Source organism: Dasypus novemcinctus, chromosome 1 (assembly GCF_030445035.2).
Source record: "Dasypus novemcinctus isolate mDasNov1 chromosome 1, mDasNov1.1.hap2, whole genome shotgun sequence".
NCBI lineage: Eukaryota > Metazoa > Chordata > Mammalia > Cingulata > Dasypodidae > Dasypus > Dasypus novemcinctus.
The window spans coordinates 150,139,436-150,211,524 of record NC_080673.1 but is presented as its reverse complement, the minus strand read 5'-3'; positions in this window follow the sequence as shown (position 1 = coordinate 150,211,524).

Sequence of the window (72,089 nt, the reverse complement as noted above, 5' to 3'; positions counted from 1 at the left end):
TTTCCAAAGTTTTGCCGATTGACCTATACTAATGCTCTGTTTCAGAGATTGTCCACACAATTAGTTTAGCCACTAGCAGCAGGCCAAAGCATAGAGAACTCCTTGATCCGTTCTGCACATGTACCTTGTCTTGGGCATGTGCATATGGCCCTAGGAATTCCCCCATTTAAATGGTTACAAATGTCCCCTCTTGCCTAGGAAACAGATTCCTCACTGTCCAGGTCATGGCACTGCATGTCCTATAACCAGAAATCCCTTGCCCCAGGCAGCATGACTTGATTGCTCTCCCACATTATTCTTTAGGAGAGTTCTGTGAGCTGCCTTCTACCTACAGGGTAAGTTCTGGGATGTTTAAGCCCCTCAGGCCACCACAAATTGGGACAGACATATAGGCTCTCAGTGTGTGAACCATGGTTACTTTGCTCCCTCAAGAACCAGGATCAGGGATCCTCACTGGGAGCATGGGCCACCACTGCACCAAAACAGTGAGGGGTGGGAGGGAAAATCAGAGAGCGAGGAGAGTCTACTGTTTTTGAGTAGCCTTTTTCTTGATTCAGCACTTTTTCTGTTACTGAAGTACTTTAACTATTTTCTGGAGATTTGAGAAAGAACCTTTTGCCAGTTCTTGCTGGCTGTCCAAAGTTTCAATGGGGGTATAGAGCCCTGAAGTGTCTCACTTTGCCATACTAAGCAAAGCAGGGACTGTCCAGTTATTTTTGTACCTAGTGTTTAGTGTCTGGTGTTTTGGTGTCTTTGTGGTAGGTAGCTTCTAAGATGGTCCCCAATGATCCCCATCTCTTAGTATTCATGCTTTTGTATAATCCTTTCTCTTTGACCATGAGCTGGATTGACTGAGTCTATTGAATTAATAGTATATGGCAGAAGTGATGGGATATCACTTCAGACACCAGGTTATAAAATGATTAAGGTTTCTGTTTTGGGAACTCTACTTCTCTCTCTTATCCTGGAGGAAGCACGTTGCCATGTAGTGAGGTTCCAGCCATGAGGGACCAAGGTCCATGTGAGTGAACTTACATGTGGATGCCCACACCATTTGAATTTTCAGATGAGGCTATTGCACCAGCCAATAGCTTGACTGCAATCTCATGAGAGACCTTGAGTCAGAGGACCTGGCTGAACTGTAACTGTGGGGAGCCACCCGCTGTGAAACCTATTTACAGCCTCCAACAACATGGCGGATTTCACAACTACTACAGCCCTGCCCCGCCACTTCCTTCTTCCTCTTCTTCTTTGTTCTCCCCTTCCCGCCACAACTCTGGTAACCACAGCAGCACGCATGCGTAAGGTGCGAAACTCTGCAGACCCGGCGCAAACTTTCAGCCAATCCCCTCCTTGGACGCCTGCTACCTGCAAGACCAGCGTATCACCTATGGACATGCTCCCTTCCCTCAGTATAAATTCCAATGCCCTACCCCCAATAAACGAGGCTTGATCAGAATCCTGTCTTGCCTCCATTCTTCTCGTCTCCTGCCCCCATTTCTTCCCCACAGGCCCCTTGACTCTGCCCCCCCGGATTGGGACATGTAACCATATCCTGAACCACAAAAATTATGGTATAATAAATTTTTAAAAATACCATGACATTTTGGGACAATTTATTATGCAGCAATGAATAACTATGATGGTTCTTCCAGACTGTAAATAGCTTGAAGATAGAATCCCTTTCTTCTTTGTCTTTCATCAGCATCATTAAGCAGAGCAATTTACATAAGCAGTGAAAGAAATGCCCTCCCTCACTTCTATGGTACTGGTGAAGGAGGGTTTGGATCAAAGAGAGATCTTATTGCAATTGATACAATTTCTCCTAGATGGCAAAGAAAGCTCATTCCAATTACTCTGATGGCTCCTGTAAGGGAAGTTTGGCTCAGGAAAGAGCCAAAAACATCTAGTCCTGAAATGCCAGGATTATTTTTTAATGGAGGGCAGCCTCCCAAGTCATGCTGGTAGGAGGGATGTTTTTTCTTCATAAATGATCAGATTCAATTGTCCTTAAGGGAAAATGTTTGCTTACTTTGGCATGTTCTTACTTCTCAGATAAACTATTGAGAAAACCGGTTAGAGTTCTCCTCTGTGGGTGAAGGAAAGAGAAATGGAACAACAATCTTTGTTTTCACTTGTAACACTAGATCTCACCCATCCTCCTCCTCCTCCCTCCTGAGTTTGCAATTGAGTACCTCAACTACCATCTAGTGCATGGTTGAGGATGCTGATGTTCAAGTCACACAAGAAGCTACCAAGAATCTGCTCTTTCTGTTCCTTCCTGAGCAAAGAACTGAGCTCACCAGGCTGGTTTGACAAAAGGGTTGGCAACTGGAGGGGAGGAAGAGATTAGAGATGGTTTACATCTATGAGCTACAGTTACTTTTTAAAAGCCTGAGACTGTAAGCCCTCCCTCCTGAGGGGCACAAAGGAAAGATGAAGTCATATGTAAATTACAATCCCTGTTCCCCCAGACCAACTTGATCATTAAATAAAGACTCTATATCTCCACTGAGCCAGGTGACCCTAGGAAACTGATGTGAAAGAAACTCAAGAAGGTGTGGTTACCATAATGCTTTCTAGTCATCTTGCAGGAAGTCTGGAGAAGCAGGTCTACGCAAATAATTGAACCTCTCTCAAATTCTACAACAAAAGGACAGGCTGCATCTACCTTCTCCCACATCTTCCTCTTTTCACTGCCCTCCCCCTCTGCAACTCTGAGGATTACTAGGAGTCCTGCTAGATGAGTGCTCAAGTTCCTTTGTTGATTGTAGACTCCTGGATGACACATAGTTCCCGGACCAACTCTTTGAACTAGCATTGAGACATCCATGCAATGGCAGTGGCTTGAAACATTCCAAGGCACAAGGGACAGTGTGATTAAATCCCCTGATTTCTCTCTTTAGATCAATGTTCCTAAAGTGGAGGTCTTAGTACTTTGGAATATGTTGCATGAATAATTAAATAAAATTAAATGTTCTATAGGAGTTTGGCTTTGTCTAAGTGTATAGGGGCATGTCACACAGGGGGAATTAATTTATGTTCAAAATTTAACCTGAAAAAAGTGCTGATGAGAAGCCCGTATTTTGTTTTGCTTTGCGTGTTTGCTGTCACTGTTGTAGCTAAAGTTATCATGTAGAGGAGAGAGATGTTCTATTTTTTCAACATGTTCACATTTGCTTCCTGCCAATTTTTTTTTTTTTTGCAATATTGTGAACACATTTGTTGTGTGTGCTTGTTTTTTTTTCTTTTTAATTAAATCTGGCTTTGTCAGGCTAACAAATCTCTCATTATTGGCAAATACAGAAATACTAATGTGATGTGCTGTTTATCGACCATGAAAAATTAAAGGATAAAATGTTGCCTGGGGAAAAAATTCTTAATTTATAATCTTATGCCCCTTATGAAGGATTTTGCTGAATATTATCTTAGAACCGATCACAGAAAGGAGAGGCTTTCCAGAGAAATTTAAGGAAAGAAAGAAAAAGAAAATGGCTATACAATGAATTTCTTTAACCTAAATAAACACAGATTGAAGGAACAATCCACAAGAGTTATCTTCATTATTCCACAGCCAACAGCAAAGCCTTATATCCCATTATGGTAATGAGCAAACCTTTGAACTTTGCATTGTACACTGCCAGGCATCAGCACTTAAGGCTTAGGCAAACAATGTTCTACAATTGCTTTGGGGAGTTGCTCAGATAATACCTCAGCTTGTATTTCTGAGTAGGTTTGATCCAGCCTTTCCAGTCTGCATTTCCCCAAAGCAGAGGCTAGAAGGGCATAAAACTGGATTTAAAAAGTGCACTTTCAGGAATAACACATGGAGTGAGATTCCCTCCTCTTGCCTTAGACCTTCTCTCCATTGGTGAATAGTGGGTGGGCATAGAGGGAAGCAATGTGCCTTGTCAAATCATGGCAGTACTATTTACTCTAAGTCTCTGCAAGCCCCTTTGAGTTCATTTTCGGAATATCTCAATACTCAGGCTGAATTTACGTGCAACATTTGAAAATACATAAACATTTGAATGAATTGACTGGAAAGCAGTGCTCCACAGCGGAAACCACAGGACTGTGGGTTCAGGTAAACCTGGATTTGCATCTCAGTTGAACAAGTTATTTATCTTTCAACCTGTTTTCTTATCTGCAAAATGGCAGAAATAATAGGGCAGGAAGCATTGTGTCTCATACTTCAGTGTCTAATGAAGAGTAGCTGCTCAATAAATGGAAGCTTCTATGGAAATGGTCAATCTAATCAAATAGAATTGTTTCAAGGACTAATTGAATATGATTAGTTTTAAAACTGCACTAACTGAAAACTTTGGTTAAAGATTAGGTTATACATGTGTGAGCAAGCAGTTTTACTAGGAAAATCATCAGTTAAATTATTTGCCATGAAGGGCCTTAACATCTACCACAAACATTTGGTTTATTGCCTGGATTTCACATTTAACTTATGGTATTGACTGTTACCATAACCTTAGAAGTCCTTACGGGAAGTGGACTTGGCTAAATGGATAGAGCGTCTGCCTACCACATGGGCGGTCTGCGGTTCAAATCCAGGACCTCCTTGACCCATGTGGAGCTGCCCATGCGCAGTGCTGATGCGTGCAAGGAATGCCCTGCCACACAGGGTGTTCCCTGTGTAGGGGAGCCCCACGCGCAAGGAATGTGCCCCACAAGGAGAGCTTTCCCGTGCAGTGAAAGTGCAGCCTGCCCAGGAGAGGCGTCACACACACGGAGAGCTGACGCAGCAAGATGATGCAACGTAAAGAGACACAGATTAATTACCATGCCGCTGACAAGAATAGAAGTGGACACAGAGAACACACAGCAAATGGACACAGAGAGCAGACAGCTGGGGGGGGGGGCGGTGGAAGGGGAGAGAAATAAAAAAAATACCTTAAAAAAAAAAGAAGTCCTTAGATGGTTTGAAAGATATGCTAGGTCTCTCTGATTTTCCATCCTTATAACCATGGGAGGATTTGGGTATAAATAAGATGTAGTCAGGACTGGTATTTAATCTGGGGATTTTATTTGGTTATTTAGTGTTGCAACAAGGGTCAAGAAAGATTCTAAATCCTTCAGGGGGCACCGTCTCTTTTTTCCCAGAAATTCACCTAGATTTCATTTCCCAGTCCCCTGTGAGGTTAGTCTGAATTCTAGTCAAAGGACATGAGTGAAAGCCACATGCCCCACCTTCCTGCCTGACTCACTAAACCCTCCCACGTGTACCTCCAAGCTCCTTTTCTCCTTGTAGCTGGCTAGAAGAGATGACTACAGGGAGACCTTGGAAGCCATTTGTTGAAGATGGCAAAGCCTCTGTCAGCCTTAGAAGAAAGCCAGCCCTAAAGCTTACTCATTGCTCAGTACTGTTAAGTGACTAGGAAATAAATTGCTGTTGTATCAGAGCCACTACACATTTTGGGGCCTGTTTGTTTCTGTACTTCACTTACCCTAATTATTACACCTCTTCTCTTACCATGGAACTGGATTTCCACGGGAATGCCTCTGATTATTATATCTAGCGAAAGATTTTATTTTTTTCAGTAAAAAGATATCCACTGGTTTTCATGAAGAAATTGAAATTGAGTAAAAGCAGCAAGAGGCCAAACAGAAAACAACATATTTCATAACCACTTTTTCTCAGTTGACACTATTCATAATATCTGTTAAAATTTCTTTTCATGTTCACTGAGATTGTTTTGCTTTGTACCTGGCATGGAACTGGCCAGATTATTCATATGAGTGAAATTTACCAAGGCCATTGCTTCTGTCTGTTTTCCAGGATATAAAGAACAGTCGCCAAGATCAAAGTAGAATTTCTGTCTGAGGGGAAAAAATGATGTGGACGAAGGGAAAGAGAGAGCAAGTGGGAGTTCATGGGGTGTTAGCTACATGCTAAGGTAGTGACACCTGAATAAAAGTCAGAGTGTCTAAAAAAATCCTTTCATGACTGTACTGAGCATTAGGCACATTGTCAAGGGCCGTGGGTGAGGCTCTGGGACAGATCAAATACACAATTTTGGCAAATCATGAGGATTCTCTTATCCCAAAGGGGGGATCTGACCAGATGATTTTGAATGTGTCTTAACTCTCAATATTTGATTTCAAGTCTTATAATTGAGAATGTAATGTGCTGATAGCCAGACATTGCTGCTGTAGTATAATAAATATCAGAATTCCCCTTCCTTCAAAAAAGAAATAAACACACCCAAAACCAAAAAACACCTTGGCTCATTCATATGCAAGCCTAACACCATTTTCCAGGGCTTGGTGGTGATGCTCAGTGACATCTCATGCAGATGCACATGGGCAGGGCATCTGGGGCAGCTAAATTCAATTTTCATCGAAACAAAGTGAAGTAGCATCTGCTTGGCATTAGAGAGAATTTTAAGCATATACTCCAGCTCTACCAAGGGAAGGAGCAAACAAAAGTCAAAAACACTTTAAGCCACTCAACCTAAAATATTTAAGGCCATCTGCATTTTCTATGTAAATGGCCATCACCTGGAACCTACTGTCGCTTTAAAAACAGAATTGACAATGATGTATGATAGGAAAAAAAGATGCATTTGCATTCAAAATACTGAATTCTTAGCTGAACTTCAGTGTTCCTGCCATAATTATGAGTTATCTTTCTAAGCCTTTGTCCTCTTCTCACTGAAATATCATTACAGGAGATTCAAGTTTTATATGGTGGGAACAAAAATGAATCTTGTTTTTCTATAAAAAACATGCTTAGTTTTTTTTGTGTAGTCTGAACCCAAAGGCATTCATGTGTTCAAAGGCCCAACATTGCATCTCTAATACTGTGGAAACATGAGCATGCTGTGTGACATTGTGGTGCATTTGATCTTGCTTGGGTTCTCTGTTTTACACTACCAATAGAGGTATTTCTAGCTGCTTCATGCCAATGTACCCTTTTTTTAAAAATATATTTTTAAAAGATACATAGATCACACAAAATGTTCACACTAAAAAAATCACACTAAAAAATACACAGGTTCCCATATGCCCCACTCCCTTCACCCCACTCCTCCCACATTAATAACCTCTTACATCAGTGTGACACATTCATTGCATTTGGTGAACACATTTTGGAGCACTGCTACACAGTATGGATTATAGTTTACATTGTAATTTACACTCTTTCCCATTCCATTCAGTGGGTTATGGCGGGATATATAATGTCCTGCATCTGTCCCTGCAATATCATTCAGGACAACTCCAAGTCCCCAAAATGCCCCCATATCACACCTCCTTTTCCCTCTCTCTGCCTTCAGCAACTCCCGTGGCCACTGCCTCCACATCAATGATATAATTTCTTTCAGTATACTCTTTAACGTTAGGTAATGACATTTTGAGACCTTCCTGAACTCAGAGGCCAGGTACCATTTGTGTTCCTTAAACTGTTATCCTATGGTTATTCTTGCTTTCTCCTTATTCATTCATTCAACGAATATTTCTTGAGAGAGCTATGTGTAAGACATTATAATAGGCACTAGAGATACAGAGGCAACTAGGATAGATTTATTCCCTGTCCTTACCATCTCGTCGAAAAAACAGATAGTGAGCAAGCAACCACAGTGTAATAAGTGAAGGGATTGAGAGACGCTGAGTCGAGCCTTAAAGGAGGTGTGGAAATTAGCCAGGTGAAGAAGGCAGAGGAGGCATTTGAAGGGGTAAGAGCAGATTCTGTAAGTGAATTTATGCTGACTTTATTCAGCAAAGGTTTGTGTTATCTCTTCAGGGACTTGTGTGCTTCTGGGATATGAGAGCAAGTCATGGAGAGATAGATGTTGGGGCTGGAGAGTCAGGCAGGGGTCTGATCCTAGAATTCTTTGTGTGTCTCTTTTGGGAGTTTGGCCTCTATCTTGTAGGTAATAGTCATTGAAAGGTTTCAATAAGGTGAGTCAGATGATCTTATTTACCTTTTAGAAGGATCAGCAGTATGGAAAAGGATTTGAGAAACTTGAGAGGAGAGCAGGCCTTTCCTAAGACATATTTTCTACTCCATGGTAACAGCCCCAGCCAGAAAGTGATCCCCACATGATTTTCCCGAATGGATGGCCTGCCTGGGTACCTCCCCTCATCTGTGCCTACTGGTACCTAATCATTTCAATGTCCAGCCCAAATCTTACCACCTTTGTGGACTCTTTCTTCATTATTCCCACTTGCAGAAATCACTTCTTTGAAATTCTATACTCCTATATTTTCTCAGTGGGCATAAAGTACAACCACCTGTAATATTATTTATCAGTTTTCTTATGAACTTCCTCCTTTTCCCTACAAAGCTCCTAAAATGAGGACATGTCTATATTTCTTTAAATCTTTAGCATCTAGGACAATTTATAGGAATTTAGGGCTGGAAGAAACCTCTGAGATCATCCAGCCCTTTCATTTGACGGATGAGGGACTTGAGACCTAGAAAAATGAATGCCTTTGTAGGTTTCTCAGCTTCTAGTTTATTATCATTTCAGCTATCCAACAAGATGCTCATTTTATGGATGATGATGTATTTGGTATCTATGACTTTATTACAGAAACATCCTCCTGTTATTGTATTTTAATGGTTGACATGATTCTTTGAGGATTAAAGATGTCTTATTTATTAATATCCTTTTTCCTTAACAACAAAAGGCCAGGTTAATATATACTTGTTTTCCTCCCATGAGAAAGCCCAGTAAGCTCTAAAATATCTTTGAGTCCTAAGATGAAGTCATGCATTCAATGTAATAGCAACTGTCAACTAGATTAGGCGTGTTTTTTCCTAAGAACTGTCACAGGTGGGCAAATTCCCAGATGTAGAGAAGAAAAGAAATTATAGTTTCTTCTTTCTAATATATGGGTGCATCTGCTCTCACTACATAGCCCTTGTCTTTACAGGTTACCCTTATATCTTTCCTTTAGTCTCCCATAAGTAGAGGTTAACTCCATGCCCATGCCTTCAAATGCTGGGTAAAGGGAGTGGGCCATGTGGACTACAAAAACATGCCTCACCAGGGGCACAGGGCATCTTTCACTAAGATCTTAATGCTGAAAATGGAGTTTGCTAACTCAATACATACAGAGATCAGGTAGGAAATGAATGAAGTCAACTGGTGGAGAAGTCTGATACTCTGGACAGTGAATGCCCTAACACTGTAACTTTTTCTCAACTCCTGTCATTTGTCTTCATGAGAGAATTTCTGTGAGTTCTACCAGGTTGTCTGATTTTCCAACTCTGTGAAGAAATCTGGATTTTTTTATGTGATGTATATCAAATTTTAAATAATGGTAACTGGTGGAAAATTTTGAAACTCTTTGTAGGCAAATACACATACAAGCCATATACTTACGCAGATTGGCCCGAAGTCCTGTTAATTTCAAATATTCTGGAAACTTACTTCTAGTTACTAGTTACTACATACACAATATACTCAATCTACCATCAATTATTTTAGAGTACATAGTGTCTGTGTAAAATATTGTTCAGGATACTTAGGGGATCTATAGAACTTAAAGTCATGTTTCTGCCCAAATGAACTTTCAGTCTTCCTGGGATATATGAGCTCATATTTACAAAGATAACTAACAGTTAAGTTACTGTGTAAATACACAGTGAGTTGAGGCAGGCTATAGGTTAAATAAGAGTTCCTAGGCCTACCCCTTGAGATGGAGTTAGTGCCCCACTTATGAGTTGCCTAATATTCTCTGCAAACCCCTGCATCTGTAAATTTGCTGAGTTCATTATAGTATAATCAAGAATTAAGAATCTGCGTCTTCCTCTTAAAATTCAAAACCTTGTGTCATGAACTGAACATTATTTATATTTAGTATATCCCACATTTAGCACAGTGCCTACATATGATAGATGCTAATTAAACACTGATAAATGAGTCAATAAATAAATTGGAGTCTATAGGAGCAAGTGGTCTTTTCAAAACACAGTAGAAATTCAGTACTAATTGTTCAATAAATGAGTATATTTTGGTGTCTGATGGAAAAGAAAGGCTTTGTGGAGAAAGTCACATTTCATTTGGACTTTGATGTAGGTGATTAACATTTCTATCCATGGAGCCCCATGGAAACCATTTTAGGTGGAGAACAGTATGAAAAAAATTATGATGTGACTTATCAGACTGCTTTGGAATATGGAATTCCATTTTTATAACATTGTTTCAAATTTTGATATAGTTTAAATATTGCTGTTCAATATTATATGAATATACACTTTCAGATCTTTTCCTTCCTGGTACATTAGTACATTCAGTAATACGCCTGTAATTCTCCAGAGAGATTAAGCTGGAGAGGTTAGGTTGTGCACCATTGTAATGAGAAGTCTTTCCTTCCTCCATTTTTTTGATTAGGAGATGAATACTGAGCAAGGGGAAAGGTTTAATAAGCTAGAAACAATTTTGAAATTCTTATGTATTTGGTAAGGAATAAATCTTAGAACTATTTAATAAGGGAATCCAATCACTTCTGAGGATTGGGCTTTAGTCATACAAGCATTTTCCCATTTTCTCTGTGTCCTGGTTAATGGACATGCCCAAGATGCTCTCTGGAGATGGCACCTTTTCTATATAACATGCCTAACAGTTGAGTTGAGAGAGTCATGACTGAAATTCCAAATAATTTCTAGATGCCTCGGTGACGTGGACCTTTTCGATAAAATCCACTGTCCCTGAATTTTCCTCTGCCACTTCTTTGATACCACAGCCTCATCCTAGAAGTTGCTTGAAATTCATGGTAGCACAAAAAGATAGTCACATATTGAAAGCAAGATCACTGTGTGCTGTAGGCTATTTCTTAGAGATATGATAAGAGCATTTTAAGAATTTCCCCCCCAAATAAATCTCTCCATCTAAAGCTTATTTATTTACTATTATTTTTATATATGCATGTGCTTGCAAGAGATCAATCATTCTGCCAAACATCTTGTACTAAATGTGCTAATGAATTTGTAAATCAAATATTTTTCAAGTATGGACTCTTATAACATTGATTGTCAATATTTGGATCACATCAATAATACAGTCAAGGAAAATAGTTTATAAGGATGGATTTCCACAGACCTTATTGGATTTCCACATACCTTATTAAGAATTGACAGGCAACTCTTCTTTATATTCATTGCTGATTTATTCTCTTTCGCTCTGTATCCACAGTCCTATGAGTACTTAGAGACAATATTAGTAATAACAGAATTATAAAAATATTCATGATCTATTGAGCACTGATGAAGCCTTGTTTTTGACTTACATGGATTATTCCTTCAAGTAATACAAATATTTCTCAGGTTATTTTAGGAAATAGACTATTGGTAACAGTTTAATGGCAGATGGGAAAAACACAAGGAGCAACAACAGCAACAAGAAAGAATAGTATAGGGAAGAATTAAATAATGAAGAGGGGCAAGTCAGTATATTGTGGTGCAGAGAGCTGAAAGGACAGAGTCAAAATGTTTGAGTTCTGATATGCTATAAACTCTGAACCAGGTAAGCCACTTAACCTCACTGAACCTCAGTAATTTTCTCTCTAAAACAGGGATAATGAAACCCATGTCTCATGGGAATGGGAACAATTAAGTGAATAAAAACATCTGGAAAGCACCCAGCACAGCTTAGCCTAGGAAAATTTGTTTTTCTTTATCTTCCTGCTTTTCTTCACACCAGACCCCTCCCTTCCTTTATCACTTCGTGTCCATTTCTTCCTAAAGAAATTGTAAATCTTAATGGACACATTTGTCAGGTCAACTGACATAGGCCTTCAAAAAAATAACGTTAACTCAGTACACTACTAAGAATGGTCTGATACCCAAGCTTTCTGATTTTCTGGGATAAGTAGAGAGAAAAATAAGTGTGCAGTACTTACTATGTACCAGGCACTGTGTAAATCTCAGGTTGGCCCTGTAAGGTATGAGTGTCCCCTTTGTACAGATGAGGAAACTGAGATAAAGAAAGGCTATTACCTTGCCTGGTATGACACAGACAGTGAGTGGAATCAATTGTTGTTCAAACCATGTTGGTTATTATATTGCTAAATCACACAATCTACCTCAGTGGTTCTTAAATGGGGAGAGGAGTGTACATCCAAGTCAGCTGGAGAAGCGTATGAGTGATTTGAAAAGTCTCCCCAAATAATTCCCATAGGCCCTTTTCTGGGTGAGAATCTTGACCTGGGATCTTTGGGAGGCTCAGAAATGGAAACTCTAATCTGGTATTGCTTCTCTCAGCCTGGTAAAGGTGGCCACCAAATCTACTTGGTGATCATCAGAACAACTTGCAAATCTGACACAACACTACTTCCTTCTTAATGGACTTGGAGTCTTTTATGAATATTTTCTATTCAATGTTTAGTGAAGCAAAAGCATTAGAGAATCAACAATCTTAATGTGGTCCTTTAAGGTAGGTCTATTATTTTAGAACTACAAAAAGTAAAAAGTTAAAAATAGTAGACAATATTTTTTGAAGACAAAAGAAACCCCTTTTTTATGGCTTGGCAGGAGAGATTGGGAATTAATCATGGGCACTGGTGCTGTTGTTTACTAGCTAAAGTGCCAAAGACACCTGTCTGTCAAGACAATATGCAGAACTGTTGATCAAGCCTGGAGCATCTGACACTGAACAACCCGCTGGAAATTCAAGATGCCATCCAATAAAAGCACACTTGCTTGATGGGGCACTGTTGCTGTGAGAAGGTATTTCCATCCTTCTTTCCACTGAACAAAAGGGTTTTCATTAGAGTTGAAAAAGGTTGGGAAGAACTGCCTTTATTTGCCCAGCAAGAGATGCCAACTGAGTGTTATGTTCATCAGAAATTCCTTCTAAAAGATCATCTCATTTTGGACTTTGAGAATCCAAAGCAACTGATGCTTTAATACAATGAAAATGACCGCTCTTTTCCCAACCACAATTGAGGATAAATCTAAAAAGGAGGATATTTGAATGGAGCAGGGTTATGGCTTCAGTCTTTCATGGACTATATGTCTTTCTCTTTTCTCCCGGATTAATGCTGTAACTTCTCTCTAATATCCTCCATTTCCTCTTTATACACTAAGAGTTCTTCAGTGATAAAAATAGAATAGTTAAGTAATTTACATTCTTTTGTTGATTGAACTGGGCACTGGAAAGGACACTTGGAATCTAGAGATACCATCTTCTCAGGAGTTCCTGAATCCACTTGAGACTTTTTCTGGGCTCCAGGTAGATGCCATGTGTCATAAAGTGCTCAGAGCCTATAAAGCAATGACAGGGATGTGAGCGTTCCTTCTCAAGAAAAAAGTCCTCCTGTAAAAGCAACAACACTTTTGTTATTGTTTCGGATGTGGGTTGTCATGTAGATAGAGACGGAAGTAACTGATGGGCAGGAAATTGTGAAAACATGTCAGAGAATTTTATCTCTCTACAGCTTTGTCAAAATGTACTCTGTTGCTGAGCTTAAGACATTGCATTACTCCCACCCCTTTAGCTAGTAGGCATCTTAGGGACAGTAAAGTATGCTAATTATTGTCAGGCCAGACAGTGTATGACTCTAGAATGTCTAAAGCTATCAGAACGGGGGCTGGGGAAGCCTCTTGCAAGCAAGGAAAGAAACCAAGTTACTAGGTATCTTTTAGATAGAACTATCTAATAAATTAAACTCTTTCGTTTACAGCTGTAAACTTCTTTGTTTTTGTGGAGCTGGATTATTATTCCCCCATTCCTTTCTCTGCTTTCCCCACTGCTTTTTCATGATTTTTATTTTGGAGGAATTATGCCGGTATTGTGAAAGATGCTCTTCAAGTGCTTCAAGGCCTCTGTATCAACTTCTCCCCCTACCTTGGCTGTTCCCTTTCTCCTATCCCCCCACTCACCTATTCTTATGCTTTGGGTCTTCTTCAAGGAGGACTTCTCTGACATCCCCCTCCTTGTAGTTTTCCTTCAGGGTACTTATATTTAGTAATTACAATTTATTTAAGAAATATCGATTCCCCTACTAGAATGCATATTCCACGATAGCAGAGATTGCTCCTGTTTGGTGGCCTCTAATAACCCAGCATCTATATCAGTGTCTGCCACATTGCTGATTCCAGAAACCCTTCCTGAAGGAATCAGTGAAACGCTGCATTTATTAACTAGTATTCACAGAATAATTAACAGACAGCCATGTATTGAGTTCTGGGCAGTACAGGGAGAGTAAAAGAAGTGAAAGGCATGGAATCTTGATCCTAAAAGCTTACAATTAGTTTGGGAGATCTAGTTCAAAAGAAGAGCTAGTGTCTGATTTTTAAAAGTACATTGGTTTCTAATCACACTGATTCAAAATCACAAATATTTATAGAATGATATTACTGCTAAGAAATAAAAATGCAATAATTAAGAGCAACCTTTTTATCAGGTTGTAGAAGAGCCTCTACATTTTATTTTGCAATATTCTTGTCCCTTCTTTGTATCTATTAACAAACACAACCATATGATATTCCTTTCCTGTTCTCATCACCATCACTTCCATGCATTGATTTTTGTCCTATCTATAAACGGTTGTGATGGGTGATTTGAAAAGGAGTTAACAGGTTGGGAAAAAGTCTATCTGGATCCTCAATGTTTGTTTTAGTTTCCTGGACTGCTCCAAGCAAATACCATGAAATAGATTGCTTTAAAGAATGGGAATTTATTCACTCATAATTTTGAGGTCTGAAGCCAGGAAAATGTCCAAATCAAGGATTCATCAAAGCAATAATTTCTTCCCAAAAAACTCACTGCTGGTGGTCAGTGATCCTTTGCTCCTCTTTCATGTGGCAAGGCACATGGAGGCATCTGCTGGATTCTCTCTTCTCTTCTGGGCTTTGTTAATTTCAGCTTCTTGCCTCCATGGTGCTCTTTATCTGTATGAATTTCATTTACTTATAATGGACTCTAGTAATAGGATTAGGACACAATCTGACTGGAGTGGGACATACTGAAGTAGCCTCATCAAAAGGTCCTATTTACAATAGGTTTGCACCCACAGGAATGAATTTGATTTGAGAACATGTTTTACAGCTTCTAACCACCACGATGTTATATACCAAGATTCAGATTGTTTAGAAAGACACATATTTAAAGATAGAAGGAAATTGGAAATTGAATCTTTTTTTTTCTTTTTTAACTCGGAAAGGGATTAAATCTCAATGCTGTGAAGTGAGAGAAGAAATTAGAAGGACCAGACGTATAGATTTGATTTGATAAAATCCTCCACAAAAATATGTTCAAGTTCTAAGCCCCAGACCTGGGTGTGGACTCATTTGTAAATAGGATCTTTGAAGATCCTATTAAGATGAAACCAAACTGAAACAGGATGGGCCTTAATGCAACATGACTGGAGTCCTTATAAGCCAGAAGAGTGAGGAGGAGACAGAAGGAGATCACCGCTTAATGGAGGCACAAATGGAGTTATGGATTCCTGGCAAGCCACCACTAGAACACTACTGACTTTTGGACAAAACAAACCTTGACTTTTGGTCTGCCCAAACCTTGATTTTTGAACTTCCAGCATCCAAAATTATGAAACAATAAATTTCTGTTATTTAAACCAACCAGCCTGTGGTATTTGTTTTAGCAGATGTGGCAAACTAAGACAGTTTCCTTAACAGCAAAATGGGGAGAATGAACATATGCACTTCATATGCTAAATTTGGAGGGGGACATACGACAATTATTCTTGTTTTATTATGATGTTTAACAATGAAGAAAACCATAGCCAAAATAAAAATGTAAACAACCTAGATAAATTGTTTTTAAACAGAAAATATAACTAAGTTTGAAGTTAATAGTTTTATTATGGTTCATACTCTTAATAAATGGGCAATAGACCATATAGATATAATGCACAAAAAAGGAAATTCTAGAAAGCATATATTTAGGGAAAAATTCAATTTCCCTAGCCTCCCTGGTTAAGTTTAATAAATAGAATATAGTATAGTAAAACTGGTAATAAGATATTTATTTGGAAACCCTCTTTTGGGAAGGACTTCTGCTGTATGCATGAATGATAAACCATGCTAAGAAATCATCATCTAAAATATTAAAAATCCATATGACTAGGGAATTTCATCATAGCATTGTTTCTTATATTGATGGAAAGCTAGAAGTCTCTTATTTTTTTATTTTTTAAAGATTTATTTTCTTTATTTCTCTCCCCTTCCCCCCCACCATTGTCTGTTCTCTGTGTCCATTTGCTGTGTGTTCTTCTGTGTCCACTTGCATTCTTGTCAGGTGGCACTGGGAATCTGTGTCTCTTTTTGTTGCATCATCTTGCTGTGTCAGCTCTCTGTGTGTGCAGTGCCACTCCTGGGCGGGCTGCACTTTTCTTGCGTGGGGTGGCTCTCCTTGCAGGGTGCACTCCTTGCACGTGACAGCACTGCACGTGGGCCAGCTCACCACACGGGCAGGAGGCCCTGGGTTCAAACCCTGGACCTCCTATATGGTAAGCAGATGCTCTATCAGTTAAGCCATATCCGCTTCCCTAGAAGTCTTTTAAAGTCCAACAAAAGAGAATGATTAAATAATGTGTTCTTCATCTATGTGTGTAATATACGCAGTTATGAGAAAAGGATACATAATTTTAAGTAACATAATTGAAAAATGGTGTTAGTTTTGGAAGGTAATGCAACAGTGTTTATCATAATTTAAAATGTCCCTGACTCCTTTTACTTCCAGGATCTGGCCTATAAGACCAGTGCACAATGATGTACGTATAGCGCACATGATGGTTTGTAGGAGTATTGATTTGAGAGAAAAATGTGGAAACAACTTAAATGTCCATCAATAAGAATATGTTTGAATTAATTTTCGTTTTTTGGTTGTGGTGACAGAGTATCCAGACAATCAAAGGAATGATGTATATATCTTCATGGAAAATTTTCCAAGAATATATTGTTAGTAAAAAAAAGTCAAGTTGTTAAAGAGCTTACACAATATGATCTAATTTTATTAAAATACAACAAGCTATAAAGGTGTAGTTCAAAATATGGTTGCAACTAAATACATATGATAAATTCAAAAGTAAAGCACACTGAACTAGCAGTGCTGATCTTTGGGAAGGAGGGTAGAAATCAGGGAAGGGAATGATGGGGTCATTCATTTTACTTATTACTATCTAGTTATTTCTGTATTGTTAATTTTTAAAAAATAATGAGCTTATTTTAATGTATCGTTAAAAATAATATTGTAACAAAAGCTAAAACATAAAGAAGTAAAAGAGAAAAATATTAAAAAACAAGTGGTTATTTTAGGTCCTTAGATTAAGCATGATTTTTTTCCTCTTTTTTTCCTGCAACTGCTATAGTATGGTTAGACTTTTTGTATATTTACGGTTCAGAAAGAAATATTTCATTAGCTACAACTTTTCCCTTAGGCCAATGAATTGCAACGTAGGTTTTATTATATGTAGTGGGGAGAAAGTGGGGAGAAGTCCTTGGCTATCCCAACTGGAAATGTGAAATTCCTCTAAATCAGAATAGTTTTAAATGACATAAAATGAAAAATAAATCCTTTCAAGCTATCTTCCTCCCTATTTTTGGGTGTGGGTGGGCGAGTTGGGGTAGGGCAGTTGTCATATAACAAACAATAGGGATTTTCAATTCTCAATTCGTTGGGGATCACTGCTTTAAGAACTAACCATCTAAGATAGATGACATGTGACACAGACAGCTATAAAGAAAGGACGTGCAGACAACTGTACAAGTATTGAAAAAATGAAGTATTTATATTATGCATGAATAATATAACTTTATGCTTGTCTCCCGGGTGAGCTTGTCAAGCTTTCTTTCTCCTGTATGCTTTGGTGTTTATTTTCTACCTTTTTTGTATTGCTTTGGACCCTCTGGAAATAGCTGACTATGACATATACTTTCCTGTGATTCTGTATATATGGGACTTCCTTTCCCCAAAATTTTCACTTTCTGATTTGTTAGTTTAATTTAAGCTAAAAGTGGACTGAATAAAGATGATTCCGTCTACCTTAATGTTCTTTGTGTTGTCTCCACCATATTCCGACATCTAATAATGGGTAAATAATTTACAAGCACAATAGGAAATCTTTTCTGAGACTTTGCAAATAAACTGGCTGGAAAACCCTCCTCAGTAAAACCCAAGTGGTTGAATTCACTCCTAACCGTATTATTTTCAAAATAACAAGAACAGAAGCTAAAACATAAAGAAGTAAAAAAGCAAAATGTTCAACAATAATAATGGTTATTTTAGGTCATGAGATGAAGGGTGATTTTTTCCCTCTCTTTTCCCCACAACTGCTATAATCGGGTTAGACTCCTTTTGTATTTAAAATTCAGAAAGAAAGATCCAGAAATAAAACTATCAGTAGTTGTTTGCTTTAAAAATAACTGGTTGTAAACTGGATCAACCTGCAGCGCCTTTCCTATCTCCCCGTTTTGTGTTGTAGAATCTGCCTTAGATTTGTATGCTATATTTGCTTTTCCATGTTAGTATTTCTCAATCTGATTGGAAATTACAGCAAGAGTTTTAATAATTAAACATAAGGGAAGAACAATATTATAGTTGAAAATTAGCCTAAGAAAGGAGAATATAACCTTTTTATAAAAGAAAAATAGAAAGGGTGAAAAAAAGCCAAATTATCTGAACAAAGAGCTGCATAATGATCTGATACACAAATAGGAATGTCATAAAAATTGGAAACCAGAGTGCTCACTGAAGAGGAATGTAGAGACAATTGCTTTTAACTGTAGAATCAGAAGAGCTAAAGCAAGAAACAAGATGCTACCAGCAAGATATTAAAAAGGAAAACTGTTTCAGAAGCTTATTCTTTCTACATCTCTTTTAAGCTCAGGTACACAGGAGGCCACCAGAATGTCTAGGCACAATTAGAGTGCTGGATACCAGTTTTCCTCTCTGGCATGGTAGGTGCCGGTGGAAGTGAATGGCTCACCTTGGCCCTGTGTGCTGGAGACCAGTGTGTGCTGTGATTCTGAACTGCTGCTAACTTTGCTCAGTGGTGCACTAACGGCAAAAGCCAGGTCATTGGCATCTCTCACTGGAACCTGGACAAGATCCTGGGCAGTGCTGCTCCTTTCAAATACCATACTTGACTCCTATGTAGGTAAAAGAAAGAAAAATGATGAGAAAAAAAAAAACAAAACTCATCCTAAAGGTTGACTTTAACATGGAGCTCACCTTTTCTCTTTCTCCCCGCTGTGCCTAGGGCTGGAGTGGGGCAGCATTACTGGTGAGTTTTATATTTGGAATTTCAACCTCTGCTATGTTTTTGCATTTTACCTCTAGGGGAGGTCTTTCCTACCTTACCTTCCAGATCTCAGGGTTTATTCTTTCTCTCCTTTATCTCTCTCTTTCCAAAATATGTTCGCAGAAAAGGACCTGATAAACTCATTAACTCTGAGGTAAGCTGCTGATAAGGCTCCAAGATGACCCTCCTACCTGGTGTGTTTGCCATTGTCTGGAAACCAAGTCAGGAAAGGGATGTCTAACTGTGGAATTGTAGCAGCTATTTGTCCAGTGCTTCTACAACCACCATTTTTATTAGCTTGCCCCTCCACTTATAAATGATATATTTTTAGAGACTTTACTTATCAACATGTATTGCATTGTTTCCCTATTAAATGATATTAGGGGTTTTATATAATTCTAATCAAAAGTAAAGAAACAAGTTACGTAGTTTTATATTGAGAAAATACATGATTTCCATTAGATTTTTTTGATTATTTAGTATGGATTCTTTTCTTTGCCGACCTGTGGTTCCTTAGAGATCTGAGCAGACAGTGTTTTATTGCATAGCTGAAATAACTAAGGTAGTGAGTGCTTCACAGGTGTTAGATTGGGTAAGAGAGGTCAGTAGGGGAGATCATTTTGGTTCCTTGAAATCTTCCCTGGTTTATTTAAAAGGACCATTATGGCTGGATGAGATGAAATATCACTAAGGAGAAAATAATTGTCTCAATAGAAGATATTCCTTGTTTCTTTCCTTTGCAACCCACAAGCAATCCATCAGTGAGTTCAGTAAATTCTATCTTCAAAATATATGCTGTGGGGAGCTGTGGCTCAAGTGTTTGGGTGCCCGCTTCCCACATGGGAGGCTGGGATTCAGTCCCGGGTGCCTCCAAAAAACAAACAACAACAACAACAAACAGGCAAAAAGCAAATAAACGAGGAAATCAACTCAGGGGAACTGATGTGGCTCATTGGTTGGACAGTGACTTTCCACATACAATGTCCTGAGTTCAATTTATTTATATAATGCTGTGTCTTACCATTCTTCACCAAATCCACAGTTTAAACATTAGCTCAAGACAGTTGAATGCTAAGAAGTCTCACAATTATTTTCCCTCTTTCTATAATTGCATAGAAGCTGGATATCCCCCCACCCCTCTCAGTAATTGGTTCAAAGGGTAATTCAGGGTAGTGGACTTGGCCCAGTGGTTAGGGAGTCCGTCTACCACATGGGAGGTCCACGGTTCAAACCCCGGGCCTCCTTGACCTGTGTGGAGCTGGCCCATGTGCAGTGCTGATGCGCGCAAGGAGTGCCGTGCCACGCAGGGGTGTCCCCGTGTAGAGGAGCCCCACGCGCAAGGAGTGCACCCCATAAGGAGAGCCGCCCAGCGGGAAAGAAAGTGCAGCCTGCCCAGGAATGGCGCCGCCCACACGGAGAGCTGACACAACAAGATGAGGCAACAAAAAGAAACACAGATTCCCTTGCCGCTGACAATAACAGAAGCGGACAAAGAAAGAAGATGCAGCAAATAGACACAGAGAACAGACAACCCGGGTGGCGGGGGGAGGGGGGGGAGAAGGGGAGAGAAATAAATAAATCTTTAATAAAAAAAAAAGGTAATTCAGGTCATATCACTCTCTTGCTAAAACCCCTCCAATGGTTTCCCAAATTGCAATAAGATAAAATCAAAATGCATTTCCATGACCCATAGGGGCCCTATGTGAGCCGTCCCCAGATTTCCTCACTGATCTCATGTGCTAGTCCTCCCATCATCTCCTAAATTCTAACCATAATGGCTTTTTTTTCCTTGTATTTAAAACAGGACTCTTTTATTCTTATATCAGGGCTTCTGTCCTGCTCTCTGCTCTTCTTGGATTATTCTTCCCTCGAAATTCATATGACGGCCTCCTTTTGATAATTTGGGTTTCGGCTCAATATTCCTGTCTCAGAAAGCTTTTCTCTGGCCCAAACTACAACCCATCCCCTGCTCACTCTATCTCATTGTCCATTATATTTTTCAGAGCAGTTATCCTGTCTGGAATCATCTCATTCACTTGCACGTTTTATGTGTTTACTGTTTTGCTCCTCCTACTAGACCACACATTTCATGAAAAGCAGAGGCTTTGTCTTTCTTGTTCACTGATATATCCCCAGAGCAATGCCTGCTACTTCATCAGCGCTCAAGAACATATGTTGAATGGTTGAAGAAAAGTACCAGAAAACATATCAGCATAATTTGCACATGCCAAAGTATTAGAACAAGTCATCATATTTCATTTATGAACAACAATCAGAACACAGAGCCCTGTCTGAAAACAAGATGTTTTGATGAATTGATTACACCACTTGAAACAAGGGGGATTTATTTTGGATAGTGCAAATAGGTCTAAGTCATGGCTATTGGGATTGAGTTGGTCATCAAGTGGCAAAATAAACACCAGTCAAATTGGAGGTTTTATTATGTTTTTTTCCCCCCTGTTTATTAAAATAGTGCTGTTTTTAAATGACTTGAAGCTTGCTGTTCTGTTACAATGACTTGTCAACTTGAAAAATGTGTTTCTTCAGGGTGGGAGGAGAGTTTTATATTCATAATTCATTTGTTGCAATGTTCATTTATTAAAGCACAGCCATGTTTCCTGACACTCTTCCCTTTTTTGGCATCATGCCTCTTTCTCCTCCTTCAATCATACTTTATGCATGTATGTGCATCCATATAAATAAAAAATTACAAAATGCGGTTTTATGTTAGTAGAAAGAGCATTTGTAATATTGTCATGCGTAGAGTGGAGATGTTTCTATATTTCATTATAATTTGAAATTCTAGAGCTTGGAGAAAGAATGAACACAAAGAGCATGTACTTTTCCTCCTCCCTGTTTATGGCTCCAAACAAGGATTTCATTGGGTTCATGTTTGGCAGTGAGCTGTACTAAAACAGAGCAGGGAATAAAGCTTGCAGAGATCTCTGATTTAATTGTATTATTCAGTTTCATACTACCCAACAAAACAAGAGACCCCTGTGGGGTAGAGGGTATAATCTAAGCATTCATCTCTATGCACCATCCTTCTCGCTAAGGTTCTAGTAAACCACGGCAATCATTAAGTTACTGTGCAAACCACAAAATTAAGCAACGAGGCTATTTTCACAGAAGGGTGTGAGAAGCAAGGCAAACCATTTTTTAAAATAAAAAATGACTTTTCCTCAAAGCTCAGAACAGTAGCAGAAGGATTTAAGAATATAAACATAACCAATCTGTCTATTCCAGGGGATAAAGGCTGTGTTTCTTAAACATAAAAGAACAAAATTTCTAAGTAGCAAGTGAGTTGGAAGCATTTGCATAATGGATTTTATTTACATAAATTACATTGCTTATAGCACTCATCTGATAAGACTTGGCAAAGGTAGAAGGCAGAAGTTGAAGCGGAGTGAAAAGAGGGGTAAATGTGTAGCTCCAGAATTCTTTTCAGCACTCTGGTTTTTCCTCATTCTTTGAAGTCTGCGTTTTCCTTAGGGGTGAATATGGGCATTTACCTATAATTCTATGAACATGAGCATCAAGAAAAATTAGCTCTGGTCATTTCTGCACTTTCTGTACCCCTTTCGCTGTTCTTTTCTCTTTTGTGAAGGTAAAAATGAGTGCGTCTGTCAACTACTGGAGCATGTTAACTCCTGTAAGTTGGGATTTGACAGCCACTGGCTGTGAATTTTCTCGCCATAACAACCAAATGAAAATGTCAGCAATGAATCTTTCTGCTAAGTGCCAGATTTTCTCTTTCTTATATGCATCATTTCCCTTTGACTGAAAAGAAAATTTCAGTTGTTTTACATAGCTCCAAAGCAAAGAGCTTATTTCTAATAACATGATAGCTCACCATGTACAGTCCTTTCATGAATGATTATTAGATGTGTTAGGCGGAATGTGTTAGGTATATCTTTATCAGGACCTCAAGTTCAAAAAAGATATTATGACTTCAGAGTCATCCAGATATAGAGAACATACCAGAATTTAAGAGGCTATTCCCTGAGGAGCCTTTGGCTTTCTGCTCTAGAGCTTCAGAACCAGTGATACTTTATCATGGGGAAAGGAAGTAAATGATTGAGGGAGCTAGCTGTTCTACATTCTGCCCTAACTTCCTTACTCAAGATCTTTGATTTAATAACAGCTGGACAGAACTAGATTTTATTTCTTGAATTCCAGGCTGCAGAATTTCATAAGCATATACTTAAACTAATTCATCCATAGAGAAATTGGTCTTTTCAAAAGTGTAAATCTTTGACCATGCTTACAGGATTAATTAGGAATGTTTGTGGCTCCAGGTAATGGTATGCCCAACTAAGCGTCGTGTGGTAGATTGAATTACGTCTCCTCTCAAGAGACAGGTTTTTAATCTTAATCTGCAGTCCTGTGGATGTGAACTCATTTGTAAACAGAAACCTCGAAGCTACAGTTATCAGCTAAAATGTGGGCTCATTTGTGAATAGTACCTTCTAAAATCTTATTTAGGTGTGTTTCAACTGAATCAGGGTATGCCTTAATCTGCGTGACTGGAGGACTTATTAAGAGAGGAAATTTCCATTCAGCCAGAGGAGCAGAAGCCAAAAGTCAGCAGAAACCTGAAGAGCAGACACAGGTGAAAGACTGCCATGTGACAGGCAGCCGAGATGCAAACCAAGGAAACCCAAGGGTTTGGGCAAGCCAGCAGCAGAACGCTGCAGGCTTCAGGGAAAATAAGGCCTTTTCAATGCCTTGGTTTTGGACTTTTAGCCTTTGACAATGTGAACCAATAAATCTCTGTCATTCAACCAACCAACCCATTGTGTGGTATTTGTCATAGTAGCCCTGGCAAACTAAGAAAGGTGACTTAAGCAAATAAATTTATTTTTCTAATATAACAAAAAATCTACAAGTGTGCAGTTTCTGCTTGATGATGCTATGAGAACCTCAGGCCTTTTTTTATCTTTCCACTGTTATATCCTTAATGTGCAGACTTTAATCCCCAGGCTAGGTGCTTCATTGTTGCATGATCATGCCACAGCTTCACACATGGAGACTTGTTTGATATAGGAAGAAGGGGAAATAGGGAAAATAGACCAGGTCAAAAGCAGTTGCTCTCTTTTTATCAAGTAAGAAACAATTTCTCCCCACCAAACTCACCCTCCTTCCATTTTGCTTCCTGTAAGACTTTTTTTTTTCAGTCATCATACATCTTATGGACCACTCCTAGCTATGGGTGCGGCTGGACCGGTGAGTGCTTTAGCTTTTACAGGCACCTAAAGAAGATGCAGGCAAAGGAAATATACTGAGCGAGTCAGGCTGCAATGTCAGCCACAATTACAAAGGAATTATAGTACTCCAGATGGGTAAGCGTTATGGTGGGTTCAGTCAAAGCTGGTGTCCTTTGACTTTTCCCTGCCCCTGACTCCACTCTTCCTCTTTCCTTTCCTAGGAGGTTGGCTTATATTTTCCAAAAAACTGCAATGTGATGCTAGATGCAAGCTAACTAACAGGAGATTGGACAAAAGTCTGAGTAGGGGAACAAGGAAGTATTACTTTCAATATTTAAGCATATTTTAGTGTCACAATTTCGGAGACAAATCTGGGAAAGGAATGTCCACCTAGCAGTTGCCTGCTTTTAAATTATTGACATATCAACACAGTTCCCCATGTTTCAATCCCCTCCCTTGAACACATGTTCAAAATTTGAGGGTGTATACTAGTGAAAGCAATTATTCTCTTCTCATGAAGAATGTCTGAGAGGAAGACCACCCCATCTGAAGTTTCACTCAAGTCACAGGGCAACCCCTATGGGGTATTATACCGTTTCAAGCAAATCTTTTCCCAATTTGGGCTGGAAAGACAAAGCAACACGTCTTGAAATGAAAAGACAAATTCTTCGCTCTCCTCCTTGGTGTGAAGCAGGCAGCTGCCAAGTAAAGGTAGCTTGCAGGTTTCCCAGATAGAGGGCCTGGGTCACAGTTTGGGCAAAGGAGCTGTTGCCAACTCATGAGTTCATTGTTGTGTGGTTGCTGGCACACTAGCTGACATACAGAATCAAATAAAAATTACTACTGTCAGAAGCGATACTGGTGGCAGTACTCTGTTCATCCTTTGGTGTTTTCTGGGGACAGTCACCTCAATTTAGTGGACCTTTTTCTAGCTGCATTAATCCTCTAGGAAGGTGGCTGGAATATGCCTCTCGAATTGGTGATGCTGAGGGATTTGTCTTAATAATGGGTTTAAGGCCACATGAATTAGTCACTGTCACTCCAGGTTGGGAGAGGGAACTGTATTCAAAAACAGCACTGTCTTACGCCAGCAGGGATGAGAATAATAATAATAAAGCTAAGAGCCAGAGGAACAAAATACTCTGTTAGCCTTTTTGAAAATGAAAGCACAGTCAACATGCACCTTGGGGGATCCTAATGCAGACATATCAGAGAAATGAAAAAGTTACTGGTCATGATGTTTTTCATTAGAAAGTCAATATTCAAGCAATTGGTACTTCTGTTTATCTGTCTTTGTGTTCCTTTCCTCATTTCTCTCTCCTTTTCAATCCTTCTTTCACTTAGGAGGACCTGTCATTTGGGGACATCTAAACTCTCCCAGGGTCATAGTGACCAAATGATCTGGTCTATCCCGACAGTACACAGTGGTCTATGTCTGTGCAGGGCAGCTCTAGGAGCTCTAGAGAGGTTTGTTAGACCTCCCGATGTTCTCTCAAGTAACAACAACACTACCAAGCAGACATGACTTCACACTCTGGTCTCGTGTGAGAACCTGTTTGTACTTGAGTGCCGTCATTATCATCAAGGAACATTAAAGAAAGGTTTCATTACACTTTGAACAACTTTTCTCTTCATGTATATCTATGTACATATGTTTGTGATTCCATATGCGAAATTACCTCAAAACAAAACAAAACCCCTCACAAACTTAAAATGTCTGTGTATAAAGGACCCCAAGATAACGAGTAAGTATAATTGAAATAAGAGGAAGATAAAAGTAGAAAAATAAGATATTGCCAGGGGAAAAATCAGTATACAAAATAAATGGTCTGAAATCTAAATCATTCATTTGAGGCGGGCTGCAAATTTGGCTCTGAACTTTTTATCAGTCAAAGAACAGAGGGAAACTTGACATCAATCTCAGTTCTCACTCTCTGTCTCTCTGTATATGTATATAATGGAAGCAGAGCAATTGCTGCTGCAAAGCTCTGCCCTAATATGAAACCTGAAATAATTTCTTCCCCTTCCAATAGGCTTCATTTCATAGGTCTGGATGTGATAATGTTAAAAAAATGTGTTACTGATGCATAAAGTTTGTGGGCAGAGTAGCTAGTACTACAGAGAAAAAAAGAGACAGAGCAAGTAAATTCCTTTTTTTGAAATGTTGAAGTGTTGTCAGCTGAGTACTTGGGGATCTCAATGGTGAAGCAGGCATCATTAAAAGGAGTACTTCCCTCCAATTTTTAGGAAGATTAGATGGCTTTAAAATAGTTTGGATGTTTTTATTTTCAGAAACTCAGGATGACTCAGTTTGCTGAAATGAGTCATTGACAAACATTAAAAGAGAACACACTAACGCAAGCCAAAGAGAAACAAGTAATCAGAATGTCCCTGGATCACTATAAGATGTTGAGATGACAACCAGAGAGTTTCCACCTTGTGCGCTGTGGTCATTCAGCCACCAGCCAGAGCCTGGAGCCAGGAGGCACCTGCTCCAGTGGGGACAGCCACAGTCAGTTGCTAGGAGGTTGGCTGATAACTGGTACTTCAGTAGCCTCATCTGCACTGAGCGTCCAGCCATGTATGGAGCATTCAACCCAAAAAGGGTAACACACAATTCTGTTATTGGAAATGCCTCTGAGGAAGCAAGTGAACTGCCACTGTTTGCGGCTTTTTGGTGATTTATACCTATTCCTTTTGTTGGTAGAATCGAGTGATCTTTTAACATTTTAAAATGTAAAACGTTTTAGCTGAGTGTTTGGATTTCCTCCCATGTTTAGCATCTCTGCATCTAAATAGAGAAGTTAAACTTATTACTAAATAACTAAGACTTGAGTTTATTAAGGCCTTTTTAAATTTTTAAGCTTTGACTTTAATTATTTGAAATAATATGACACGGAGAGACCCATAAAATGAGCAGAATTTAAGAGAAAGGACAATGATGGAATCATCTATATATCTATATCTATATCTACATCTATATCATTGTCTATCTCTCTATATATACTAGAATGTTCTCTAAGAGCAGGTCAAGCTATATAGATATTTAGAAAGCACTTAAAATAAAGGCACTAAAAGCATTTTGGACTAATTGACATTAAGCAATCCCCAAAACCAAAATAAATAAATGAAAAAAAGTATACCAGATTATTCTTTTGTATCATGTCCCTAGGTAAGTCCATAGAGAAGTATTCAACTTTAAAAAGGCCCCAGGGCTTGTATGACTTTATTTTTACCATATCCTAAACAGGTTATTACAGAAGAGATACTTTTTAACACTGCACCCAAACGGTAGTAGAGGTGAATATTTCAGGCACAAACTAAGAAAATAAAGGGAAAGTTAGGAGAACAATGGGGACATTGAATTCTCCATTATCTCTTTTACTGCTGAAAGAATAAACACAAACAAATCTGTGTAAGTCTTTGGAGACACTTTGGTCACCCTTATAGATAGAATATTTTCTTTCTGGTTGTGAAGGTAACCATGAATGCATTGTAAAAACTGTAAGTGAATGTGTAAAGGCTGGCATTGAGAAGAGAGAAAATGGCAAAATGATGAAATGGTGCTAGCTATTACAAAATGTCCATTTCTGGCTCAGATGCCTTTTCTCTCCATTTCCTTTCTGTAATTGTCCCCCTTTCTCCCACTTTCTCTTGATTTAAAGTAGCAGAGTTAGAGATCAATAGATAATGCTTTATAGAACATTCTCTTGCTGTGTGAGTATAAAGCAAGGGGAATAAGGGAATCGGACCAATTGTGGATCAAAGTAGGACAATGTTAGATAGAGCAGGGTGATTAGGCATTTTTAAAGGTGTTGTTCTAAAGGAGAGTTTACAAGGTTAATTACTGGAATGTTATATCAAGCTAATAAATTTTTTGGGATATTATATTATGCACATGTGATAATATTCTACAATGGATCAGCACTAATTGCTTATTTCTTGGTGAACCATTAAAATTAGGAACCAGATATTTTTGCTGATAATGTTTACCAAAAGCATGTTCACATTTTGTAAGAGACAGCAGAATAATATTCCATTGTATGTATATATCATGTTTTGTTCAGCCATAAACAGGAATGAAATTCTGATACATGCTACAACATGGATGAACCTTGAGGAGTGAAATAATCTAAGCTAACAGAGCACAGGTAAAATTTAGTTACTAAGAGCAAGATACATTCATTCAGCAACAAACCTTTGTCTGTGGCAGTTTGAGATTTTTTTAATGAATCTCCAAAAGAGGATGATTATGTTTGTAAATTAATCTATTCCTCTGTGTGTGATACCCTTTGATTGCATTACATTCAGTTGAGCGGTCTTTGATTAGATTACTTACTTGATAAGATCGATTTAGGGATTTTGATTGGTGTCCATCAATGAAGTGTGGCTCACGTTGAGTCTGCACCCCCTTGCTGGGTCTGATATAAATGGAAATACAAAGAGATACTCAGACACACACAGGAAAAGGAAGCCACCATGTTTGATCATGCCATGTGAGAGAGAGGACTACTGGATTGCTTAATTATGAAGCCTCAAGAGGCTGTACCTGTGGAGCAGCTCAACAGGAGATGGTGAGCCTGAAGGGGAAGGCTGAAACCTCAGCAGAGCTCAATGGCCATCTTGTTTATACTGTGAGGAAACACACTGGGATGAATAGTAGCTGACTTTGATGAGAAAGTATCTCTGATAGTGCCTCAGTTTGAACTTCTCATGGCCTTGGAATTGTAAACTTTTACCCTAAATAAATCCCCTCTATAATAGCCATCCCATTTGTGGTACTTTGCATTAGCAACCCTTCGGCAAACTAAAACATCTACTATGTGTCAGACCTTTCCTGCATTCTGGGGATATATTTGATGAATCTGGGAGAAACTTGGGTGGAGGCAGAAAAATCAAAGAAAAGTAGCTTGTCTTAAATGACTTTCATTACATGTTGCCATGGCACTTCTCAGGGACTTAATTACCTAACCTTTTTTTTTTCAAAAATGGTGTTACTCAAATGCAGGTTCCTTTGTTCGCAAACTTTGCTTTTCTTCCATACCTGGTGTGTTATCATTTGTCAAGTACCAGTACCACCACTGAGTGTACTTACTCTAGCAGAGTATATGGCTTCTCAACTTTTAGACACCATAGTGTGTCTTGGCATTTTCTTGACATTGTTTTAGATTGTGGGCATCCTTGTAATAGTTAGCTGAACTCTGATCCCGTTAACTTAAAATTTTAGTTGTGGGAGGTCAAGGTATTATAGTAGTCACTTTTGTCAATCTTTTAGAAATAGCTGCATTTTTCTGCCCTTAATGGCACATGGTAGTCAAAGCAAAGTCTGATTTTGAAGCACTTACAATGGACAACTGATTCAACCTGAGTATTTGCCAAATTGATGGTTACGTACTTGGTCATGAGTGTTTCTGAATAGTTCAAAGTTCAAAGTTCAATGATGGGTGAGATGGAGGCTGGGATAATTGGAGTTTTCTCTTCTCTGCCTCTCAGATCCTATGCTGGGCATTAGGGGAATAGAGAAGAATTTGACACATTCTAAAAAATGTATGGCTTCAATATGCTTCTGTTATATTTTTTATATTAAATAGTTTGAAGACCTAATAAATGACCAAGAGTTTGTCTTTCAAGATTTAAAATACAACCTCTTCTTACTGAGGTCTGAGTATTTGTGGGATGAAGACCATGGAAAAAATATAAGGGCTTGAAGGAGAGAGAGATATCGATGGCTAAAACAATGAATGCTATATATTTCTCTTGAGAGAATCATTCCCTCCTACCAGACTGTAATATTTTTTTAAAAACCAAACGCCAAAAAACAACTATCAAGACGAACATTTAAAGCTCCTATAGCATGTGGAATACTCCACATTAACATATTGCTCAATTGGATGCTAACAAGAAAAAAATATTAGGCAACTGAATTATCTTTTCAGGTTAATGAGACTGCCAGAAAGCAACAGAGAATGCACTTTCAAGAGGGGAATTATTTAACATAATGACATTTCTTTTCATGCAAATCAAATTAATTTCTGGAAGTAAGTTAGAATATACCCAACCCTCCCTTGTAGATTTTCAAGCTGAATTGTGTTAGATCTGGAAAAACATTAAATTGCCCCCCTGCCTATCTTCAGGAGACTTTAAAATGAAAATGTGTATGAATTGGAGTAGTAAGAGTAATGACACAAACCAAGATAGCTAGGGAGTCTATTCATATCAAGAAGCAAGCATAAGGTCTGCACTGTCAGTAATTAGCATTCATACTGGGAAAGAAATTACATATTAATATACTGTGTGTTCTTTTATTAGGTGGCTCATTTTTTAACAGTGACATTCCTGTGGACAGAAATGTAATTCTTCAGAGAGATTTAAAAGGTTGGGACTACATGCAATTCACCACATTAATCATGTGTTAAGATCAAATAAACACCCATTGTGGGCTTTTTGTATTTATCAAGAGTTCTGAAGCAGTACCATGTTCTGCTCCAAAACTTTGAGAAATGAAATCTAAACTAAAAAATAGGAGAAAAGAGTGTAAGACCTGGGAAAACAAGAAAATTTTCTTATTTATTTCCAAAATCCATCTCCTATTCCTATAATTGAGGTAAAAATTTAGACTAATCTTAGAGTCATCCATCTGGCTGATATGAGCTGTTGTGAGGAGAGAGGATGAAATAAAATATATACCAAAGTCAGAAAATAATCTTAAGGATTCATTGCTATTTAGTCTGTGTTTGCAAGACATTTTTATGCCAGCTCAACTCATTCCCTCCTGCAAACACAGACTATTATAATGCTTGGCAGTGGGAGAGAGGGAGAAACCTTTGTTTCCGATTATATAACATATTACAATAGACACTTATGGTACATTAAGAGTGTAAAAGGCTAATCACCTTTAAATGCTGTGACGCATTTCAGAGAATTAGAACGTATAAGGGCATAGGATTTCTTATAGCTTATCCTTTTAAAGGTACCTACATTGGAAATAGAATTTAAAACACTCATGAATCCACACAGTGATATTTTTTAAAATAACATGATGTGAAGCATGAATTGCATTCATACATGAAAATGAAATCCGAGTGCATTCTGCTAATGGAAAGCAAAAGTCAATTGTCATTTAGGTCACTGTGTGACGGTGGGAAATCATTTTAATGAAGCTAGCCCTGTTCAAAACAGTTTGGATCTCAGCATATAAAAGAATATGCGTTCCCAAACAGGATTTCACTGGAGGCAAATACTATCAAGCGAGCAACTCAAGTGTACAGTAAAAGCTCCCACTAGCAAAAGGTTGAATAAGCTTGAATCAACAAAATAGATGGTTTTAAGTATTTTATTCTCCACATTTTTGATGACTTTCAAAGTAGTACCCAGCTGCCTGCACTGTGTGAACTTTGGGGGCAGAATTATGCTCATTGCAACTGTAACAATAGTTAAAGACTACATTCCATTGAATTAAAATTATACCCAATGACAAACAATGGAAAAGGTGGACTCTTCTCTGGAGAAAACGAAGGTGGAAATGCTTATCAGTTATATCAAGTTTCTTCTTCTCTCCTTTTTTCCCTCCAATCAGAATCCCTTCATCAATTCCCATTTCTGCTTTTCCTCTCTCCTTCTTCAAAATCTGCAACCAGAAATGAAATCCTCAGCAAGCCATTCAGGTAAAGGTGCTTTTTGTGGAAGAGTTAACAGCAATAAGGACTGCAAGTTCTTACATTTACAATCTTAAAAGACAGTAAATTTTGGCAAGGAGCTGAGAAAGTACAGTCCTTAGTTCAATCTGCATTTATTCAAGGTTGTGCTGTATGCCCTTGGGCAATCAAAGAGCCTCCGAATGCGTGCCAAGTGTCATGTCGGTTGAACTTGCTGCTGCCATCCTCTTCTCTCACTCAGAAGGCTGTGAGGAAGATGACGACCCCAGGGAAATCAAGTCAAGTTTTTTCCAGCATGTGGTCTCAGGCTATTGGTTAAGGAGACAATGGGAGTTCTGGACACAAAGTCTCTTCGTGCCTCATCATCCTCTTCTTTCTACTTAGTAAAGAGGAACAATCAAATCAGTGTGGTGAATTTTATTAATATGTGAAAATAAAGAAGGAAAAATATGCCCAACACTTGGCCAGTGCATCAAAACTTTGAAATTCTTGTTAGATGAATTTTGTTAGATGTGTGCTTTTAGTTTAGGAATAGAGAAGGAAAAAAAAAACAAAACCCAAAATGTAGAATATTTAGGCATTGCTGGGAATCCTGCCTTGTGCTTTTGTGGCATTTTAGAGTTTAAGATATCTAAGTTATTAGGCATCTGGTAAAACAAATAGTAGAAGAGACAATAGAAAGGTGGCATAATGTGGTGATTTAGACCCCATATAGTGATCTGATGTTGGAAAGAGCTGTCTGACCTCAGCAGATTACTTTAATTCCTCTAGGTTTCAGTTTCCTTTTTGGTAAAATAGAGATGATAAAATTGAAGGTGTTTAATCAGATGGAATGAAATGATATATCTAAAGAGCTTAGTATATTGTCTGAAACAAATTAAATGTTAGTTATTAATAATGTTAAAATTGGATAAAATGCAAATGATTAAATTTTAACTTTTTATATGGATATTTTGTTGACGTTGCCCACCATCTTGCAATAAAACCTTTACAGTTCTTCTTCTGTATGCCTTTTTCTGTAGAAAGGTGTTGAGAGGGACATTTCCTGTTGCCTTGGAATTTGTATGAGGGTCCCTCAATGAAAATACAGGTGTTAAGTAATCCACAGTGTTTGCAATGTGGGGGCAGGGACCAAAGTCAAGTAAGAGGAATTTTTAAGAGAGTCACTATCTGAACTGATTTAGTACAAGTGATTTAGTACAATTCTCTTAGGCCCTTTAAGGAGGACTGCACTCCCCAATTTTGGTGGTGCAATGATACTTTAGTTTCCTATGCATCAAGTAAATAATATGAAAGACAGTTGGACCTCAGTCTCTTGGATCATGGAAGGGTGGACTCTACCGCCAATGGAGGATCCTGAGGTGGAGTAGAAGAAGTTGAGCTGGATCCTGGGCTCTCACACTAGGGAACTGCGGAGGAGGAGCCCTACATGTGAATCAGCACAAGGAACTGTGCAGAGAGACAGCCCTCTCTGAAGAACATGTACAAATGTCCTTCAAGAGAATCATTATTTGGATGCCTACCAGATGGAAGTCTTGGCTCAGAGAGCAGTGACATCAAGAAAGAACCATAACTGCACAGAATTAAGTAAGTGGGCATTTGCTTTATTTTTTGGACCAAATAAGGAATGGGTATCACCCAAAGATCCTGGATTTGAAGCTGGATGTAGTAACTGATAATGCTGTTGTGGACTGCTGATGAGTGTATTTTTTGTTGTATAAGTGTAGTTGTAGTATGCTGCAGGGGGGTGGTATGTACAAGGATGGAAAGAAGATACCGTATAGGTGTTGGGAAACCAAAAGAGGTAGAGTGTGGTAAACACTTGCCATTTTATTCAGTTGCCCACATCTGGACTTGCTTTCTACATTTATGATTTCCACGAGTCTACTGGAGAGGCACAGCAAGTCTCCCACCGAAAAAGCTGAAAATGTCAGATACTACTTCTACCAGTATACACAGAGTGTATACGATATACTACTAGTATATACTGGTATACCTAGAGCATGACTGCATGATCTAGGCTCCATTAATTAGATACATAGTGCCAGATCTTTTTTTTCCAAAGTGGGGATTGAAAAGCCAGGATTTGAACTCTTTTTTTTGGGTTGGGGGAAGTATTTCCAAAACTAAAGTGTGTTAACTAGCAAATCAAGTTCAGTGGCTTCTCCACTTATTGGCATTGTAATCCTGGCCAAGTAACTTAACCTGTTTAAACCTCATCTCCTCAACTTTGAGTTGAGCTTAATGAGACTGTACTGCCATAGAGCCCTTGAGAAGAATATAGGAGGTAATGCATATAAAATGAATGAAAGGAGGCAATGTGTAAAGCAAGGACTAAATAATTGATGTAGAGTGATGCTGAAAAGCAAGGATTGTGAGGAGTGCTCTTTGGAAGTGAAGATGGCACCATGAGACTGAGCTCTCAGGGCAGCTGTGGCTGCAATGTCAGCCTAAGCTTCTAGTGCTCCATGACAGTGATGGTGGTAGCTGTTTCCTCACTGAACCAGTTCCTTAGCATATGATGAGGCTCTGCTTAGTCTGGGTAACTCCAATGAGGTTCTCTAGCCCTCCCAATAATTCTGTGAACTACCCAACAGACTTTGCATAAATTCCTTTTTTGCTTCAGTCTTTCAAGTCTGGTGTCTGTGTGTTGCTTGGAACTAGGAACCCTTGCTATTTTAATACACCTTGTCTTTATTGCTGGTGGTCAAAAACATATGAATTTTTGAAGTCAGACAAATTTGGTTTGAATCCCACTCTGTCATTTACCAGCCCAAATAATTTGTTCAAGTTTTTTGAACTCTTTGAGCTTCCAGCTTTCTTATCCTTAAATGGAGATAACACCAATTTTGTAGGTCAGTCACACAGATTAGCTGAAATGATATGTATATGAACTACCTATCATTGAGTCTTACTCCTAGAAAGCACTTCGAAAAGGTTAATTCCTTCCCCAAAAGCCAGAATGGCTGTCTTTGTTTCTTTCCTGATAGGGATTGAGCTATATAAATATTAGACAAATAGCTATTGGATTTGATATTATGATGAGTCAAGCCACCTGCGTGAGGGAAATACCTTTGGGAGAACATGGAAAATAATTGGAAAAGGGAATTTCTCTAACCTTAGGCCTATTTTAACTGAGTAGAAGGACAGGGATAACAGAACAAAGCGTGTTCTATCTTCGATTGCCTTTTGCCTGCATTCAGTGGTAATTGAGTCTGCATTATTTGTAATTTTCTGCATTATTTGTGTTGAGCCTGCATCATTAGTATTATATTCACAAGTGTTATCATGCAGTTACAGCCAACAGTCACTTAATGGAAAAATCCACTTTGAATCATGTGGGTGTTTCTTTCCTTCCTATTTCTTTCATTTTGCTGAGGAGATGCATGCATGCACACACACACATTCAATGTGAAACATATTGCGTGTGCTGAGCCCTCCTGTTTTTGAGAAAGTATGTAACTACTAAGTGTACCCAGGGTAATGATTCAGTAAAGGCACATTGACTCACTTATGTCAGGTATTAGAAATATTTTATTTGCTCCTTTATTGCTGTTTTTAAAGGCATTAGTTTAGAGCAGTGGTTTTTAAACTTTATTCATCAAAGAGGTCACTAAATGTGCGGATCTCAAGGCTCACCCAAGTGAAGGAAAAATTATTATAGCTTAGCTACTATTAATGTGGAAACTGAGGCACAAAGAGGTTAAATGTGTTGGCCATAGTCACTGACAGACTTAGAATTTGAACCCAAGTATATCTTATCTTGACTACATAATACTTACAGCGAAAAAGCAAATAAGATTTTCTCCTTTGCAAGGCAACTAAGGAAAAGTTTAGTTTTTAGTATCTTTTCTTTAATGCAGACCCTGACATAGACTTTGTTATCTTTTTTCATATCAATGAGTTTCTTACCAGTTTTCAATAATGAGTGACAAACAAGTACCTGCTTCACTTTTTCAGACTTATAAATCCTTTCCCTGGATTGAGGATTTTGGATTGAGAAATAGATCCTTTGGGGCTATTATGAACTTTAAGAAGAGTTGGGACTATAATATATGGTATTTTGTTGGAGTCTGGATTTTTATGGTGTTAGGGGATTATGACCTCGGGGAAAAAAATATCCGCGGATAAAATGGGTTTACAGAGGTTGGATGTTCTTAAACATTCATTTAGAGAAAAGTCATGAATCTTCTCCACCTATTCCTGCCTTATTATTGCCATCTGTCAAATGTTTTCTATAGATAATTATTTTATATACACTATCCTATTTAGATCTATCAGGTAGATTTTATTTTTCTTATTTCATAGTTAGGCAAAATGAAGCACAGAGACAGTAACTTCTTATATCACACAGTTTATAACTAGTGGAGCTAATATTTTATTATTTGACTCCAGTTCTACCTCACTCTAAAACCTGTGCCCTTAACTGTCAATTCTGCCTTTCTATTTAGCAGAATCATATGTTTTTATGTTTTTGAGACGTTAGTAATAAATTCAACAATAACAACAACAAAAAACTGAACAGATTTTACATCCTCCAGCATGTTATGGATTGCTCTAAAGAACAGAGAGTTAAACTACAGTGTAAGTAGAAGCTTGGGATCCCTTTATGACAGTAACTGTCCTCCTGTCAATGACAAAATGGCATCAGAGACACACGCAGGTGACAGAAGTCCCAGCACAGTACTCTGTTTGTGCAACCGTTATTAAATGGAGCCACTGGCTCCTACCTGTGGTTTTGTAGTTGTGGCTCCCACTGAGCACACATTTGACCTTCCAATTAATTAGGTGCACCTTGGCTAGAAGCCCACGATCAGCATACATATTTCACAGCTTAAACTGGATTCGTCTTCAGATGAAAGAATGTTTCAAAGTACAGCATAAATCCTCGTGTCATTTTCTTGGAAAATGAATGACACTAACAGTATTAATTTATTGATAAAATAAAAAACATTATAAAGAAACTATGCACTTCAAATTTTACTTCTAACCTGTATTTTTATGACAAGCTTTTTACTGGTGTGAAGTGACAGTGATCTTTTTTAGGAGACCTTTAATTAAAACAGATTAATCCCATCCCTTGGCTTTAAGGAGACAAGAAAATTGGACTTCCAAAGATATTGTCTCTAAAATGATTAAACTTCTACCCACATTTTTGTCAGAGATGGAGATGTTGCATTGCTCTTTATCCTTAAAATGATTCAATATTTTTTGGGACAAGTAACATTTTCCTGTTTATTTGCTATTCTATCTAAGAGCTGTGGCACTAATTTCCTTCTTTTTTAAAGAGGTTCCTACTGTCTGAGTTGCCTGTTTATTCTCCCTTCCTTTGACTTTCTTCCAAACTTGTGTCTTTCATCTCTGCAGTGAGCAATGAATAACCAGCCAAGACTGTCTCCCCTATCTTATCCCCTTTCTCTGTGCTAAAGTAATCTCAGTGTGTTGTGCTTCCTTTCTCTGCAGTGGCTAGAGTGCTGCCAGCATGTGAGACACCAACAAACTCATTTCCAATCTTCAGCCACGTAATTAACAGCAAAGATGAATAGATGGGAACAAGGATTCATTTGCAGAGTCTTGGTGGCTCTCTTTGTGCATTATCCAGGATGGATGATCTATATTTTTGCTTTCCTGCTCATTTGCTAACCTTAATAGAGTGCCTTGATAAATATATAGTCGCAATTAGACATTTGCTCATCAGCTCTTCAGCATAGATCACTGTTTAACTAGTCTGTGCGAGGCCATTAGATCCAGTCACGATGAGTGGAAAAGATCCATGAAGGATATAATTTGAGTTGCCCTCTATGTCATATCTTATCAATTGTCTTTAATTGTCTTACCAATTGTTTTAGACTTTTTCCCTTAAGAATTTTTGTTATTAGATTAGAAAAAAACTTACTAATGTAAACGTACTCTTGTTATAACAGGTGAAAAATAAAATGCTTTGTAAAAGGAAAGCTAATAATTCTCTGTTTCCCATCTCCTTAAGAAGAAAGCCAATGCTAACAGCTAACGATGTATGTTTTTACCTCCATTTCATGGAGATAAATATCCACATTTTAATATTTTTACAAAACTGAAATCACATGCTATACAGTTCACTGTAGTTATTTTTCACTTAAAAATATATCCATTCAAAGGTCGTCATCCCTGTGCATCTCTTTGTGAAAGGCCATATTCTAGGCATTAGGGATATGACAGTGGACAAGGTGGTTAATTTCCTGCTTTCATTAAGCTTTCATTTTGGTGAATTATGAATATTCCTCAAGTCAATAGATGGAGAGACAGATCATTTTAGAAATGGCTTTACAATCTAAATTTCTTTTCCTATTGATAGACATTTATGTTTTCCACTTTATTTTTTGCCAGCAATGACATATTAAGCATGCTCTTCAAGGTATGTTTACATACCAGTGCTTTTTTCTTTAATAGGGTAGAATTTCCAAACCTGTAATTTCTGGGGCAAATAAATACATGCTTTTCATTTTAATAACCATAGTAAATAACTTTCCAAAAGTTTGTAGCAATTCACATGTCCCCTCAAAACATAGAAGAATGCTTGCTTCTCTCTTCCTGTGTGTTCAACCCTCTTTTGCCATTCTGATTTGTGCGATTTTGAATGTAATTTACATTTTCCTAATTACTAGTGAGGTGGAGCACTTTTAAGTTTAAGTTTAAATGTTTTAGCCTTTGCATGTACTCTATACTCTTGTTGGCTTTTTTTTCTCTCATTATTTTTCTTTTTTCTTTATTTTTCTTTTTACTATTAGGGGTATTAGCCCTGTGTTTCTCCTATGAGTTGCAAATATTATCAGTTATATTCTCATCTTATTTTGGTATATTTTTGCATATTAAATTTAAAAAATCCTTATGTGGTCAAATGCTTTTAATTTTTCCTCTATGCTTTATAGGTTTATGGTTTCAGCTTCATTTTCTTTCAGACTGGCAGTTAAGTATACCAGTGCTATGAGTTATATGGTTCTCTCTGAACAGAATTGCCCCTTGACATATAGATTTCCATGCATACTTGGATATAGGCCTGCATCCTGTTACGTTTCATGAAACTTCAAATCTCTACAAGTTCAATAATACAATCAGAAGAGGAAGATGAGCAATCGAGAGTCTAGAAATATAGTGGTTAATTTATTGTAATCATTTTCTCATTAGTGAATGATGACTCAAATGCCATTCCTTGAAGACACAAAAATGATGATACAAGTACTGTTATCTCACTTTTCTCTGATGAAATTTCTATATTAATAAACAATTCATGTAAAAACCTAAACCCTCTGTCATTTGTTATAAACAATAACTTAACTTTCATTTTCTTATATTATAATGTTATATTGCTTTATAATCAAGGTTAGCATTATCCTGGGTATTAAAAAAGATTATAATTTTTTTTGTATTCTAGCATGCCTTGTAGTTGATAAAACTGAAGCTCTAAGGACCCCATAAAAGTATGTTCTTAACATTAATCCACTCCTGTGGATGTGAACCCATTGTAAGTAGGATCTTTTGGTGAGTAGTATCTTAAATTAAGATGTGATCCACCTCATTCAGAGTGGGTCTTATAATACTCTTACTGGAGTCCTTTGTAAGAGAATGAAATTCAGATAAAGATAGAGAAAGCCATGGAAGCAAGAAGTTGAGAGTCACAAAGCCCAGAAGAGAAGGGAGAGACCAGCCGATGCTACCACATCCACACGCCTTGCCATGTGACAGAGGAGTCCAGAATGGCTGGTAGCTGGTCTTCAGGGAGAAAGCATCACCTGCTGATGCTTTGATTTGGACCTTTTTCTCAGCCTTGAAACTAGTGTATAAGCTAATAAATTCACATAGTTAGATGCCAACCCCTTTTATGGTATCTGTTTTGAACAACTTTAGCAAATTAGAACAATATACATCTACTCTTGCAAACCTACCAGAGCATAAAAATCATGAGGAAGCTAGGTACTACAAAGAGCAGAACAACCAGACAAATCCCCCATTGCAAACATTGGCAAGCTTAATACCTCAAGATGCTTTATAAAATTGCTGGGATTGAATCATGACCCCCACAGAAGACATGTTGACACTTTACTCTGTGTTTCTGTGAGTGTGAACCCATTTGTAAATAGGACCTTTGACGATTTAGATGAGGCCAAATTGAATCAGGATGGGTCCTAATCCATATGACTGGAGTCCTTTAAAGGCAGAGAAGACTCAGATGCTGTCAGTTAATGGAAGCCAGAGAAAAGGGAGAGATCACCATGTAACAGAAACCTTCCATTATCACAATGCTACTGACTCTGGGAGGAAAGTTGGCCTTGGTGACATCTTGATTTTGGACTTCTAGCCCCTAAAACTGTGAGCCAATAAATGACTGTTGTTTAAGCCAACCTATTGTGTGGTGTTTGTCATAGTAGCTCTGGTCAACTAAGACTCTCAGTATTTTCCAAAATGTGTTCCATAGGACATAATTTAATTTTATAAACAATTAGGCTCTGTGTCAAAAAAGTTTGGCAGGTGTTATATTAAACATATTTATATAGGGTTTTTGTTGGAGGATCTCTCAGAACCTTTGGTATATTCTCATGGATTATAGATCTCCAAAAGGGGTGTCATGTATGCCATATTTCACAAACTTTATTTGGCTTTTATTACCTTTTTTCCCCTATGGTTCATTTACAGAACTGATGTTTCTTAGAACATATTGAAAAAACTTCTCTAGATTATTCCTGTTAGCCATCAAAATCTTCTATTTTCTCCCAAAAGAAGAAAATGCAAATATGAAAAGATAAGAACTACTCAATTATCTGAATTGGATTAGTTTGGCTTTGTACATGGGAAAAATTCATAATAAAAAATTCCTGACAAATACCTGGCTTTCTGCATGATGTCTCAGTCAAAATCTTCCTGACATGGACCTTATCATCACATCCATTATATTGTAGTCATCACAATATAGTCTTCTTAATGATGGGTCTGGCATTGTTGCTAACCTTCCTAAACCCCGAAAGAAATAGATTCCTTCCCTTTTAACACTGTATTTCTTTCTCCTCACACCCTCCTCCCTGTCCCCCACCCCTGGCAGGGGATCATTATGAGCCTTGAATGGTTGTGGGAGCAATTGCTTATGAAAGTTTATATTCTGCTATTTGAAACCTATTTGTGCTGCAGTAAGGAAAACTACTATAGGAATCTATAATAAAGGGTTGGTTTTGTTTCTTTATTCTCTTAAATCAATATTATAATCAATTCTATTATCTTTTGAACTGTCTCCAACTTAATGCTATCCTACTGGCAGTCTATTGGCTAAAATCCACTGCTTTTCTGGTGGGCGTATGTACTGGTTTAGCAATTCAGCACTTTTTTTCCTCTGGGGAGGTGGTGACAAGAAGGTTCGAATAATTTAACTTGACTATCCTGGCTGTTTTACATGAGGACGACAGTAAGTTCCCAAGGAGAAAGGGAGCTGACTCTTGATTTCTCCCTCCAGAAAAATATATTAAGATTAAGAGTGTTTTAGTGTTTCCATGAAAATTAGCATTGAGATATAGAAGATTAAAAAAATTTTTATTCGTTTATTTTATGTTTTCACTTTTCTGTTTCTATCTTTGTCTTGCTCTCTCTCTTCTGCCTTCATTTCTTCCCATATCTTCCTTCCTTCCTTGAATGGTCTTATTCACTGATACAAGACTTCACTGCAAATTCAACAGAGAAGCAGGGAGAGGAGAGTGCAGAATTAGGAAAGTAGTAAGTCATGCATATAAAATTTATTCAAGACACAAGTGCTGTTCCCTCACTTCATTCGGTAAGAAAAGAAGTGACAATGGTAAAAACAGTATTTCAAATCCATTCTTAATAGAGTCATGTAGACAGGGAAATATCCACACTATTCTCTCTTTATGTGCTGCTCAGAAGAGTATTTGCCAGTTTTACTGCCATCTTGCTGTCTCTGAGAAACCCCTCTAATCGTTTCTAACTCCTTTAGTTTTTCTTATCTGTAAATATTGTCTGCTGGACTACTTTCCTCTCCTATTTTAATTGTCTTTTTAAGTTGTTCCTTTTATCTGTTGTTGCCTATTTTATTTGCTATAAGCAAATAAACATTTGTATGTCTATATATTTCAAATACAATTTGTTCTATGAGTTGTTTTTTTTTTTCAACTTGGAGGGGGCAGCATACAAATACTATAGCATCCATGAACCAAAAGGATTCTTTTTATTGTCTTATTAATTCATAATGATAGGCCAGAAGTCAGGAAACTTGGGTTTTATTTTTGGCCCTGCCTAGCACTTAACCTGCTTTTTTTCCTTCTAAGTCATTAGTAATGATAATTTTTGGTCTATACTCTGACAGGGGTTTACATGTAAAATGTGAGATGTTGAATGTAAAGCAAAGGACTTAAGACATTGTAAAAAGATACTAACAGTAATTTTGCATGCATTCATCACTTTATGGAATCATTTTATTTATTCATCCACTGACTCATTCAAGTGAATTCAGCTCCTAGAATGTGCCAGATACTGTGCCACATTGCTGTGAATGCAGTAATAAATAATCATAACCTCTTGTCTCAAGACAAGAAATACACCATCAGGATTTGGTGAACCATTAACACGTAATTATTATAATATTTTTTCTTGATCTAATTTTTTGGGTTTTCCTATATTTTTGGTTTATAATCTGATGAGGGATGTACAGACCCTATCAGGCCCTCTTAACAGTTTCCTAATTGTTCAAATTCATTAGTTTATTTTTATATTTTTAGTGGGCATTGAGTATGGGGTTATATAATTTAAATAATGGGTCCAGTATCCTGATAATGTCTGAATTTTCATGACTTTTTCACACTTTCCTCATTGCTAAAAATGGTAACAGTTTTATTGAGCATTACTTCATTTCTCTTTAGCTCTTAGCTTGTCTCTTTTGTACTTTTGACAAACCCTTCTATTTTCTTTGACAGTCTTTGATACCATGACTCAAACTGTCTCATGACTGCCTTTATTTCCTCTCTACACAATTTACATATTTCATCTGTCTTTAGTTTTTGTTTTCAGCAGAGAATTTTAGTTTCCACTCAATGTCAAATGTTTCCTTAAGGAAACAGTTATCTGTTTCCTTTTTTTTTGTCAAAGTATAAGATAAAACATTTAAAAAATGTTTATGAACGAGAAACCATGTAAGCTGCCTTCATTTCTCTGTGTGTGTATGTGTGTGCATGTACATGTACTTGCCTGTGTAGCTCAGAACCTTCATTCATTAATACAGTCTTGTCTAGATATTTCATAAAGGTCATGGAGCACATATAAATTAAATACATCCATCATGGTCTTATTTTCTTTGAAGTTATTCTTTAGAGACACTTTAGAAGAATGGCCGTGAAAATGTGAAAATTAGTGCTTTAGTAAATGTATTCTCTTAGGAGTGTTACAGAACTTTTTCCTCTTTTGTTCCCATGAGATCACTGGTTTTGACCGTCCCTTTTATTAGAACCAGGACAATCACCCTTAGTTTGTTAAGTGTATATGCAAGGAAATTACCATTGTTACTGATAAAATAAAAACCTAAATTTCAAGGATTGACAATGGAGGGAAGAATCTCACAGAAAGAAAAACTGGATACTAGTATTATCTTTTATACTTTTCAGGAATCATTTGGTTGCAAGTGACAGAAACTTAAGTGGAACTGCATTAAGCAATAGGATGATTTATTGAAAATATCCTGATATGGTTCTCAGAATCGATGCAATTGAAGAACATTGAAAGAAGAAACCTGACAAATTCCCTCAGGGATTTCATTAGTTAGGATAGCAATTCAGCTATTTTAATAGCATGATTTAAACAAGACAGGTGTTTATTTCTCTTATATGAAAGCATGAGTGAGAAGGCAGGCCAGGGGAGGAGGTCACCTGATCTACATTGTCATTCAAGTTCCAAGGCTCCTCCTCTTTTGATGTTCTTCCACATGTACATGTGTTGTACTTTCTGCATCACTTCCTGTCAAGTGTAAATTCCAGCCCCTGGGAAAGAAGAAAATTTGGGGGAGAGCAAGCTGTTTCCTTATACGATCATGACACAGAAGTTACTCACACCACTTCTGGTCACAAGCTTTTGTCTGAACCTAGTCATATGTCTGCATGAGTGACTGGAAAATATCATTTCTAGCTAGTAAGCCATGTGCCTGAGTAAAGTTCATGGACCTTATTACCAAAAAGAACAGAAGAAAGGATATTGAGGACAAATAGAAGCCCCCACCATAGAAATAACAATTCTTTTACATAATCAAGACTCTATCTTTGCCACTCATCTCTCTTTCTCTCTACCATTGGGTTTCATTCTATTCTACTACAGTCCACAGAGCAGGAGATATGACTATCAGTGGCTCTCTTGATCTCCCCAGCATCAAGATCAATGTAATCTCCAATAAGTAGGCTCAATTCTTTACTCTGTCTTTAGTACAAGGCCATGACTTGAAAGGGGGATGGGACTTTAGGTAATGGTAGCATTCATTTTTTTAAACAGATATTTATTAAGAACCTACATGACAGGCAATGGTCTAGACAAAGGCCAATAATGTTTAAAGGCCAGTGAGAGAGAGAGGAGGAGAAGAAGGCAAAGGACTGAGTCCTAGGCTTCACTCATATTTTAAGTCTGAGAGAGAAGGAGGAATTCTTAAAGAAAATTGAGAATGAAAACTGGAGCAGCTGGTCTACCACTTGCTTTCGTAAATGAAGTTTTAATGGAACGCAGTCACAACAATTTGACTGCATATTTTCTATGGTTGCTTTGGCATTACTGTGACAGAGATGAGTAGTTTCAACAGTAACTGTATGCTTTCTGAAGCCTAAAATATTTATTATCTGGTCTTTTACAGAGAAAATTTGCCAGCCTCTGTTCTAGCTGTTGGTGATACAATGGCAATCAAGACAAATAAGGTCTCCATTTTTATGGAGCAAACAAACATAGGTTTTGCCTCCTTAGATCCAGTTTCCTGGGTGATTCCTGCCTCTTGTCATGGTGACAAAACAAATGATCTACCTGTTTATCTGAGTGGGGTTTCAGGTCTCTTTAGAACTGCCCTATATAACGTAGTTAAGTTCATACAAGGAGGGTCACACCATTGTCACTCTAGTTCAGTGTCCCTATGAACTTAAAGAACAGATTTCACAACCATTGAAATCACCTTCTTACCTTGCAATGTCTTATATTTGACTCCTGACCCTTCTCAGGCTATGAATAAATCAGGCCATCTTTTTAGTTGTTGTGTTATCTGTTCTCATGGCTATTTTTTTTTATTTTGAACATCTTTCATATGTTTTTCTCCAATTTTCTTGCTCTGTAGTCTCATGGCATTTACATTATTTTGAAAATTGTGTGTGTTAGCATGACTGAAGCAGAGGTAATCCTTTTACCCCAACTAAATACTTCTATCTTTTCCATTTAATTCTTTGTTTGCTCATAAAATTATAGAGATGTGAATTCAGAATGTAGAAATTCTTTCAGTTAGATTGAGGTAACTTATTACAGGTCTCACTCAATCTGCAGAGTAATGTAATACATTAGTTTAATACTCTACACACCCCTGTGGCAGAATGACATTGTGCCAACATCTGACTATAAGTATCAAGATTAGAGCCTTCCTGTAACATAGCCGTTGGGAGTTCAGAACTTGTCTGCTTAGAAATATGCTGCCATCAGTAGGTGGATAATTAATATAATGGGAAGTAATGAAGTAGGGGGCAAAGGTACAAGAGCCTTATGACAGAAGAAATTTATGACAGGGAGAACTTTATAATAAGAACAAAGCATAAGTTAGTAAATTTATCAAAGGGTCAAAATTGAAAATCTATTGAGTATGGTGTGTGCTCATTGACTTCATCTTCAGCTCAATCAGCACTGAAAGGCTTACTCTGGCATCATTTAGTTTATTAGTCGTTGGCTTATTCTTGACTTTGCTCTTGTCTGGGTTGTGTAAAGGCATCTTTTTTTTCCCCTTTCTTTCTTCTCCCCCTCTCTCCCTCTTTTCCTCCCCCCTCTTGCCTCTCTCCTTTCCTCCCTCCCTCCCTTCTTTCCTTCCTTCCTTCTTCCTTCTAAAAATAATTACTGAGCACTTACTATGTGTTAAATTCTGAGCAAGATGCTTAGAATACAGTTCTGAACAATGGAGAAACAATCCTTATCCTCATGGAACTTATGGTCAAGCAAGGGAGAAACAGAAGAAAAAAGCAATTATTAGAGGGTGCTGTGGAAGAAAATGGAGAAACAATACCAGACAGGAACTAATTGATTTCTTTCCCAGTAAAATTGCATTAGTAATAATATACTTAATTTTTTAAAATATGAATTTCATTAATTAAATTTTTTCTATAAATACCATTGAACTTTATAAATTATTAGGTGAGAATTAATAGCATCTATGAACTGTAAAACGATAACTATACTCCATAATCAGGGCCTAGCATCATTAAACCTGGCATACTGTAACATTACTAACTACCAATTAAAGTGGTATTTTCTTTTAAGTATCATCTTTGGTTAGCTTCATGTTAACCAAACATAGTTCCTAAAAAAAATTCTGTACCTCAAAAAATTATTGTGTTCTGTAAGATTCTGTTTTGGGGCAATTAGAATTGAGGGACATTCCTTGTCCTTCTCAACCTTGATCACCAGGGAGTTAGAAGGCTGGTGAATATATCATAGTGTGGACAGGTTTTAGAAATTATTGTTACCTCTAGTTACTTGCACCTAAGCAGAGGTGATGATGGTTAATAATAATAGTAATAGTAATAGCAATAAATAACTAACACTCCCATAATGATAAGTTATAAGTGTTTTACACATACTCACTCATTCGCCCTCACAGCAACTCTATCATTGTCTCTATTTTGTAAATGAGGTTATTGAGACCCATAACTGGTTAATGACTGAGCTGGAAGGTTTAAACCTCGGCTTTAGGGCATACACTTGTAAATATTATGCTCTACTGCCTCTCATAGAAGCATAAAAAAGGGAAGTACAGTTCTAGAAATTAAATGACCTGAATCCTAACGCCAACTTCCCATCAACAAGCCTTTTGCTTTGGTTTACATAACTGTAAATTGTGGGATTGAGTTATATTGGTGTTTTAGTTTGCTAGGGCTGTTATAAAAAAGTATCATACACTAGGTGGCTTAAAACAAAAGGAATCTATTGTCTCACAGTTCTTAAGGCTAGAAATCTGAAATCAAGGTGTTGGGAGGGCTGAGTTCCTTTGAAATCCATAGGGAAAAATCTGTTGCATGCATCTCTCTTGACTTTTGGTGGTGGATTGCCAAGAATCCATGGCATTCTCTGCTTTGCTATCACATGGTATACTCTCTTCTTTCTCTGTGTCCAAATTTCCTCTTCTTGTAAGGATACCCATTGTAGTGGATTAGGGACCATCTAATCCGATTGAGTCTGGCCTCATCTTAATAATATCTTCAAAGATCCTGTTTCCAATCAGAAACACATTCATGGGATGAAGGATTAGGATTTCAGCATATCTTCTAGGAGGGCAGAATTCAATCCATAAAAATTGCTCTGCCACAAATTAGGCCCCTAGTCATGTTCTATCAAAAGGGGCTTAGGTAGTTAAGTCAGCTTAATAAATGTTTTAAATTATTAATATATTCTCCTCTTAGAAAGTCATGGTGTCCTGAAAAGTCTTGCAGTATAGACACTTATCTTTATTGCAAGATATTCCTAAAATCTTGAACAAATGAGTTTATATGGCTATGAGTCTCCAAAAAGAGCCGGGAGGTTATCAGAGGGGTTGCCCTTATGCACACCTCAGCAGAGTCCCAGAGACAGATAAAGGAGATACAACCCCAGGTATTGGTTCTTCTGAGGGATACAGAGACCCACAGGTTCTATGGTCATGGCAGATGGAGTTCAGTGCCATGTCAGTTGGCCCTACTTTGGAGTCTGTGTTTCTGTGTGATGGAGCTGGACTCAGATGTGATCTTTGTCCACAAGCCTCTCCTGTTACTTTTAATGGATCTGTTGTTGGTGCTGGGATTTAGTGTATACCCAGGGTACCTGAATCTCTGGACTGACCATGTGACAGCCAGGCCCTGAGCCTCAACAGACTTGCAACTCTTACACTCTGGTTTATTGGACTTACCCCGCTCAGCTAACATGGAGGTGAAGAAGGTCAACCACTACACCAGGGAGCCAAGAGTGCCTACAACTGAAAGCAGGAGAATTGCATCCAGCATCCATGTGGAATCTAAGCCCCCTTATGATATAGATGTGGAATGGACACAATCATTTCAAGGTCCACAAGATAGAGGAATAGAGTATCGATTAGAGCAGACTTACTGATATTCTATTCATGAACTATAGTGATTAGTAATGAAAGAAAATGTGGCATTGGTGTGGAGAAAGTGGCCATGGTGGCTGCTGGGGGTAGGGACTGGGAGGAAGAGATGTGATGTGGAGGCGTTGTCAGGACTTGGAGTTGTCCTGGGTGAGGCTGTAGGGACAGTTACCAGACATTGTATGTCCTCCCATGGCCCACTGGGTGGAACGTGGGAGAGTGTGGACTATGATGTGGACCATTGACCATAAGGTGCAGTGGTGCTCCGAGATGTATTCGCCAAATACAATGAATGTCTCATGATGATGGGGGAGACTGTTGTTATGGGGGGAAGAGTGGGGTGAGGGGGGTGGGGGGTATATGGGGGCCTCATATTTTTTTGAATGTAACATTAAAAAACAATCTTTCAAGAAAAAAAATCTTGACCCCAAGAGTTGCCATTTTGGGGCATAGTAGAGGATTAACATATTTTAGCAACATAGAGAACTAGTGTTTTATGAAACTACTTTTAGAAACTCTGGACTATATGATCTCTGATGTCCCTTTCAACCTCAAAATTCCTGTGATTGTAAATATTAGTTGCTTATCTACATGCATTTGCCAACCTATTTGTATTGACCACCTATGCCAACACCAAACTGAGAGTTTGTTGAACACACATAGTGTGTAATAATATGGCTAGAAGGTATGCTTACATTCTTGACAAATACACACATTATAAAATTTATAGTTAGGGGGACTTCTAGTATGTATTATTTATTTTCCCCATCAAGCTAAAGTAATTAAAGTAGAACCTGTCATAACCATAGCGCATTAGCTGGTTTAAAGACAACAATTTTCTGTTGATGTTAATGGAATTTGGTTTTACTTGCAAATGGGTATGCATTGTATTAATAACATCTATGAAGTCTTTGTTTTAATAATAAAAAGGGGCCCTCCCTATGTTTCCTTTACCATTCCTGAAGTTTTCTGCAAAGATCTGCTTCTAGCACTAGAATTTTCTAAGCTTTACTCTACATTTTTCTAGCTGTTTCAGTAGTTGGTTTAAAGCTAAACTCTGAATGCTAAAATGAGTGAACTTACTGTTGCATGTGTATTTCTGAAAACACGTGTACAGAGAGGGATGTCCTGACCTTATTTCTGCAGCTACAGTTCAAGGTTTTGAACAGTACATGGTATGGCTTTTCAAGCAAACACACTGAAACGTCTTATACTATAGGTATTGAGGAACGTGAGAATCTTTTCCAATTTTAACCCACAGTCAAAAAGTATGACATTGGAGTTGGTAGAGGACTTCTTCTTCTGCATTTAAGATGGTGAAATTGAACCTATTGACTCCAAGTTTTACCCACAATCAAGAAATAAGAAATTAAAATTGCTAAGTGTAAAGATGTCTTCCTACAAAATTGATCAAATGGGCATTTGACAAAGTGCCATTGTGGTATGATGGCTAAGCAAAGGCTTTTAGACATGAGATAACTATAGTGAGAATGAACTATACTGGAAGAAAAAAAATGGAAAAGGAAATTTCTTGTCCAGAAACACCAAACCTGACTCTTCTCTCATTTAAGAATTTTTAATGGTAAACATTGAAAATAAATTTAATGGAATAAGTTGGCCTCTTTTATGGAATATATAGCTAATACACACTTGCTATTTTCAGTGGAAGATGTAACTGCTAGTGGCTTAAATTGAATTTCTTGGCTGACATCATTTTACAAAATGTCTTCTCCATCTTTGTTGAAGGCAAAGTACAGATATTTAGGTGACTGAGAGGTCTCTATGCTTTCAAGAAGCACTTTTCATTGCAGGGATGCCTGGGTAGTGATTATGCTCCTGGTCCTATGGAGGGTTGGTATATTATATAGCTCTGAGAAGAGTTGGTGATATATTAGCATCTTTTGAAAGTGGGGAAGAGCAGAAAAACCCCATGAAAACTTACTCTCAAGGGGATTCACTGGCATAGTGGTACAAATAACTGGAACTTCATTTTCTGGTTCCATCATTTTCCAACTGCTTGATGTCAGGCCAATTACTTCCCTTCTTTTAGCTTCAGCTTTTTCATCTATAAAATGGAAATTATGAAAATGCAACCTTGGGAGGGATGTTGTAGGGAACAAAAGAGGTAGCTTATGTGATGCACTGAACATATAGTTGTCGCTCAGAAACACGAATTTTGTTTCTCAATGGCTGCACAGAGACTTAAACTGTTTTCATAACTTTTAAACTTGTTAATTCAGGGAAGAGTTTCCAGCTGGTCCATCAGCAAAGCCTTTGAAGGCCCTTGAAAAGAAAACAACACTGAATTGTTTTCTGAAAGACAAAGCCAATACAATTGTTGAAATTGCTGCAGCAATTCTCTTCATGGTTATAATGTCACACTGCACCTTGGTTCTTAAATATATATTTTAGTTTCTGGCTTATTATGGTTTAAGAACATCAGGAAGAAGAAGAAGAACCAGCATGAGGTTGATGTTTGAGTGGCAACTGTAATTTCCATATAACAGAATCTTTGCTAATATAAAACCTACCTTCCAGATATGCAAAAGTTTAAGGAAATATGGGCACAAAATGGTGTTTCCTATCCAACAAAGAATAAGTGCAGTTACAGAATTTAGCATGTTGAGTTTTTCTTTCCAAAATCAACCACCTAAGGACCAAGGAATGAGATTTAAAATGGAATTTCTATGTGTTCCTTTACAAGTGAACAAAACAGCTTGTATAACTAAACTGGTGGCTACGGTGCAATTTGCTAATGTTTCTATTTGTTGAAGGAATGCTGAATATTTGCAGGAATGGCAAGAAGCAAAACATAGGCCTCATCTGTATGCAACATAGTCATAACATAAAATTATGAACTCAGAGATATGATTTCTGTAAAGATTGAATTAACATTGTGAAAATTAGAGCCCCTTCATTTGCATAAATCTGGGGAATACCATTGCATGGCTGAGTTAGCAATTTAGTTGGTGGTAGCTAAAAGTGAATTTGGGTGGCGGACTTGGCCCAGTGGTTAGGGCGTCTGTCTACTACATGGGAGGTCCGCGGTTCAAACCCTGGGCCTCCTTGACCTGTGTGGAGCTGGCCCATGCGCAGCGCAGTGCAGATGTGCGCAAGGAGTGTGCACAAGGAGTGCCCTGCCATGCAGGGGTGTCCTCCGCATAGGGGAGCCCCACGCGCAAGGAATGTGCCCCGTGAGGAGAGCCGCCCAGCGCGAAAGAAAGTGCAGCCTGCCCAGGAATGGTGCTGCACACACGAACTGACACAACAAGATGATGCAACAAAAAGAATCACAGATTTCTGTGCCACTGACAACAACAGAAGCGGACAAAGAAGACGCAGCAAATAGACACAGAGAACAGACAACCGGGGTGGGCGGGGGGAAGGGGAGAGAAGTAAATAAATAAACAAATCTTAAAAAAAAAAAAAGTGAATTTGCCCAGCATGTCTGAGTTCTTCCTAACTGGTGGAAGTCAGGAGGCCAGAGTCTACTCTTTATAGAATAGTCTGGTACCTGGCACAGTTCAGTTTCCACTTCCAACTTAATGCTCACCCAAAATAAAAGAAGGCAACTTAGAGATGCCTGAAAAAAATGATGAGTAATCCTGAGATGTAGCTATTTGTGTTGAAAATTTCTCTGAGAGAGAAGAGGGTCATTATCTGTTCTACACAAACCCTTGCTGCCATTTTAGCTAACTATAGTTATCTCTTAGTGATCTCTGATTCTTTGAGCTTTCAAGAAGGAGGACATGACTTAGAAGGAATCAAAACTTCCATTGGGAAACCAGGAACCTGCCCACATGTTCTTGGGCTTATCATTTTATATAAAGAAGATCTTAGCTAAGAAAAAAATCACTGATTTTCCCAGCCAATAAGCTGGTCTCACTACATTTCAGAGACAAGTTTTGTGGGACTAGAATGTATTGGACATAAGAGATCTGTTGTTCAGTCTGTGGTAAGGGGAGTTTGGTTTAACATTGTGATGTCTGAAATGCCAGAAGAGGCTGATTCAATTGGCCCACGAGAGGGCCAATTGAAGAAAAACACTGAGGTTTAAAATGAATTGGTTTCCTGGCTTCTGAGATGGTTGCTCCTGTTCTTACCTCAGGCAGCTGATATCAGCCCTGTAAGGCTCTACATGAACCTTATCACATACTGTGAATTGTGTCTTTCCCTTGGATCATTTTTGATGTCCAGAGACCTTGGACAATTGGTTCAGCATTCATGAAAACAAAAGATAAAAACCAAAGTTAACCTACGGAGCATAGATAGTGGTAATGTCTGATCATGTTCTTTCATAATCTGTAACAAATGTTTCACAGCAATGTAAGGTGTTGGCGGGGTGGGGTGGTGATATATGGGAATTCTGCACATTGTGCATGATTGTTTTGTAAGCTTACAACTTCTCTAATGAAAAATTTAAAAAATTTAAAAAAATCCAAGTTAACAAATAAAGTATATAAAAACTTTTCTTCATCTCACCCAAACATGCTTCCTCTCATTAAACTAACAATTACAAAGATAAATAGCAAAATGCTTTAACAAAAAACTAACAGGCATTCCAGAAACTATAGAATGGAGGTGTAAATGGCTGACTTGTTCACTAAAACAGGTAAAAGTCTTATGCTCCAAAGCAGTGAATAATTTATAGTCTCAACTAAAGAAACATGCAACTTATAATTAAAACAATTGTGATGAAAATGAAATACTATTAGAGTGCTATAAGAGTAAAGAGAAGTTTATTTTTACCTAGAAAGGAAGAATAGGAAAACTTTAGAGAAGGGGACATTAGAGCTGGATAGTTAAGAATGAGTAAGATTCTGTTTGTTAGAGAGAAAAAAGGGCAACAGGCATTCTAGCACAGGGACCAGAATAAGTAGAGATAATATGTTAAAGTTCATGGTATGTTCAAGGAAAATTAAGCAGATCAGTTAGGCTAGAATACAGTTAGGTTAGAATACAGGATACATGAATAGGTGAAGGGGTTAGAGAGGTAGCTGGAAGGTAAGTTGGAGTTATATTGTAAAATAAGTCATGCTGTTGATTTTGGATTTCATTAAAAGCTTTGAGGGATTTTTAAGCAGGGGAGTTGTGTGATCAGTGTCTGCAGAGTAGACATCTGAGATGGTTCAGGCTGGAGATAGGACAATAGGTGAAGAGGCTGTTATCATATAATTATAGCCTACACAAAAGAAAATGATGCATTATAGCATATGATGGCTATTCTTCAGTGGTAGAATCAGTAGGACTTGGTGATTGACTGAATGTGGAGTCAGTTAAAGAGATGGATCCAAGTTGTCTTCGAGGTCTCTATCTTGAAAGATGAGGCGGTTGACGGGGATATCATTAACAAAGATAGGGAACATGGGTGAGGGAAACAGGGATTTGAGGAAATGTTGAATTCTCTTTTGGACATGAATCTTTGATGCTTTGGGATAGTTAGGTCAAAATGTTCAATAGGCAATTAGAAGGTGGATTTGAAAAATAGCAGGCCTCAGAGGTGGAGAAATAAGTTTGGGTGTCACTTAAATAATGGATAGTTGGGAAGTGAACGTTAATGAAATCACCGGGAGACAAGGTATAGGGAGCAAGCAGAAGTGCCTTAGGGAGGCACATCAAGGAACACACCCCACATTTGCTAATAGGCCAAGGAAGTGGAGCCATGGAAAGAGATTTCAAAGAGGCCAGATAGACAATAAGACAACCAGAATAAGTAGTGCTTTGGAGAGTAATGTAGAAAAGAGTTTCAAGAAGAAGCAGTACTTAACAATGTTAAACATTGCAGAGAAACCACATTAAATAAAAGCATCTTTTCCTTTTTTCCAATTGTGCTTATTTATCCATGGCACCGCAGTTATCTCATATTATTCCTGTTTGTGAAATAGATAAAGGATTTGGGGAGAAAATGTTATCTTTGGGTGAATTAGACAAATGAACCTTTCTCTCCAGCTAAAGGCAACACTTAAAGCTTGGCCAACATGGCATCTCTCACCTCTTTGCCTGAACAACCGTGTGCAGGGAATAAGCTGAAAAACCATGTGTGGCTCTGGCTAACCAGGGGCAATGAATAAATGATTGTGGACTGGCACAAGGAGAAAGAGATGGAGGAATTGAGGTGGTCTTGAGTATTTATTTAAAATGGTTGCCTTTAGGTCCAAGAAAGTTAGGGAATGATTAAAAGGTAAGAAATGAGGTAGGAAGTCAATAGAGACAGTGATGAGATCAAAGAACAGATTTTCCAAAGATTGGTAAGGGTGAAGAATTGATTGCAAGATCAATGGGAATAGATTCTGGAGCAGAATTCTGCATTTGAAGTGGAGGGTGTCATGAAAAGATGAGGCCAGGGTGTTGGGTGGTTCATCAAAATATATGTTGAAATCACTCAGGATGATAGTAGCCACTTAAGCAGAGAAAACAACTGTGATCCTTCAGGAATGTGAAAGAGTGATGGGGAAAGGTGTGGTCAATAAATGATAATGAAGTTGCAAAGAGAGTGATATAACCTCATCTGGTGGATGAAGCTCTTGGGTAATTTTTTTCCATGTAACTGGTTCAATTTATAATCTAACAATTCTTTGGGTAACTAAAAATTATTTGTCTGGTTGTCTTGTTTGGTTATACTGAGTAACCATATAACTGTAGAGAAAAACAATAGTAGAGAGGAAACTATGGATTTAAAAATGACAAACAAAAAGAGGGGAGAGTTTTAAAAGAAATTAAAAAAAATTATTTCTATAACAAAAGAATAATAAGTCCAAAGGTGAGCATATTTTAATGGCATTCCCCCTAGTGGTGAAACTGAGAAATATTTCTGCACATTACTCTTTGGGGGATATTTTATCTTAACTACACTTTTTGACCAAAATGCCCCAGCTACAAGAAAATCTGGGATAATCATAATGTTTCTCCTTGGGAAATTTTGATATTTCTTCAATATGATGGTCTAACATCTTGAACTTCAAATGTAATTTTGCCACTCCGCTTTGACCAGGGTCTTTAAACCGGATCTAAAGATGTTTGGATGACATATTTGGGAGAGCTGAAAGTCTTGAGTTTGTCTTGACTTTCAAGAAGTCACATGCTTCAATAGTGTACTGATATGAAAAGAAAAGAAGGCATTTAAGCATATTTTACAATCAAATGAAATATTATTTGAAACTCTGTTTCTTCTCTTCTTTCAAGTTCTTAAGAGTGATAAGTGCCAATGACAAGAAAAGTATCAAAGTCTTAATTTTTCTCTCTTTTATGTTCTCTAATAATCAGTGACATAACTAGTAAAATTCATACCCATACAAAATTTAATGTGGTTCTCCTTTGCTGTATATTACTGCACACAGCAAAAAGAACTCCCTCCTTTGTCCTTGGTGTGGAGGAAATGGATTTAACTAAGTTAGGCTTAGGCCATGGTTGGGTGGTAGAGAGGCAGCACTTTGGAGAGGCAATGGGACAACTGGGATCCAGAGGATAGAATGAAGGAAGACCTTTCTAGGAACACAACTTTTTTTCAAAGCTGGGTGAGTAGGAGAGGGTTTTGAAACCTACTGTGAACTGAATTGCCTTCATTCCATTGGCTTTGACTTATTAAGTGAAGACAGACTAGAGGTAGCCTTTTCAATTTACTTGTAATTGTTATAGAATTATTTAATTTAACAAAAGATTTTTGATACTATCAAATCTAGCTTAACAAACTTTCTTATTCATTCACACAGCACACACTCACTTATTTCTTTGGGGTTAAGAGAGTTTAAGCTACCTTAGCCTCTAGGTGGGTGTTTGCAGTGATACATTATTTGCCTTATAGGTTTATATGCTTTGGCCATCCCTATGGAGCTCTCTCAAGAGACTCATCAGCGTGAGGTCCAGGGACTCTGTCCACAGACTTGATCTTCAAGCATTTGGAAAGTGGAGGGACAACCATGAAAACTCATGGTTCTTTTATTTATGAGCCCTAATATGTTGTTCCTAGATATGGTTATTGCACATGTTGGCTTAGCTATCACCCCATCAGGCTGTAAGCAAATTAGACAGACCTAATGTTTGGGTTTAGAGTCCTAACTCTCTGTCTCTCTCTGTCTCCCCCCTCCCCCCATTCTTTTCTCTCCTTCCCTCTCTTTCTTTCTCTTTCTGTATCTCCAATCTCACATAAGACTGAGAAGAAGTTTCCTTCAGGTCTGGCTCCCTGAGCCTCCAGGTTTCAAAAGCAAGCAAGATTTTTTTCAGAAGCTATTCATCTCAGTTTCTGCAGCCTATCCTTCAACAAACCTGGGGACCTGGATGCGTGTATTTCTGGTTTTTACATTAAGTTAACACATGTACTGCAATTATTTTTTCCCTGGACTGAAAGCATCTTATTCATTTTTGTCTTCTCACCACCTACTTGAGTGCTTGGTAACAGTAGATATTTAGTAATTTTGCTGAATTAAATGCCATCCCTTACTATACTCTTTGAGAAGTTGAAGCAGAGTTTATGATGATGGCGATGATGCTGATGATAAACAGGTGCTGTTCCAAGGGTATTATGCTCATTGGCTTATTTGATCCTCGCAAAAATCCTGTTAGGTAGGTTATTGTTCTCCCTGTCTTACATATGAGGAAACTGAAGCTAAAAGACTTGCTCAATGCCATTCATCTGATAAGTGATAGACAAGGGATTAAAATTCAGATGGTCTGACTCCAAAGTCTAAGTTCCAAATGATATATCCCCTCTCAAGAGGTAGAAAAACTGGTTGGAGAAAGCCAATGAACAACTTCCATGTTTAGTACTTTTTCCCCCATCTATAATATTAATAATTGTCCCATCTCTCTCTTTTTATTATTTCTAAATTCTTCCCTTTGAGCATGTGACCTTGAGCAAGTCTCTCCCATCTTAAACAAACATATAAACAAACCTCTCAACCATACACCTTTCTCTAGTCTCAGGGGTCCACCAGATAAATTAAACCACTTGCTTTTGTGTGCTAGCTTTTCCCAGCTCTGAGACCTAGAGAAATATTTCTGTTCATTCTTCCTTAAGGGATACTATATATGAAACAGAAGACAACTACTCCAATGACATGCTGATAGTCACTATGTTGTAGGGCTGTTCTTATAGAGGCCCTCTATGTCATCTGAAGTTATCAAGACAAAGCAGTGCTCAATAAAAGCAATTTTAGAGTGGGGTCAGAACAATGTATTCTGAATTTGTACTTCTCTAGTGGCCACTTGAACTGAAGGTCTAGTACTTATGTAGCTACCTGGACATGCTGTATCTTTCTGAATGCCTGGAGCATTTACTGTTTTCTCATTCGTTGGACACTTATCATATAATTTCCAATGCAGGACCTCACCTACCTGGTGTAAATTAAGATGGAGATTGTTTGGGGAGATTCTGTTGACTATATGGCATCCTCCATGCCATGGGAGCATAGGAGTTTCCTAGACAAAAATCTGGCTGAGAGAGAGAAATTTAAAACGATTTTGTTACCTCCAGAATTAAGATAGCAACTGAAATTTCCTCCTCCTGACTTTCTCTCCTTCCCACCACAGTACCAAAGCCACATACATCATCTGCATGCCCAAGAGAAGAGGGGTGGGGAGGAACTCATCAGAAGATAGTACTTGCTGCTATGACCTTAACCTTTTTTCTGACAGGGATCGGTTCTTATCTAATCCATATGAGTTTTTAATATTTTAATGTCTCCATCCTTAAATCCTAAAGAATCCAGACAATTAAAGCTACTTGTTATCCTAATACTAAACCTAAACAATTATATGTTCTTTAGAGAAAGGATATCTTCTTCATCTTTCCTAACCTAAACAAGTTTCAATGTCTGAAGGGTGATTTGTTTAAAAAATGTTGTATCAGGCAGGACTGTGGTTTGTTGCTGATAACATAAAACATCACTTCGGAGGCTTAAACAAATTAAAGGGTTGATTTTGTTAATATGATAAGAAGGATAGAGGTACTTAATGTGGCAGCTAAAAAAGGAATGTTTGAGAGCAAGGATACATGGACTTGCTAGAGAAAGAGGCTCTCATGATTCTAATTTTCATATATATATTTGTGTATATATTTTTTATTTTTAATAAAAGATAAAAGAGCAGGCATCATTTGGATAATCATCTGACTTCTCCTAGACTCCTGATTCTGTAAGTCTGGAAGTTTATGATTCCATCTTTATTTTCTCAGACTAAATAAGTGTCCAGGAGGAAACTTCTATGAACCCTGTCCAGAAAGGTTCACTAAGTTCCATCTTGCTTGCTGACATTAAGAGAGGAAATACATTGCTTTTCTCTGTAATGATTTTCCCAATTGAATGATGAATGAGATAAGAAAAAACTCAAATAGAACAAACATGGTAGATTGGAGTGACTCTAAAGGATGTTTTCCTTTAACCTATGAGAGACCTTCTTAATAAAATATTTGGAAGAATATTATATGGAAATGGAAAACTTTATAAAATTTGTTTAAGCAAATTTTAAAACTTTAAAAAATTTGTTTAGTTTTTGAGTGACAGCTAAACATCACACCAAAACAGTTACATGTCAGTTCAATGTCAATCTAATAAAAACAATTATCAATGAAGAGACTATGTGACATAGAGGAATAAACCCTGGATTCAGAACACCTGGGTTTCAGACTTATTCTACTACTGACCTTGTGAGGTTAGAAAAATCACTTGACTTTCCTGAGACTCAGTTTCTTTATCTACAAAATAAAAGTGTTCAATTAGATTATTTCATTTTCCTTTCTAATCTAAAATCTCATGTTTCTTTCTTACTGAAATGAAAATTATAATAACTACTATTAGTTAAGCAGTTTATATGTCAATAAATCAATCTGAAAAATAAAAAATATAAAAAATTAGCCTAAAAAGGCGAAATTAGGTAAATTAGATGCAATACAAATAAGCTTAATAAGTTGGAAACCAATGTTGTATTACCCAGCTAGAAACTCTGCCACCCATATGTTCATAAAAACACTGTGGTTGCTTTATTGTTCTCTCTGGCAGTGCCAATCATAGTTAGCACTAATTAATGAAATTCCAGGGTGCTGTTTGGCAGGAGGTTCATACAATGGGTGAAGCAAATGACAGTGGCAAAGTTTCCATCATTTATATTGCCGTGACAATATTGGCTCAAGTTTCAGATACAGTAATTCCAGCTCTCAGTTCCTGCGAGAACAAATGTAGATTGATTTATGTTCCGATCCTCTCTAGCATATTGTCAACACTGAGATGCCTGCCAGATCTCATCATACAAAGTGCTGACATTTTCTGGGAATCTGCTTGTCTTTACACATATTCTCTAGTAGCTTACATTTGCATGCATTGTTGGTAGTTTTAAAAAATTTTATTTTAGGGCATAAGGCATGGATTATTGATATTAAAATGAGTCTAACATTATTAACCCAGTTTATGCCAATACAGAATCCTTCAGGGTTAATTATGCTCAGAAAAGACCACCAACTTATAGTCATGAACAAGAATTAGATTTACTGAATTTTCCATGAAAATAAACTTCGTTTTAAGTAACCTCCTCTTCCTACCCCCTCCCCTTTTATTCCTGACCTTATTATCTATCTACTTTCATCTATTAGTGAGCTTCTCTACTCAGGTTGATTTCTCTTATCCCAATTCAGATTGTCAATGATGCAAAATCTCTATCTTTTGGGCTCTGATGTTTGATTTCTCATTGGTTCCAGTCATAGACATATAATTTTAAATCTACCTCTGGAGAAGAAAAAGAGTCAAATATCTCCACTGATTGTTCTAACCAAAGATGGACACATCAGGGAAATACTGAAACATCTTGGTATGAATTTGATAAAAAAAAAAAAAAGTTCCTTCAAACAATTGTGTTGTGGGAAATCAAAGATTTATTATTAGTTTCTCTTGGAAATAAAATTTAGTGTAGTTTTTCTTCAAAGTAATCATTGAGATATATCATGATTGAACTCAACATGATCAATTTTATACTCCATGTCTCCAAATGGGAAAAACAGACTTATTTTTTCATTATTGAAAAATTGAGATATAAGTGTAATGTCAAGTGTACAGCTTGATGAATTTTACACCCTCACCACCATCCTGGCAAAGATAATGAACATTTCTAATCCTGTGGAAATATCCCTCATGCCCTCTCTCAGTCTGTAGGGACATCCTGCCCCAACTGAAGGGTAATAAATTATTTAAATGAAAAAGTTCAAACATTTAAAAATGTTTGTTTTTCATTTTTCTTTTCTCTATTTTGATGTTCTTATAGAATTTCCTTCTTTCAAAAAATTCTCTTTCAGATTTCTCCCCTGAAAGATAGGGTAGAAAATAATCACTGAGCTTGGTGAGTATTGTTTCTTATTAGTTCCTGTGACATATAGTTCTAGGACTGAATATTTCTTCTTGTACCTTAATAGGTTATTGAAAGAGTGGTAGAAAATTATTTATCTTCCCCCCCAGAATTCCTGAAAGATTGCTGATGTGTATGAAAAGATGGTCTAGTTTTCCATTTGTCTGTGGAGATTACATTCAGCTTTAACTTTATTGTTTAATCTCTACAGAAGGTCCAAACTCTGCCAGATTTTCCTTTGGATCTTCATTTTATTTGCAGTCAGCAACATTGAACTTTTAATGTCCACTCAGATGCAGAGGGGAGAATGAAGTGAAAGAGAAGTAATGCATTAGCGGGCTTTTGCAGAGGCAATTCAAGCATCTCCCAGGGAGTTCTACTGAGGAACACTGATAGCAGAAGCAGTGGGGTTACAGAAACTGGGGTTGGGCTTATTTATAGCTGAACTTCCCTCAGTCCTTGACAGAGCTCTTGGCTCCCATATTAAATCTCAGGAAGATCCATATCCCCACGCATCACCAATAACCTCAACAATGTTAATACTGAACATTTATATCACATATTTTGTAGTTTATAAAATCAATCCACCTATTTAATCTCCTTATTCATTATGACAGCCCTGTATAGAAAGTATGATGCAACTGTTATATCCCTTTTTTTACTGTTATGAAACTGAGATTTAAAGAGATTAAGGATCTTTCCCAAAGTATAGACCTTCTCCAAATGTTTCAGGTCCTTGCAAAGCTGGTTTTGCATTTAGACCCTTAGGGAATTTCTGATTTTATGAATGACTCTGAAGCACATACTAGTTACACCCATATATTCAGAGCATAAGGAAAGGCATGAAGATGGTGCACATGCTCTTTCTGTGGCTCAATGTTCTAATAGAGTATTTATAAAATGGCGTTTAGAGGACAGTCTAATCCATGACAGGTTCTTGTCCACTCATTCTTCATATGATTAGTTTTGAATCACTTTAATCAGTGGTTTCAGAAACCACTTTTCCATGTAGATATTACTTCAGCTTAGCTCTTATAGCACCCCAGGCTAAGAGAATATTTAAAGCCATGAGCTTGTCAAATAGGAGCTATTAGGATTTAAGACTGGCAGGAGCCTGGATTACAAAAGCATTGACTGTGGTGGGTGACTGATAAATATTGATTGAATGGTTCTAACTATGGTTCATTATTATTTATTATTATGCTATAACAAGAATAAAATCTTAATTTTAGAAGACGGTTAACACCCTGGTGGAATTTACAGATTTAAATAAAATACACAATTTTACTGTTATGTTCTGTGTGATCAGTCCTGCAGCCCTTTTACAATTGTTTTGGAAATTCTTGGAATAAATGAAGACCCGTGTGTTGACAGCAAAAAATGCACGCATGATTATTTTCTTTTTTTAGTAGATTAGCAATACCAATACATTATTTTAAAATATTGGCAAAAGAAAGAATGAAAATTGCTACTCAAGTCCTTTTTGCTTTCTCTATTTTACAGAAATGCCACGGTTGATCTTCTTTTCTCTCACATACTGGGCCTTAAGAACTGTAGATGGCAATCCAACCACAAAAATGATAGGGTTTGCTAAATTTAGTTGTGGATTTTGCTTTTCCTAGCCACACACAATTATTTTACTCTAGGAGGGCAGCATATCAGGAGAAAGAATCATAAAAACAAAAGCAAATCTCAAAGAAATAGAAAACAAGATAATTTTTTGCAATCTTCTCCTTAAGTTCCACTACATGTATGTTTACAAAATGCAATTTTGGGCTTATGAATTAATCAAGAAATACTGAGAAGGCATTTCAAACTATGGATGGTAGAAAATCTCAGTTACCATGGAAACAAGATACCATACATGAAAACAGGCCACATCATATAGAAGATTTAATTACAATGAAATGATAAATGAATAAAGGCAATTTTTAAGCCTATTTGTGGCTAACATCCATTAGAAATCTGGTTTCCAAGGAAACCTGTGTCTAAAGACAGTAATAAGGAAAAATTGTAGAAGGAGATAACTACATTTGATAAAGATTTTGAAAAGATAACAGCAGCCCCATCAATTAGGAAGAACACTTCTAATTTTAAAAGAATCACTTTGGGATGAACTTAGATTTCATGCAAAAATCAAAAATTACCTATAACAAAAATAACATTATGTATTTCTACACAGAATAATAAAATACTTGTTTGATTGAAATGTGCTTAAGAATCTAATATTTAGAATACAATTGGAATGGCATATTTAGACATGTTTTTATTTTGAAGTGAGTTTCAGTGTGATTGAAGAGATCAAAGCTTGACCAGAAGCACAGCACAGCCATGTCAGTGAATGATTTTGATTCCAAATGTTGTGTCCTATTATCAAATTTGCTGATGATTTATGCATGCATGTTTGGGCTGAGCCAACAAGAAATAAACCATCTGGAGGGCCCTTTTGATGTAAGAATGCCAGTAGAAAATATTCATTATCCATTGTAGTCTCACTAAGGAGTAGATTGAAGTCTGGGTGGTTCAGAGAGTCCTTGGAAGCACAGTGTGTTTTAAATTTTAGGTCACCAGCAATAAATGTATCAGCAGGGGACACTAGTGGTGGTGATATTTATTCTAGGCATTGGCATTGTAGAGGAGCAGAAACTACCTCCTCCCCTCTTCCTCATGGTGTGTGAGAACACACAAAGCTAGAGCATGGACAAATCTGATGGGTTAATACGGAGTGCTACCATGACAGGGAGCAGTCATTTGACCAAGAGCGTCCGTTTCTGTGCAGTCTATGCTGCTGCACCTACTTGAGGCATTCACATCAGCAGTCTTTTAAAAAAATACAATTGCAAGACCGAGGGCTTTGGACATGAATTTCAGTTCCACTCTTTACTAGCTGTGTGGCCTTGGGCAAGTTACTTAAACTCTTTGACCTCAGTTTCTTCACCTCTGTCAGAAATAATATCTATTGCTGAGTTGTGAAAACTAGTGTCAATATATGTAAAGCAGGAATTCACAGACTTGCCTCTATTGACATTTTGCACCAGATAATTCTCCATCACGGGGGATGTTCTGTGCTTTGCAGGATGTTTAGCAGCATCCTGGGTCTCCACGTACTAGATTCCAGTACCAGCCTGACTCCCCCCAGTCCCCTCCCCAGGTTGTATAATCAACAAACTTCTCCAGACATTGCCAAATGTCCCCTGGGGATCAAAACTGCCCCTGGTTGAAAACCCTGCTATAAAGTGATCTACTAATAGTAGATGCTGAATGACTGTAGTTGCAGCATGATAAGCTTTTTGTGAGGATGCAGTATATGGCACAGTGGTTGAAACAAGGCTTTGCCATTTAATTTCTCTGAGTACTGATGCCTTTTTTCAGTTCTGGAAAATTCTCAGTATCTTTTCAAATATCACCTGCCTTTTATTCTCACAATTCTCTACTTCTAGAATGCTTGTTAAATATATAGTGGAACCTCCTTTTTTCTATCATCCATGTCCTTTAATCTCTCATATTTTTCTTTCTATATCTCCTTATATTTTGTATGGTTGATTCCTGCAGAGCTATTTTTCATTCAGGGATTCTCTTCTGAAGGGAATGTGTTGTTGAACTTAGCCACTGGGTTTTTCATTTCAATGACTATAATTTTCATTTAAAAAATTTATACCTGCTCATTTTCCAAATCTGCCTTTTATAATGCTCTTTCTTTCTTTATGGTTTCATTCCTTTTTTTTTTTTTTTGGTCCCTCTCATTAAGTGTTATAAAATAGCAATTACCTTATTGTGAAGTCTCTTTCAAATTACTTTGCTACTTACTGATGATTCTGTAGCATCTGCTGACTATTCATGGAAATGCATTTTCTTATGGGCTTTATAACTTTTGATGGATTTATTTATTGCCGGGGCTCTATATTCCTTTTGATTTCTGGCAATATCCCCATGAACACATTCATGGTTGCCTCTGATGGAGACCTACATGTTCACATCTGCTTATGTTTTTACGTTATTTCTTTAGCTCACAGTCTCTATGAAAGTAATGAAAGAATTTGGATCTCACATATTTGCTGGGTGTAGGCTGGGGAAACTTTTTTCTTAAGGTAGACTTTAGGGTTCATCCTTGGACCAGTAGGTAGAACTTTGCCAAAGAGATTTCCTTATCTGTCTCTGGTTTTATTCATAAGCCAGATATGGAAAGTTATGAGGAAACTGAACCCTAATTTCAATGTCCTGCCATATTTTTAATACTTTATATCCCTGTGATCCCATTACCCCATTTTGTGGAGCATTTGGTTTCAATATCCTGTTACTACAATGTATTTCCTTTTTATTTCTGGTACCTGAAGAATTCCTTTTTTTTTTTTTTTCTTTGAATTTTTATTATTCATTTACTATTAAAAACTGTATTTTTCAAACCAACATTTTTATGTTTTTGTAATAGTGAAGGTGTTCATTTCTTATGTCACCTTAGCTGCCAGTTCAACCATAAGTTCCCATTTACCTTTTCTTGACCCCAGTTTCCTTATCTGAAATACTGGGATAAAGAAGGAATCTCCATTGTAGGGTTCTTGTAAGTATTTAATGAGATAATGAATGGAAACCATTTATTTACTGGATACATAGTAATTGCTCAGTTTATGCTGCTATCATGTAAATGAGCTGCTGCATTTTCTGCCAAAGTTCAGATACTCAATAATTTATAGCTGTAATTATGGTTATTAGTATGGATCCTCATTTCAGATTCAAACAATTGGGAACCATACCAAGAGTTGACAAGTCCTAATAAATAGTTCTTTTTCATATATCTCTAAAATTTGTTAAGTCACAGTTGTTTGAAAAATCATGCTTTGACTAGGTTAGTGGTTTTCAGTTGGGGCTGATTTTGTCTCCAAAGGGACATTTGGCAAGGTCTGGAGACATTTTTGATTGTTTTAACTTGGGGGTGGGGTGCTATTGGTATCTAGTGAATAGAAGCCAGAGGTGCTGTTAAATACCTTAGAATGCACAGGACAGTGTCCCACAACAAATAATTATCAGGACCAAAATTTCAATGGTGCTGGCATTGAGAAATCCTGGACTAAGTTACTACATCTCTTAATATTTCAAATTCAATGTACTTTTAAACTATATGCCTCAAAAAAGTATTTTGAATTTTACTCTTAACTGAGTTGGTAATATGATGTTGACTATGAATGAATTGGTGACCAAGGTCATCTGTATGATTCAGGGGGAACCTTTCACATAACCTAGGAGTTCTTTGGCATTATAGGGTGAAGAGAGGTTACCAAAATCACATATCTATGTAGCAAAGAACAAAAGCAAAAATATTAACAAAAACAACACAGCAATATCAATAGGGCAACAATAACAAAAACACACACACAGACACCTCCATGTACACATAAACACATAGCCATACATGCATGCCAATTTGGGTGAGGTTTTAGAGATAATGTGAAATTAGCTAGGGATGTCTTTAGCTCCTGGGGCAGATACAATATAATGTTTATGCTGCTAAAACTTCTGGATTTGCTATGAAAGTAAAGTTGAGCTCCTCGAGGAATTCTACCCCTTTCCCCCCCACCAAAGATTTTTCAATGTATTTTAACTCTTTATTTCTATGTCTGTCTCCTTTTCTAGACTGTGACCTCTTTGTGGGCAAGTACTATGCCTTGTATATTTTTGTATCCACAGCATCAGACCTGGAGCTTGATATATCGAAGACCTTCAGTAGCATGTGAATTGAAAAATGAATGGATTAATCAGTAACATGTATGCCTAAGTTTACTAATATTTCTAGTGATATTTAAGGATATACACCCTGACTGAGCAAGGCATTGGAGAATGCAGTGAGGAGTTACAAAATGGAAGATAAAATTTATGAACAAAAGAAAACCTAGTCTCAAATGACATGGCAGAGTTGTGCAGGGCTGGAAAACAATGTCAGAAAACTAAAAAAAAACCCAACCAAACAAAAAACAAACAAAATGTGGCATACAGCAATCTAAAATGAAATCTGAGCAAAGACTGAAGAAATAATTTCTGTTGTCTCAGAATCAGACAAATATCACTAGTCTCTGCAAATAGCAATGGCAGCCCCAAAGCCAAGAACATACTTTGCTTGTGTGTATGCATGATAGTGTCTGGGGTTTATGACTGTATAAGCCAACCAACTAGGCTTTTCTCAGACACAGATTAACATAGCATCAAGAAAATTATACTTTCTGTAAAATAGACATATTTCTAATAACAGCATCAACCTTCTAATGAATGTTTCACCTATCACTGTTACCTGTATGTTCAATTTAGGAAAATTTGTGACTTCAACCTAGAATTAGAGAAATATTCATCTTATTTTAATTTTTAAAAATTTGTTTGAATAATATCCAATCCTTATCTGACAATGATTTCTAAATTCCAGCTATTTTATGCTGTCTTTAATGACAACCATTAATGTATTTTCACTTGAGTTGCACTCATCTGGAAAAGTTTTCCTCGTTTTACAGATGAGGAAACTGACCCTTCAAAAAACGAATTATTTTGTCCAATACATCACACCAAGTAAGTGGTGGAACAAAGATTTAAGACCAGGACTTTTGGGCTCAGTGTCTTGGCCTTGCCACCTCCTGGCCAGTATATAGCAGGTTTCCAGTCCTTAACAGACTTCTTCATCTGAACACTTTACATTTTCTATTTATTACTCATTGTAAAACATATTTGAATAGAAATGTTTCCATTGTAGAATTATCCTGAAATTTCTTCATAATGTAAAGCACTGTCCTTTCATGAATGATTTAGAAAAAATATAAAGATACTTCATAAGATAATCAACCCAAAGCTTCCCTTTGAAAAACCTTATTTTAAAATTTTAATTAAAATGTGGATATATTTGTGTAAAAAATTTGAAAACACAGAAAGAGCAAAGCTCTCCATCATGATTAATCCTAACTCTATATTAGGATTAAGTATCCTAACTCCTGAGCTAGTTATGTATTTAGATTCCTAGTAACAAATTCACCATTCCTTACTCTTTGGGCTTATGCAGCTGGGGCTGTGACTCTGCCAACGAGATTTGCCTGACTGCTTTACCAGACAGCTTCCTGAAAGGTTTTAGCAATAGGAAGTGGGAGGGAGGGAGACAGGACTTCCTTTTGGGTTTTCCCTTCCCTTTCAATATTTGTCTCTCTTCTACCCTCTGGCAATTTGCCCCAGTCTCCATCTTCTGGGGAGAAGCCACTCCCCACAGGAGTATGGATGAGGTCCCCCCACAAATGTCTGAGCACAACTTCTCTGGGCCTCTGGTCTATGCTTTTATATTCTTACATCCTCATCTCTTCCCCTTCTTTTTTATTTCCCCAGCTCTAGGATGGTAGTTGTTTCAGGTAGTTATTATCTCTGTTTTCTCTCAGTGTATTCTTTTAACTTTCTTTTGTATTCTTTTAGCTTTCTAATACTTGTGTTAAATCTTCCCTGTTTGAAATATAAGTTGGTTTCCTATGTTTTTGTCTGGACTCTTAACAGATACATTACCGTAATCAGTTTACTCTATATACCTAGAGCTGTTTTTCTTTCTCTTTTATTCCTAATTAAATATTTTATTATTTCATCAATGATTATTTACATGTAAAAAGAATGTGAAAGATGATAATATAAAAGGAGTGTACCGAGTACAAACCTAGCTGTGAAGTAGAGGGCAATACTGCTACTAATGGAGGCAGGTTTTCAGAAGTTAAGCTGAATGGAAGGTCACAGTTTGGGTTCAGCTTCTCTGAGTTTACAGGCACTCCTTCAGAGAAGGTAAGTGGACAAAACCATGAATTAGTCTTGGCAGATGTAGGGTTCATCAAAATGGGTTATCAGGATGGGTCGTTTTGAGCCAGGTACTGATTATTTTGTGGGAAAATACAGGGAGTGGGCTGCTCTATTTGTTCTTATCTAAGGCAGTTTCCATTTCTTTGAGGGAGCAATGAGAGTACTCAGTTGATCCAGGTAGCAGAGTGTGGGAAAGAAAGCAAATGCACACGGTTCAGGAAAGCTCTATTGGTGATGATAGCATGAAACTCAACTAATGTAACTTTTGGAATATACTCCTCAAACCTGAACTGGTGGTCCTCTGTCTTATTTCCTGGGGCTGCCATAACAAATTACCACAAGTTTGGTGGCTTAAAACAGCTGAAGTCTATTCTCTCAGTTCCAGAGGTTATACATCCAAAGTGAAGGTGTCAGCAGGGCCATGCTCTCTCTGACAACTCTAGGGAAGAATCCTTCCTTGCCTCTTCTAGCTTCTGGTTGCCCCAGGCATTTATTGGATTGTGGCCACATAACTCCATCTCTGCCTACCTCTGTCTTTACCAGTCTTTAGATACAGGGCCCCTTCACCCAGGATGATTTAATCTCAAGATCTTTAACCACGTATGGAAAGACACTATTTCCAAACGAGGTGACATTCTGAGGGCTTGGAGGGCATGAATTTTGGGGGGCACTATTCAACATGCTACACCCTCAATCCTGCTCAATACATGCAACTATCTTCTTTGGGTCTCTATTCATTAGTATCCTGTGATTTCCATTGCTCCTCTCTCGTATTGATTTTTCTATTTCTTATATCCCAAAATTTCCTATTTCTTCTGTTACTCCTCAGTTGCTTTTTTGGGGTGGTAATGGTGGTGGTGTGGCATCCTCTAGTAACTTCCTAAGAAATGTTGCATGAGAAGTAAATATTTTTGAGACCTTAGGTATCTGAAATTATTTTTTTTCTACTCTCACATTTCACTGATAGTTTGCCTGGGTACAGAATGATAGGTTGGAAATAATTTTCCTTCATAACCGTGAAGATACTTTCCCACCATCTTCTAGTTTCCACAGGTCTGACAGCATTCTGATTCTTATCCTTTTCATGTGAGTTGTTTTTATCCTCTCAGGAAGCTTGTAGAACTCCCCCTCCTCCTGTACTTGTGAAATTCCAAGGTGATGTGCCTCAGTGTGGATCTATTTGTATACATTGTAGGCCAGAGCAGTCTGGAGACTAACCTCTGAGAAATGTTTTTGAACTATTTATTAGATGATTATTTCCTTTTCTAGAATTCAGTTATAATATTTGTCTCTAATTTCTAATACTTTTTGTCCTATTTTCTACCCCTTGTCTTGTTCATTCACTTTGAGATTCGATGAAATCTTCCTGCCTTGTGAGGGATTCTCTTTCCATTATTGTCCTTGGCTACTTCTGAGGGAGGGAGTATTAAAAATATACTATTTTGGTTTTTTGAGCAGCCTTCACAGTATATTTCCTGCTTGTAGAAAGTTGGCTATAGTAGGCTGAGTATTGGCTACCCAAACATATCAGGTCCTAATCCCTGGAACCTGTAAATGTTACATAAGGAAAATAGCTCTTTGCAGATATGGTTAAGCACAGAGTATTGATAGGGAAGATTATCTTGAATGATCTGGGTGGACCCTAAATCCAACCATGCGTATGCTTATAAGAGGGCAGCAGAGAGAGGTTTGATATACACAGAAAGAAAAGGAGGCTTCCCAGGGAGGCAGAGATTGGAGCGATATGACCAAAAGCCAAAAAAAAGTCAGCAGTCATCAGAAGCTACAGAGGCAAGGACTCGAGTTTTTCCTAGAGTCTCTGGAAAGATGCCGCCCTCCCAACACCTTGATTTTGACTCAGCGAAACTAATTTTGGACTTCTGGCCTCCAGTACTGTGAGAGAGTAAATTTTTTTTTTTTTTTTAACCCATAAAGTTTGTAGTAAGTTGTTACAGGAGCCTCAGAAAACTAATTTAGGGACCCTGAGGTCTTTTTACATCTTGAGCAGGCTCACTCCTTTTAGTACAGGCCAGTGGCTCTCTTGCTAATTCAGCTCTCAGAGGCATGTGATTGCATTTTTATGCATTTGAATGCCATTTTATTCCACACTGCAAAAATTACATGTACAGTGTTTTCTAAGACACACTTCTCCCTTTGGATTTAATTACAGGCACTGGTATATGAGGCTTGTGGTGTTTTTGACTGGTCTAATGCCACGACAATGTCTGAATCGTATGAGCTTTCTTTTTTCTTCTCTAGAAGCTCGCAAAATAGTCTCTTTGTCTTCCATGGTTGAAAAATTTGCATTTCTTACTCTCTCCTGAGAGTGAAGCTCATAAAGAACTTTTAGCTGGATACTCTTGGATTTTCCACAGGCATGTTAGATATCATATGGCAAAAATGCATCTTCCTCCTCTTTGCCCCCTATTCTACTCCTTTTCCTGTATCTCTCTTATCTGTGCTAATCAGCCAAAGGGCTGCCCATGCAAAGTACCAGAAATCTGTTGACTTTTATAAAGGGGGCTTATTTAGGGTAAAAACTTACAGTTCCAAGGCTGTAAAAAGTCCAACTCAAGGCACCATGAGAGGTGCTTTCTTACCAAAGTCAGTTGCCATGTGTTGAAGCAAGATGGCTGCCAATCTCTGGCTGGGTCTCTGCCCTTCCCTCTGTGTGCTTGCCCTTTCTTGAGCAACATGGGCTCAGCCTCTTAAACCTTCATACTTAAGTGATCCTGTAGTCCTCTCTCTCCTAACATAGGACTCCTAACATAGGACAGTCTCTCTGATGTCTGGTCTGCTCTTTTCCCAATCTCAGGTGTAGTCTTTCAGGCTCATCTCTCCCCAGGGCCTCAGGTATTTGAGCCTTCTCATTTCTGTCACATGGCAGGATCAGGACTGACAGAGCTCTCTCTTCCTGTGTGTCTGTCTGTGAGTGTCCATTTATATCAGAACCAGCAAGGGGGCAGAGATTCGACCTGAGTGTCACTCACTCACATAGTGGTCAAAAGCCCTAAATCAATCTTAACAGGCAGTCTAATCAAAGTGCCCTCAACTGAATTTAATGCAATCAAAGGTTATCATATCCAGAGTAATAGATTAATTTACAATCTTTCTCTTTTTGGGATTAAAAAAATAATCTCAAACTGCCACGACATCTTTGTTTGTAGTTTCAGGTACCCATTTATCTAACACTTGGGTCTCAGCTTTGACTCCTGTGATTGCACGTACAATCATTACCAAGATTTCTCATATTTAACTTCACAAATTTGTTGAATTGTTGTTTCTTCTCCTTCATACTCCTATGGTATAAATACTTCTCCCCTGGACTATGGCAACAACCACCTGTTGCACTGTTACACAATTTGTGCTCACTCTCAGCAAAGTTGACAGTTATTCATCTAAATCTAATGCTGTCTTTGGTTTCTGCTTAAGACCCTTCACTAACTTCCTATTACTTACAGAGTAAAATGACACTCCTCAGTAAGACATTTGAGGCCTTCTGTGATTTGATCCTTACTTACCTCTTCATCTTCGTTTGTCCCAACTTTATGC